Source organism: Humulus lupulus, chromosome 1 (genome assembly GCF_963169125.1).
Source record: "Humulus lupulus chromosome 1, drHumLupu1.1, whole genome shotgun sequence".
Taxonomy (NCBI): domain Eukaryota; kingdom Viridiplantae; phylum Streptophyta; class Magnoliopsida; order Rosales; family Cannabaceae; genus Humulus; species Humulus lupulus.
Genome location: NC_084793.1, coordinates 281,135,231 through 281,207,319, shown reverse-complemented (window position 1 = coordinate 281,207,319; position 72,089 = coordinate 281,135,231). Strand labels below are relative to the sequence as shown.

At 37.4% G+C, this 72,089-nt stretch overlaps 3 protein-coding genes across 4 annotated transcripts; all 3 read left to right on the top strand.

The window, feature by feature from the left end:
- Positions 1-29,724: 29,724 nt before the first annotated feature.
- LOC133778023 (uncharacterized) lies at positions 29,725-30,737 on the top strand. The gene is made up of 2 exons (XM_062217825.1): positions 29,725-30,075; positions 30,168-30,737. The coding sequence occupies exons 1-2, from the start codon at positions 29,725-29,727 to the stop codon at positions 30,735-30,737; spliced, it is 921 nt and encodes a 306-aa protein (XP_062073809.1).
- Positions 30,738-32,465: 1,728 nt separating this feature from the next.
- LOC133807305 (thioredoxin-like protein AAED1, chloroplastic) lies at positions 32,466-36,830 on the top strand. 2 transcript variants are annotated; one of them, XM_062245551.1, is made up of 7 exons: positions 32,468-32,919; positions 33,243-33,289; positions 33,386-33,500; positions 35,978-36,022; positions 36,103-36,162; positions 36,288-36,383; positions 36,526-36,830. In XM_062245551.1, the coding sequence occupies exons 1-7, from the start codon at positions 32,635-32,637 to the stop codon at positions 36,643-36,645; spliced, it is 768 nt and encodes a 255-aa protein (XP_062101535.1). In that variant the 5' UTR covers positions 32,468-32,634; the 3' UTR covers positions 36,646-36,830. The 2 variants fall into 2 exon arrangements, with proteins under 2 accessions (XP_062101546.1, XP_062101535.1); XM_062245562.1 differs by lacking the exon at positions 36,103-36,162 and having other exon boundaries at positions 32,466-32,919.
- A 23,012-nt stretch (positions 36,831-59,842) lies between these two features.
- On the top strand, positions 59,843-60,685 carry LOC133777413 (short-chain dehydrogenase virD-like). Its single transcript, XM_062216983.1, has one exon. The coding sequence runs from the start codon at positions 59,843-59,845 to the stop codon at positions 60,683-60,685; it is 843 nt and encodes a 280-aa protein (XP_062072967.1).
- The last annotated feature ends 11,404 nt before the right edge of the window (positions 60,686-72,089 follow it).

The following is a 72,089-nucleotide window of genomic DNA, read 5'->3' as shown; positions in this document are numbered from 1 at the left end:
TTTTATTGTTCACTGTAAAAATAATTTTATTTTGATGGTAAAAATAAGGAATAGGTTCTATAAATACAAATGTGTGACAGATTTTTTTATATATTTTTTTATTATTTTTTGTTAAGAAAAAATTAAGTGATAGTTTATTTCAAATGAACATTTATGTATATTTTATTATTTAATTTTTTATTATAGAAAAAAACCAATTATTAAAAATATATTAATTTTTTTTAATAAAAACTCAATATAATGAAAATATTTTTTAACAAATATTATATTATATATTATGCTAATGAATAAATTAATTTTTTATGTATATTTCAGGCTATTAAATATATCAATTACTATTTTTATTTTTGGAAACAAATAGAATTATAATATTTCATTAACTACTGAATAGTATTGAATAAACCAATAGAGTTATAATTTTTTATTAATTAAAATTTTTAAATAATAAATATACGTACACACTAATGTTAAAATTATAAATTATATGTGGAAACTAAAACATGTTACACATTTGTAATTGAGTTAATTATAATTATCTTGTTTCCAAATATATTATCTTCTTCTTTTTGGATTGACTTTTGACATAAGTATGATCCATTTATTCTTCATACACATTCTAAATCTACAAGAAAATTTGGCTTTCAGCAATGGCTAGTTACGAACATTATGTGCAAAATGAAGAAAAAGATACTGAAAATGCATCGTCTAAACATGAATGAAAGTCGATGCGGAGGGTTTGCGTATAGAAGGTACTGAGGATGATGATGTTCATGTACATGAAGAATGGGCCGAACCTGAAGTTGCACAATAGAATATCTTGCTTGAATTTTTAGGGATCTAAACTTGTTAAAACAGGAAAAACAACTTCTCAAGATAACTTACAAACTAGTTGTTGACGTCGTTTTTCGTCAACAGATAAAAGAATAGAGCACGTAAACAATTTAAGACAATGGCCACAAATAAACAAACGAATCAAACACGGTTTTTTACGTGGTTCAGCAGTTAAATCTGCCTAGTCCACGAGTCTCTGTTATTAATCTCAAGATTCTCTCTAAACAATTCTTTAGCCAGAATTCTCCAGAGTTTTCTCTCAAGGATCAGAATTTCGGTCCCCTCTCAATGGTGCATGCCTTCTCTATTTATATAGAAGGATGCAGAATACTATCCCACATATTTTGGGTAGTTACTCTTTTGTGAATACAAATAAATGGCTTTAAATGCCAATAATCAGATATTAAAGGAAACATCCCCCAAAGATCAGGGGGCGTATAACTGTATTAAATAACATCCCACAATTCTTGGGGATTTACATCAATTAATGAGGACTACATCTCATGGTTATTACACTAGTAGATACTCAAGGTGGTTATGGCGTATCTTCAAGTCTCCAGCCTTTCTGGTCTCATGTCATTGTGCGAGCCACTGACATCTCCCGAGCTAACGTTTCTTTCGAGATGGGATATCGGGCTCAAGAACCCTGCTCCGAAGTTCCTGAAGATAAAGGTGTTTTCGGAGCTACCTTTCAAGATCGGGGTCATTTCGAGATCACCGCATTCGAAATCATACATCGTACTTTGCAGGCTCGACCTACAACCCTTGATCGCTGATCCTCACAAGACCATTTGTTGCGAACTCAGCTTTCGAGGTCATATTTACTATGGCTCGAAATCTGGGTATAACATTTTGCCCCCTCAAAAGTATTTGTTCGAATCCTAAGAGAAGGAAACTTTTGAACTACTCTTTTCGGGAACCATACCGTCACACTCTTGAAAATGGACACGTGCCAGATGGGTATTGCTCACTTCAGGTACTTGAGTACCTTGGGAACACGCCCACGATCGCTCGTCTGACAACTTTTCGGCGCCATCATGTCACCGAATCTCATCCATTCGATCTGTTGAGGAATTTAATCACGCTCCTGATTAGTTTAGTTTTCTCACCTATATATACAAGACTTCCTCTTCATCTTCTTCATATTTGTTCATCACAGGCCAGAAAAAGAAAAACACCCCCCCTAAACTTCCTTCCACAGCCCATCCTCATTGCATGTTTTCTAGGCCGAAAAAACAAAAGAATCCTGGTTTGTACGAGTCAGTGAGTTCTTTCTTGCAACCTCTTCTCCACTCGACGATTTCGCTGCAATCACCATCACTGTGTAAGTACGCCATTTTTGTTGTTCTTTTTATACTGTGTTTGCTGTGTATGTTCTTAGCATGATGCGATAGGAGGTTTTGAACCGATAGGTTTTTAGGCTTTCTGGACTTCCGCTCTGGATGTTCGTCTCTGGTTTATACCCAGTTTCGACGTTTGAATGTGGTTCCCATTTTCTGGGTTTTGAAGTTCTTAGGCAGCGTTTCTTGTACATTAAGCTTTCGGATAAAAACATGGGTTTTGACAAATACACGAAACCCAAAAACGCTTTTCCTGGCTAACCGCCACTCTCCTTTCCCTTGAATTTCGGGATTTTCAAAAAGAAATCATCCACGCTCCTTTTCCTTTCCCGTGGAACCCACGCTCTGACTCTTTAGTAAGGATCTAAATACTTAGTTTCTTGTCCTTAGATCTCCGAGCTCATCCATCGAGCTCGTGATTCTTGCATGCATGGCCCTCACCATTTTTTCTTTCTCGTTAGATGTCACAGAATTCGGAAAGACGGTGGGGGTCATTACGAGCAATTCCTTACGAGCCCAAATCTCCGAGCCTGGAATCGATCTTTGCCCGGAACCAGCGTCGGATTAAAGAGTACGAGATCGCACGCGAGCAAGAAGACATTCGAGCCCACTATCGCCGCCAGATTGACGAGGTCATCGAAAAGAAGAGAAGGGTCCTTCGGGAAGCCATCTATCCGGAGCCTAACCCCGGACCTAGGCCAGTTCCCCTCGACCCCGCGCTAAAAGTCACGGTAGCATACCACCCGGGGGAACTTCAGTTTTCCTTAATGGCGGAGCCTTCGTCTTCGCAGCCTAGGAGGGAGATGTTTGAAGCCGAATTCTACCAGAGCTCGGTTACCACCTCCGACCAGATAACTGACATCCTGGCCATTCATGGCCTTAGCTCGTTGGACACACTGAAGTGTCGAGCTCCGACAAGGCATGAACGGAGCTGTTTCGCTCCTGGGGGCCGCGATTCCAGTGTGAAATACGCGGCCTGGAGCCAGGAACACATAAGGGCAGGAGCTTTGCTGCCCCTGAAGTCCTTTTTCAGAGACTTCATCGATTTTGTTGGGTTGGCTCCATTCCAACTCAACACCAACTCATACAGGGTGCTGTCTGCCCTGAGGTCCTTATTCCACGAGCTGGGGTGGATAGGACCTTCACCCCAAGAGATTTTATATCTCTTTTGTTTGAAGAGTAATCCCTCCCGAGCTCGGGGAGGAGATGGTTTCTACTATCTTTCGAGCTACCCCAAAGAGACAAAGATCTTTGAAGACCTTCCGAACCATCCCCCTGACTTCAAGAAGGCTTTTTTCTGGACAGACGGTATGTTCCCGTCTCGACATCGTTCGTTTAGGCGGATTCGTAAGTATTCTCGTTACTTTCTATTTTTGAGCTCGAATTTTTAGCCCTTGAATCCATGTTTAGTTGAAGTGTATCTCGCCTTTCAGCTAACTTTCAGCGTCCCACCCCTGACGAGACAATGAAGGAGCACAGAGAGAGCCTGCTCCGACTCCCTTATGGCAGGAGGTCTCTCTCATTTCTGCTACATGAGGACAAGCTGCGAGCTTGTGGGTTATTGGGACAGTGCCAGTCAACCTCTGACTGGTCCAGTAAAAAATATGAACGCTGGGAGGAAGTGCCTCTGCCCACAGGCATCCTTCCTTCGAGGAGGGAAAGGAAAGCATCTCTCCCAATTCGCTCGAGAAGTCCGCGGTCGGGGAATGAGGCCAATGATGAAGCCTCGAGCTCGGACTCCGGAGGAGGTAAAACCCTTCCTACTTCGCGAATGTGGTCCCCCACTCTGTTAAAACACAGGCCCAATAGACGAGTCTCGTGCCCACAGGATAGATACCACTTCTACATATGGAGTTGGGTAGATGACTGCGTCCATAGGTTTGATAGTGGGCTCGGGAAATATGATACCATGTACACCACGGACGAGGTGTGGAATGGGATAGCGGTGCAGTATGGGACAAATGTCTATAGGGACCTCTCGAGGTTGTCACCAACTTATAGGGAAGGCCCTCCCCCCGCCTCTTCTGAAGACGGGGGAATTTCATGGTCCCCAAGCTCGAGCTCGGGGAAGAGTCCCAGTTAGGTTTTTTCTTTGACTGGTTTACATCTCTTCCCAAAGTTATTGTCACTGTTTAACTCATTGTCATTATGCAGGCGCCATGAATCCCGACCTCGACGCCGTGCTCTTTAGTGATGGGGGAGCTGGCGCCCAGAAGAGCAAACGCCCGAGGATACCAAAGAGGCCCGACCGACAGTCCAAGGTGTCTAAACGTCACGAGACGACTCCCACAGCCCAGATCACTGCGGACACCTCCAAGGAGCCGGCTGCCTAGGTCGATGGGTCAGGCTCTACTGCATCCATCTCGCAGCTTCCTACCGAGACCCGGTTAATAGTTGCTCGCCCTCCGAAGAAACCTTCTACCTCAACGGTTCAGCTGCCAACGGCCCGAACTCATACTGAGGAATATGTACTTGATGGCGCCGCTGGGGCAGAAGGGGCGCTTCTCAGCTCGGACGTCCTTTCTCGGGTGGGTCAGAGCTTTTCTGGCTTCGGTGCCGACCACTGGGACCTCGTGCGCAAGGCCTCGGACTGCAATACTCTTTAAGAGAAGAGTATCGAACTCTCCGCCGCGGTAGCCTTCTCAATTCTGTTTAGCGTATTCATGTCTTAGAGTATTTATGTCTCTGATTATAATTCTGATTCATTCTTTGTGTTTCAGGCCCTTGTTGTTTCAGCGCAACTTAGCTACAAGCTGACCAACGAGGTGCAGACGAGCTTATCTCTGGCTCAAAAGTCGAAGGATCTCGAGCTGAAGATGATTGACGAGCTTAAAGACTCGAAGTCTGAAATTGAAAGATTGAAGACCCGTCTCGAGGAGCTTGAAAAGTCAAACGCTGAGCTTGAGAAGGCCAAAGCCAAGCTCGAAGAGGAGAAGTCTGCCACCTTCGATCTCATGGAGAGCGAGAAGACCCGCCTCCTGAATGAGTCTAAGGAGCAGAGGGAGAAAGCGATCGACCAGGCCATGTACAAACTTTGGGCCGACAATGACGATCTTGACACCAGCTTCCTGGGTCCTCTCGAAGCCACATATGTTGAGCGGTGGAATGCCCGTCTTTTGGCAAGTACAGCTGCTCGAGAGGTGGCCCAGCAGGATAGTCATGCTATTCATCCTGGAGGGTCTGGTGATATTGATGCTGAGAAGGCCAAGGATACTCCTCTTTCTTAAATCTGATCTCGGAGAGATCAGTTATCGGGGCTGCGTCCCCTCATTTTTGTAACTATTTAAATTTGTGCCCATGGGCCTGACACTATTTCTTTAACTTATTCTATTATATGCTTTACATTTCTTGGCTTGAAATATTTTACATTTTTCTTGCATTGATGAGTTATGTTTATTTAATTCATACAAACATAGTTTGGATTTAGGCTCGAAATTCGATGCATTCATGCACAGTTTATTCGAATTATCCGCTTCCAACCTCGTTATTTATCAAGGTCGGATATTACTTTAACCATGAACTGAAAAGTACTTATATGGCATGTAATATGAATGATTTGGTTATATCTGTCACTTTTCCTCATCCTCAGTATCTTGGCTCCGAGGTTATGAGTTCGAAACTATTTTTCTAAGATATTCCAGCCTCGATTTCGACATATTTCGCAATAGGTTTAGGTTCCCACTTATCATTGATCGATAATTTGGCTGGTTTGTTCCAAATCTGCTGTTTGCACATCTGGTTAACTCCAAATATTTAGGTTTTTTGACGGTTCGGTTATGTCCGACCTATCTACGCTCGCGTATTTGGTCATGTCCAAATACTATGTTTTTGATGGTTCGGTTATGTCCGAACTATCTAAGATTGCGTACTTGGTTATGTCCAAATACTTTGTACGTTTTTGATAACTCGGTTAAGTCCGAACTATCTAAGATCGCGTACTTGGTTATGTCCAAATACTTTGTACGTTTTTGATAACTCGGTTAAGTCCGAACTATCTGAGCTCGCGTATTTGGTTATGTCCAAATACTTTGTGTTTTATTTATTACTTTTTATTTTTTAAGCTGGTGTTATGTGTTGACGCGGTTCTTCGGCAACAGGTAATTAAGAGAAGAAGAGAAAGAGATTAGTACTTAAAAGTAGAACCGCCGCAGATATGAAATCTTTGTGAGAAGAACTAGGTGACCTTAAACACGTTTTTAAGTGGTTCGAAGGTTAAAATCCTTCTACTCCACTAGTCAATATTATTGATCTTTTCTGGGTAATTGGTTTACAAAATATATAGTTCTTACAAGACTATTTTTTCCAACCTTTATCAATTCCCAGGGTCTCCATATTTATAGGAGAAGGCACCTGGAAATTGGTAGGGAGGTCATCCCGTGACCTTTCCATTTGTCATATCAAGTCTGTGATATTCATGATTAATTCCTAAACCTGACACACAAGTGCGGTCTAATCAGTATGGAAGGAAACAATGGGCCGCACGGCCCAACCCGTCCGTGGGTGTCTGAATACGTACGTTCCTGCTGCGTGTCCGAGAAGTCAGGGGGATATCGGACACGTGATGGCAGGATTATGCACGTTTATCTTGCGTGTTGACTTCCCATAGGGTCAGAGCTTCCTGAGAAGCTCGCTGCCGGAACAATCCATAACCCGAGCTGATCCGTCAGAGGTCGCCGGATGTTGTTCCCAGCTCCTGGAACAACAAGAGGGAGCAGGAAACTCCATCCCCTCGAGCTAGAAAGGGCCCGTCCTGAAGATAAAGCCTCTGGCCTGTGGCAGCCTCGGGCTAAATCATGTTTAGTCCGAGGATCGTCCTGCTAAACAGCCCGTGGGAAAGCCAGGGCGTACATCTGCCCCCCAAGCTCCTGCTCGTGGTCCATGACGTCAGATATGGGAGACCACAGTAGGAGCTTTTAGACTTCTCCCACAACCCTTCGCATTCCATGCTTTTCGCATGCGTCTGATACGTGGAACGCCGTGGGTGGCGACGGTACACTCTACGAGAACCGCATTAAATGGCCTAGCCTACTGTCCAGCCGTCGTTTCACATTTCGAGTGGAGGGTCTCCCAGGAGCCTTTTACACGTGATCCTCCCTTGTATAAAAAGGGGGTGGTCATCCTACGCACGGGCCACCTTACCATTCAGAACCTCTCAAATTTCCTTCTTTTCTCTCTGACCTTCCGAAGAACAAAACCCTCATTTCCATTGCTCTCATCTTCTCCGTTCACGAAGCTTAAGCGTGCGAGTTCCTTCAAGGCCTTGGAGACTACTGTGCCAATGAAGCTCCTACCAGCGCAGCAACCTCGCTCACCATCCAACCCTATACTGTAAGTCTTCTGTCCCTGTTTATTTTTGAAAGCATGCCACTGTAGCCTAGGTAAAAATTTTTACTGTAGCCACATGCAGAGGTTTTCTGGGTCGCGTGGATATGGAGGGTGATGGCCCTTCTTAGATTAGGGCACACTTGCCATGGGACATCGCCTTAGAACATGGGTTCCATGATTCTCTCTTAGGAACAATTTCTGGGTAGGATCCTTAGGAACTTTGGGTGCAAAAACCGGGTAGCTTAGGGAATACGCCTTAAAAGCGGTTTTGCCACGCCTTGCCTGTTGAAACTTTCCCCCCAAGGCAATTTTTTTACTCTGAGCCATCTGACACACGAATTCCGAGTAATCTGGGATCTGTTGAGGGCATAGGCGCGTGTTCCTTGGAACGCGTGGCACCACTCTCCACGGGCTGGGCTTACCCCAGCTCGTGTACTTAATACTTGCTTCACTCTCCTGCTTGGGTCGCCTTTTCTAAAGTGTTTTCTTTTGTTCGATAGGCGACCAGATGGCTCCAAAGAGAAATCTACCACAGAAGAATGTGGGAAGTTCGGCCTCCCAGAAGGATAAAGGAAAGGCGGTGGTGACCAGCTCGCCAATTCCTCACTTTGGGCCGGCGGTGGAGAAGCAGGCCGAGGTGGCTCCTGACGCGTTTTTCGAGGCGGAGAGAATCGTCTCGAAGATAACCAGCCAGGCAAAGATCACCAAAATCTTCCTTAACCACAACATTCCTCTAGGGAAGACCTCCGTGATCGCCCGACCTGCTGCGGATAGGGAGAGGAGCTGCACGCCGCTCGACGAGTTGTTCGCGGCCTGGAGCGGGGAACACTTCAAGGCAGGGGCCTTCCTCCCCCTGGATCAGTATTTTGCTGATTTTCTGAACTATGTGGGGTTGGCCCCATTTCAGCTCCCCCCCAATTCCTACCGTCTGCTGGCGGGACTGAGGTATTTGTTCCAAAAGCATGAGTGGGAGGTCCCCACTCCTGCTGATATCCTATATTTCTTCTGCCTCAAAGCCAGCCCGGACCAGCGGGGGCGAGGCGACGGGTTCTATTACTTAACCCGCTTCCCTAACACAGCAGCAGTGATCGAGCTGCCGAGCCATCCAAACGACTTCAAAGACCAGTTTTTTATGTCTACTGGGTTCCGAAACTGCGATCATCATTATTTCAACCGCCCTCGTAAGTAATCCTCCATTTAGCTCGCCTTTTAACTGTTATCTTATTTTAGCTCGTCCCTTATTCCAATTCTGATTTCAACCAACCTTGCAGCCATCTACTCGAGGACCGAAAAGTCCGTGACCCTCGGGGGTCAATACGATACACTGGCGAACCTGCCCCCCAGTGAGAAAGACTACCGCGTGCTCGTGACGGACGAGGCGATGGTATTCTGCAAGCTGATTTTCCCAAATCAGACTTTGAATTTGAAAAGGCCCCGGGGTCCTCCCCCAGCCCGCGACAATAGGCCGATCGTCGCGGAGGAGGTCGCATATGACGAAGGCGAGGAAGAAGGTGAGGAAGTTCCTCTGGTGAGGAACAGGAAGAGGAGCTTGGAGGTCGCCCAGGGGATGAGCGAGGAGAGGGCCCAATCCGGAGCAGCCGCGGGTCCTTCCGGTCAAGGTAACTCTTACTTATTTAAGAACGTAGATAGGGCCACTGCAGACCCCCGGCTGGTTAGGTTCAACCCTAGGCAGCTCGTCCATCGTCACCCAAGGAATCCGAACCTGGACACGCTTCTGCTCCACTGCGTTGACCAGCTCGTGCTGGACAAGCAAGAGAGTCGGCCCAAGGGTACCGTAGTAGTAGATTATACCCTAGCCTTTAGGTCGGCCATTTTTGAGGAGTACGGGACCAATTTACGCACGTGGCCTGCGCTCCAGAGGGGTGTCTACGCTCCGGGGATTAGGCAGTACGTAGAAGAGTCCAGCCCCGATTCAGAACCGGACCTAGAACCTTCGCCAGTTCGTGAGATAATCGTCCTAGGCTCTTCCAGCTCGGGGGGTAGGGCTCCCTTAGTATTTGCTTTCTTATTGCCTTTATTTCTGTATGATTGCTGATAACCGTGTTTTTTGCTCTTTGGCAGAAGAGATGTCTCAGCCCGGGAATAGTCTGCGGGGCGTTGTGTTTGGTGGGAATCCCCCAGCGGGGCCGAGGTTAAAGAGGCTTCGCGAGTCCAAGAGCTCGACCGGGGTCTCCACCAAATCCCCAGCTACGGAGAAGGAGAGAGACCCGCCATCCCAGGTCGCGGGGGCGAACCTCCCTGTCGCCAGGACAGGACTCATGCATCCGCCACCCCAACGATCTCCACTGGCCGCCCAGGACGGGGTAATAGAGGTCGGGAATCTGGCCGCGGCAGCCCCGGACGTGCGTATCCCGGTCGACCCCCGGGCTCTGGAGAAGATGCCCGAAGCATTCCGGGGTACGGTGTACGAGTCGGCCAGCTACGCCGTCAGCCACTATTACAATATCAGGGAGAAGGAGCTCCGGGCCATCGAAACAACGAGCCCGGTCCGAGTTATAGAATCTGCTATGGACATGACTTTAACGGTAAAGTGCCCCCTTCTTCTAAGGCTTTGACACTCACACGCCGCCTTTCTCCTTCCAGTTTGCTAATTTATCATTCTTTTCTTGCAGGGCATGGCTGCCGCCTATAGAGGCATCGTTAGGACCAAGGCCCAGCTCGAGGGTTTGGAAGCAGATCGCCAGACTGCCCTCCAGGAGTCTCAGGAGGCGAGAGACGCCCTGGCGGCCTCCAAAGCCGAGCTAGAGAAGGTCCGCTCGGAGAACCAAGAGCTTAAACGCTCCCTGGCCGCATCCGAGCTAGAGAAGCTTCGCTCCGAGAACCTAGAGCTTAAAAACTCCCTGGCCGCATCGCGGGCAGACCTTGAGGTGGCGAAGGCCGAAGTCCAGACCTCCCAGGCCGCCCTGAAAGACGAGCGGGTCGTGTCGGAGCAGTCCTTACAGGACCTATTCTATCACTGCTGGTCCCACAATCCGGACGCGGACTTCTCCTTCATGCCGCCGGACCTCTGGGCATTCCTGTTGCCGCGGCTTCAAGCCCGCCTGAATAAGGAGGCTCCTCCTTCGGAGACTGGAGAGGCTTCGGCCGCGGCGGAACAGGGCGAGACCGCGACCTCCAAAGGGCCAGCTGATGGGGCTTAGGATGCTCCTCGTTTACGCACTTTGAGCATTTTTTTTTTTATTGTAATTCTCTTTTTGTGTGGGGCGTTTCCGCCTCGAGACATCTTGCTCAGCCAGTTTTATATATATACTTGTATGCATTTGGTCACAATTTATCTTTTTATTTTTATGACTTAGTTCAAGTTAACATTATTTGTGTCCCGGGCTCTCTAAAGAAGATCCGCGTTCAACAAATTTTAGCTAACTTCTAAGTTTTCCGACCTGGTTAAGACCAGGAACTTATTTTGAAAAAACTTAGATCGCGTTAACTTTTATCCGTATCCCGGGCTCTTTAAAGAAGAACCACGGTCAACAAATTTTAGCTAACTTCTAAGTTTTATGACCTGGTTAAGACCAGGAACTTATTTTGAAAAAACTTAGATCGCGTTAACTTTTATCCGTATCCCGGGCTCTTTAAAGAAGAACCACGGTCAAAAAATTTTAGCTAACTTCTAAGTTTTATGACCTGGTTAAGACCAGGAACTTATTTTGAAAAAACTTAGATCGCGTTAACTTTTATCCGTATCCCGGGCTCTTTAAAGAAGAACCACGGTCAACAAATTTTAGCTAACTTCTAAGTTTTATGACCTGGTTAAGACCAGGAACTTATTTTGAAAAAACTTAGATCGCGTTAACTTTTATCCGTATCCCGGGCTCTTTAAAGAAGAACCACGGTCAACAAATTTTTGTTAACTTCTAAGTTTTATGACCCGGTTAAGACCAGGAACTTATTTCGAAAAAACTTAGATCGCGTTAACTTTTATCCGTATCCCGGGCTCTTTAAAGAAGAACCACGGTCAACAAATTTTTGTTAACTTCTAAGTTTGATGACCCGGTTAAGACCAGGATAGGACTTAGTTTGTGATGACTCTTATCCGTAGATAAAAATTAACACCTAAGTCGTTAAGGAGACCTGGATATATCCAGGTACCATATGCCCCCCAAGTAACTGGGAAAGGGCCTTTCGTTGTTACTTTAAAATTACCCTTGCAAATAATGAGAAACATTTGATTTTTATTTATACATGGAAGGTGACCTTCTAGGTCTTACAAATGTTTATTGATAATATTTCTTTAGGTGGATTGCATTCCAAGTCCGCGGGACCGCCCCTCCACCAAGTCGAGCTAATTTATACGTCCCTTCTTTGATGACTTCGATGACCTGGTATGGTCCTTCCCAGCTTGGTCCCAAAACCCCATCTTTGGGATCTTTCCCGGCCAGGAAAACTCTCCTCAAGACCAAATCGCCGACGCTAAAGGCACGTCTTTTGACCTTAGTGTTGAAGTAGCGAGTGATTTTCTGTTGATAATGGGCGAGCTGGAGTTGTGAATCCTCTCGCCTCTCATCCATCAAGTCTAAGGAGTGGCATAGGAGCTCGTGGTTCTTGTCTTGTTCGTAGGACCGGACCCTGTGCGACAGGACCTTCACCTCCACGGGGAGGACCGCTTCACTTCCAAAGGTTAGGGAGAAAGGAGTGTGACCCGTGGGAGTCCGATGTGAGGTCCTATAGGCCCACAGAACTTGGGGGAGCTGTTCTGGCCAGATCCCCTTTGCCTCATCTAACCTCTTCTTGAGGCTTGCCTTCAGAGTTTTATTGACAGCTTCGACCTGGCCGTTCGCCTGGGGATAGGCCACGGATGAGAAACTTTTCACAATTCCGTTCTTTTCGCAAAATTCGGTGAACAGGTCGCTATCAAATTGAGTGCCATTGTCGGAAACGATCTTTTTGGGTAGGCCGAATCGACAAACGATGCTTTTAACCACGAAGTCTAGCACCTTTTTCGATGTTATTGTCGCCAACGGCTCTGCTTCGGCCCACTTTGTGAAGTAGTCAATGGCTACCACGGCGTAACGGACCCCGCCCTTTCCGGTGGGCAGGGCGCCTATTATATCTATGCCCCAAATGGCGAAGGGCCAGGGAGACGATATCATTTTTAGCTCGGTCGGGGGTGCTCGTGCAACCGCGGCGAACCGCTGACATTTGTCGCACTTTTTTACATATGAGATCGAGTCTTTGGACAGAGTCGGCCAGTAAAAACCCTGCCGAAGGATCTTCAAGGCCAGGCTTTGCCCCCCAGTGTGATCTCCGCAGAATCCGTCATGAACTTCCTGCAGGATGGCCTTCGCTTCACTTGGAAGAACACACCGGAGGAGAGGTAATGAATGCCCACGTCGGTACAACACCCCCTCGACTAGCGTATATCTCGGAGCTTGATAACGGACTCGCCGTACGTCGTTGCGCCCTTCGGGTAACTTGCCCTCGACGAGGTACTCAACAATGGGAGTCATCCAGGTCGGCCTGATGTCAATCATCTCAATATCTGCTCGATCTCCGTCTATGCTTGGTTTGTCCAAGAACTCAATTGGCACCAACCCCAGGGTTTCTGCCTCCCCCGAGGTGGCGAGCTTGGCGAGAGCATCTGCATTGGCGTTCTGCTCCCGAGGTATCTGCTCGATCGACCCTTGCCCAAACGTAGACAATTCGGATTTTACCTTAGCCAAATAAGAGGCCATCTTGGGATCCCGCGCCTGATACTTGCCTAAGACCTGATTCACCACGAGCTGGGAGTCGCTGAAGCATTGGACAGAGCTTGCCTTTAGCTCGCTAGCTATCCTAAGTCCGGCTAACAAGGCCTCGTACTCTGCCTCGTTGTTGGACGCCTTGAACCCGAACCTCAGCGCCGAATGGAATCTATGTCCTTCTGGGGATATCAGAATGATTCCGGCCCCGGAGCCGTTCTCGTTAGATGAGCCATCAACGAAGATCCTCCACGATGAACCTGAGGAGGTGAGCTGCTGTGAATCTTCCGATGGGATCTCACGGAATCCCGCGCATTCTGCCACGAAGTCGGCCAAGGCTTGACTTTTTATGGTAGTTCGGGGAGTATAGAAAATCTCGAACTGACTGAGTTCGACCGCCCACTTTAGCAAGCGTCCCGAGGCTTCAGGCTTTTGCAAAACCTGCCTTAGAGGCTGATCGGTCATGACGTGTACAGAGTGGGATTGGAAGTATGGCCTGAGTTTTCGCGAGGCCGTGATTAGGCAGAACGCCAGCTTTTCCATCAATGGGTACCTTGACTCAGCTCCGAGGAGTCTCTTGCTGATGTAATAAACCGGTTTCTGAGCCTGGTCCTCTTCTCGCACCAGAACGGCACTAGCTGCGTCCTCAGTCACGGCCATGTAGAGGAAAAGAGGTTCTCCTACCCTGGGCTTTGATAGCACAGGTGGCTCAGCTAGGTGCGTTTTTAGGTCGAGGAATGCGCCCTCGCATTCTACTGTCCATTCGAACTTCTTGTTTCTGCGGAGCAGGTTGTAGAAAGGCAGGCACTTGTCGGTCGATTTGGAAATGAACCGGTTCAGTGCTGCCACCCTTCCTGTGAGGCCTTGGACATCTTTCCGCGACCTGGGGGATGGAAGCTCGAGCAGTGACCTGATCTTGTCGGGATTTGCCTCGATTCCTCGGGTATTGACTATGAAACCCAAGAACTTCCCCGATGCGACACCGAAAGTGCATTTCTGAGGATTGAGCCTCATGCCATATTCTCGCAGTATGTTAAAACATTCTTCCAGGTCGGCGACGTGGTTGGTGGCAGTCTTTGACTTGACAAGCATATCATCGACGTACACTTCCATGTTTTTCCCGATCTGATCCGCGAACATTCTATTTACCAGCCTTTGGTAGGTTGCCCCGGCATTCTTAAGACCGAACGGCATGACCTTATAACAATAGACATTAGTCAGGGTCATAAAGCTGGTATGATCCTGGTCTGCTGGATTCATCGCGATCTGATTGTAGCCCGAGTACGCGTCCATGAAGGACATGAGCTCGTGCCCCGCCGTGGCATCCACCAGTTGATCGATCCTCGGCAACGGAAAGCAATCCTTGGGGCAGGCTTTATTCAGGTCGGAAAAATCGATACAGGTCCGCCACTTGCCATTGGGCTTTGGAACTAACACGGGATTGGCAACCCAAATGGGAAATCTGGCTTCGCGGATAAAGCCACATTTTTTGAGCCGGGCCACTTCTTCTTCAAGGGCCTCGGCTCGGGTTGTCCCTAAACGCCTCTGCTTTTGAGACTTTGCAGGGACGCTTTTGTCTAGGTGGAGCGTGTGCATGATTACGCTCGGACTGATCCCTATCATGTCCTTGTGCGACCATGCGAATACGTCTAGGTTCTTTTTCAGAAACGCAGTCAGATCCGCCTTTCTTCTATCGCAGAGGTTCTTTCCGAGCTTCACCGTCAGTGAAGGATTTTGTTCATCGATGCCTACCTCCTCGAGATCTTCAATAGCTTGGAGCTCGGACCTGTCCTCGCCTACTCGGGGGTCAATGTCCTCGCTTAAGGCGAGCTTTTCGTCTTCGGAAACCCGAGGTTTTTCAATCTCAGGGGCCGCCTTGGGTCCCTGCGATTCCTCTTCATCCTGAATGGCCATCGCCACCTGCCCGGGTTTAGATTTTCCCTTCATGGAAATGCTGTAGCATTCCCTGGCAGCGAGCTGATCGCCCTTGATAGTGCAGACCCCTGTCGAAGTAGGGAACTTCATGGCGAGGTGCCGGACGGATGTGATAGCTTCGAAAGCAACGAGCGTTGGTCGGCCCAAAATTGCATTGTAGGCAGCGGAGCAGTCAATGACTACGAATTCGAGCAGTTTGGACACTGTTCGGGACTCGTCGCCTAGGGTGATCACCAGCTCGATCGTTCCTATCGCTGCTGACCCTTCGCCTGAAAAACCATATAGCATCATCGAGGTTGCCTTTAGCTCGGAGACGGTCAGACCCATTTTTTCTAAGGTTGAACGGAATAGGAGATTCACCGAGCTCCCATTGTCCACTAACACCCTCCTTACTCTCCGGTTGGCGAGCTGGACTGCTACGACCAAGGGATCGTTATGAGGGAATTGGACATGGCCCGCGTCCTCCTCCGTGAAAGTGACTGGTTGTTTCTCTAATCTTTGTTGTTTTGATTGACGCTGTTCCGGGACGAACTCCCCTCCATTGTGGGCCTTCAACTCATTTATGTACCTCTTCTGGGCGCCTCTGCTCGTGCCAGCCATGTGTGGCCCTCCAGAGATGGTGGAAATCTCTCCCTCGACCACGGGGGGAGGGACGTCCTGATCTACTCGAGGTCCAGGTTGACTGGCTGGGATCTCCGGAGCGGGTCGACCTGTCGGGACCCTGTTCCGCGAGTATTGCGCCAACGGACCTGCTTGGATGAGAGTCTCAATTTCATCTTTGAGGTGCCTACAGTCGTCGGTATTGTGCCCGACGTCGTTATGAAAACGGCAGAATTTGGAAGCGTCTCTCTTTCCCTTAGGGTGCTTTATTGGCTCCGGTCTTTTCCAGGGGACTCGCGTAGCGTTGGCCAGGAAAATATTCTCTCTGGTTTGGGTGAGCTCGGTATACGTTGTGAACACGGGCTTGAATTTATCCACGGACTTATTCTTCTTTTGACCGTGCTGGACGTTTTCACCATTTCCTTTTCTTTTGCCGCCACCGGGCTGGTTGCTCTGCGTGACGTCGGGAGTCGCTACTACGATCTCTGTTCCCGCCCCAGCGGGCTTCTCGAGGGCCTGGCTGGTCCCCGCGGCTGAAGCTTCAGCTTCCTCCAAGTTTATCCATTCTTGGGCTCTGTTAAGGAATTCACTAACTGAGCTAACCCCCCTCCTTTGAATATCCTTCCACAGATCTCCGCCTACTAGGATCCCGGTCCTCATAGCCATGAGTTTGGAGCTGTCGTCGGCGTCTCTGGCTCGAGCAGCGACATTTGCAAATCTGCTCAAGTAGGCTTTTAGCGTTTCTCCAGGTTGCTGTCTCACGTTAGCTAGGGAGTCGGCCTGGACCCTGGCGGCCTGAGAGGCGCGGAATGCCCTCTTGAAGTCAGCCGAAAAGGTCTTCCAGGAGCTGATTGACTGCCTTTTACTTTGTTTGAACCACTGCCTGGCAGGTCCAGTTAGGGTGGAAGGAAAGATCAAGCAACGAAGCTCTGGCCCGATGTTATGAGCCATCATTAGTGTGTTGAACATCCCTAAGTGGTCAGATGGGTCTCCATCCCCGTTGAACTTTGACAAGTGAGGCATACGAAAGCCAGAAGGGTATGCCGTTGCTGCTATGTTGGGGGCGAAGAGCTCCATCTCATCCCCTGAATCATATTCGTCTTTTTCTTTCTCCGACAGGAGCTTCTTCATCAGCTCCTCCATTTGAGTTAAGCGCTCTAGGGTTTTGTCCTGAGATCCTGGGTTATTCCGGGGCTGTTCAACAGCTCCGGAACCGTTGTACATATTAGGCGGGTTATTGCCCCTCCTATCTGGAGATAGGTCATTTGGGGCATTCCCGCCATTACGTACTTCGGATCGGACCCCAACTGAGCGGGCCTGGCTACCATCCCTAACTGGACCCTCTCTGTGAGAGTTGAGGCGATCTCGAAGGTCGCCTCCATGGGAATTATGGTGACTTTGTGCTGAACTTAGTCGCTGTCGCAGGTCCCCTCCCGAAAGATCACTCCGTGCACTACCGGTCCAGTGACTCCTGCTGGACAGGCTCGATGTGCGTCTTTGGCGGCTCCGACCTGCTCCTCCTCCCGGCGCCCTGCTGCGGCGGGAAGGCCCGGCCGATGGCGGGTCTCTCCTACTATTTCCGTAGGTCGGGATGTCTCGGACGGTCTGAGGAGACGGATATCTGATGGGAGAAGGAGGATGCCTGACCGGAGAGGCGATCCTAGTGCCGTCTGGACGGACTAAATTTGGTGGGGGCCTCTCGGCCCTGCCAGCTTGATGGTTTCGCGCTGGGCGATCTGGACGAGGAACTGGACGTTCTTCGGGGACGGGCTGACGTCTCCGGGTCTCCTCGGCCCTCCTTTGGGAATTTCCCCTATCTCTTCTGGGCGTCCTCGAGGAAGGCTGAGAGCTAGGGGTTGATGTCCTAACCGAACGGCTGTACTGCTGCGGTTCGGTCTGAGGCATTTCCCTGAAGTTCGCCTCTTGATGGCGTGATGAAGGGGTGGAGTTGGCTGCAGGGAGTCTACCCGAATGGCTATGCCTGGATCGATTACTCCGGCGAGACTTAGGAGCCTCGCCTTGCCTCTCTCCAACGTTACCGTTGGTTGTGAGAGGGGGTAGTCGACTCAGAATATCCTGGATTTGCTGACCAGCTGCTGCTAGCTGGCTCCTCAGCTGAGCATTCTCCATCTCCACCGCAGTATAATAACATGGATTCGGATTAGGCGGCCGGGGCACCGAACTACCAGTGTCGTCTTGGCTGGCCGGCTGCTTTCCTGGCCTTTGCTGGACTTCAGGAACTTGCTCCTCGGGGAGGGCAACATGGCGGGCCTCCTGCCCATCATGCTGTTCTGTCTCGTTGCCATGTTTGGATCGAGTGGTCACCATAGTTGTATGTTTGTGGTAGTACTAATTGGACTTGCTCTCAATGAAAGCACCAAACTGTTGACGCGGTTCTTCGGCAACAGGTAATTAAGAGAAGAAGAGAAAGAGATTAGTACTTAAAAGTAGAACCGCCGCAGATATGAAATCTTTGTGAGAAGAACTAGGTGACCTTAAACACGTTTTTAAGTGGTTCGAAGGTTAAAATCCTTCTACTCCACTAGTCAATATTATTGATCTTTTCTGGGTAATTGGTTTACAAAATATATAGTTCTTACAAGACTATTTTTTCCAACCTCTATCAATTCCCAGGGTCTCCATATTTATAGGAGAAGGCACCTGGAAATTGGTAGGGAGGTCATCCCGTGACCTTTCCATTTGTCATATCAAGTCTGTGATATTCATGATTAATTCCTAAACCTGACACACAAGTGCGGTCTAATCAGTATGGAAGGAAACAATGGGCCGCACGGCCCAACCCGTCCGTGGGTGTCTGAATACGCACGTTCCTGCTGCGTGTCCGAGAAGTCAGGGGGATATCGGACACGTGATGGCAGGATTATGCACGTTTATCTTGCGTGTTGACTTCCCATAGGGTCAGAGCTTCCTGAGAAGCTCGCTGCCGGAACAATCCATAACCCGAGCTGATCCGTCAGAGGTCGCCGGATGTTGTTCCCAGCTCCTGGAACAACAAGAGGGAGCAGGAAAATCCATCCCCTCGAGCTAGAAAGGGCCCGTCCTGAAGATAAAGCCTCTGGCCTGTGGCAGCCTCGGGCTAAATCATGTTTAGTCCGAGGATCGTCCTGCTAAACAGCCCGTGGGAAAGCCAGGGCGTACAGTATGTATGCCAATGATGCCCCCTTAATATCCTATGAGTGTGACCATAGGTTATTAACTTAAGAGAGATTGTAAAAATAAAAAATAAATTATATGCGGAACAAAGTAGACACGTCATTCAAAAATAAAGAAACATGGATAGAGAATCATGGTTACAGGCAACACTTTTCCTATACTATTGATAATAAGGTCTAAGGTGTTCGCCATTCCATGCCCGTGGTATCAGGCTCCCATCTAATCTTGCCAGTTTGTATACGCCAGGTCGGATGACTGATTCTATCTGGTACGGTCCTTCCCAGTTCGGCCCGAGTACTCCAGCCGATTGATCTCGGGTTGCTAAGAATACGCGTCTCAATATCAGATCTCCCATTCCGAACTTTTGATCTCGAACCCTTTTATTGAAATATCTTGTGGTTCGTTGCTGGTAAGCAGCATTTCTTAGCTGAGCCTCTTCCCTTTTTTCTTTGATCAAGTCTAGGGTTTCTTCGAGCTGATCGTGGTTTGAATCCTGATTGTAAATCTGTGTTCGAATCGTTGGAATTTCGACCTCAATGGGCAACATTGCCTCGCAGCCGTATGCTAGAGAAAATGGGGTATGTCCAGTTGATATCCGAGCTGTAGTTCTATATCCCCAAAGGACTTGAGGTAACTCCTCAGGCCATCGTCCCTTTGCTTCTTCCAACTTTTTCTTCAAAGAACTTTTGAGAGTTTTGTTAACGGCTTCGACCTGACCATTCGCCTGGGGGTGAGCCACTGACGAAAAGCTCTTTACTATACCGTTCTTGTTACAAAAGTTGGTAAATAAGTCGCAATCAAACTGGGTTCCGTTGTCAGACACAATCTTTCTTGGCACTCCATATCGGCACACGATGTTCTTTATCACGAAATCTAGGATCTTCTTCGAAGTTATGGTCGCCAATGGTTCAGCCTCCGTCCATTTTGTGAAGTAATCAACCGCGACCACAGCATACTTCACTCCTCCTTTGCCAGTTGGGAGCGAGCCTATGAGGTCGATCCCCCACACTGCAAAAGGCCATGGGGATGTCAACATGGTCAGTTCGGAAGGTGGAGCTCGGGGTATCGTGGCGAATCTCTGGCATTTGTCGCACTTTTTTCACGTACTCGAAAGAGTCCGTTTTAATGGTTGGCCAGAAATATCCTTGGCGTATAATCTTCTTGGATAGGCTATGCCCCCCGGTATGATCTCCGCAGAACCCTTCATGAATTTCTTCAATAATCTTCTTCGCTTCGGGGGGAGTCACACATCTGAGCAATGGCATGGAATACCCTCTTCTGTATAGCCTTCCATCCAGGATGGTGTAACGAGGAAGTTGATACATTAGTTTCCGAGCCTGATTTCGATCTTTTGGAAGAATTCCATTTTCAAGGTATTCAACGATCGGGCTCATCCAGGTCGGTTCTGTCTCGATCATGCACACATCTTCCTTGTCTGGCTCAGTAATGCTGGGTGCTGACAGGTGTTCTACGGGTACAACATTTAGCTCCTCATTTTCGGTGGAAGTGGCGAGCCGAGCTAAGGCATCTGCATTTGAGTTTTGTTCTCGGGGAACCTGTTCGATCGCATAAAACTCGAAAAACTCAAATGTGGATTTTGCCTTCTCCAGATAAGCTGCCATTTTCGTGCCACGAGCTTGGTATTCTCCCAAGATTTGATTTACCATGAGCTGGGAGTCGCTGTAACAATGTATAGCTTTGGCCTTGAGCTCCTTTGCTATTCGCAGTCCTGCAAGTAAAGCCTCATACTCAGCTTCATTATTAGATGCTTTAAAGCCGAACTTTAAAGCAGAGTGAAATCTGCTCCCTGCAGGAGTGATCAAAATAACTCCTGCCCCTGCTCCATTTTCATTTGACGACCCGTCGACGTAAAGTTTCCACAGCTCGTGGGCCGTGGTTGTTACCTCGTCGTCGGCCGTACCGGTGCACTCCACTATAAAATCCGCCAACGCTTGCGCCTTAATGGTTGCTCTCGGATGGTAGGTGATCTCGAACTGTCCGAGCTCAACAGCCCATTTAAGGAGTCGACCAGACGCCTCTGGTTTGGACAAGACTTGCCTTAGTGGTTGATCTGTTAGTACATGGATAGGATGCGCTTGAAAGTAAGGGCGGAGCTTGCGAGATGAGTGGATTAGGCTGAGGGCGAGCTTCTCCATTAGTGGATATCTTGACTCTGCCCCCAGTAATCTTTTACTGATGTAGTAGACGGGTTTCTGTATTCCCTCTTCTTCTCGAACTAGCACCGCGCTTATCGCGTGTTCAGTTGTTGAGAGGTATAGGAACAATACTTCTCCCGTCTCAGGCTTCGATAGGATGGGTGGTTCGGCTAAGTGCCTTTTGAGCTCCTGAAAGGCTAGCTCGCACTCATCTTTCCATTCGAACTTTTTACTTCCTTTCAATAAGTTGAAGAATGGGAGACCGCGGTCCGTTGACTTCGAAATGAACCTGCCCAGAGCTGCCATCCTGCCAGTCAAGCTTTGAACATCTTTATGCTTCCGAGGTGAAGGCATATCGATCAGGGCCTTTATTTTATCGGGATTAGCCTCGATTCCACGAGAGTTGACAATGAAACCCAGAAATTTCCCTGAAGACACCCCAAAAGTGCACTTCTGAGGATTCAACTTCATGTTGTACTTTCTGAGCACGCCAAAGCACTCTTCGAGGTCATCAACATGGTTTTTGTTAAGTTGAGACTTCACAAGCATGTCATCAACATAAACTTCCATGTTGTTCCCAATTTGCTCTGAGAACATCATGTTTACGAGCCGCTGGTATGTGGCTCCGGCATTCTTGAGTCCGAATGGCATGACATTGTAGCAGTAGAGCCCCTTGTCTGTGATGAAGCTCGTATGCTCTTGGTCGGGGGCATGCATGGGAATCTGGTTATATCCAGAATAAGCATCCATGAACGACATCAGACCATGCCCCGCCGTGGCGTCTACGAGCTGGTCAATTCTCGGCAAGGGAAAACAGTCTTTCGGGCAGGCCTTGTTGAGGTCTGAGTAATCAATGCACGTTCTCCACGTCCCATTGGGTTTCGGGACCAACACTGGATTGGCCACCCAGTCTGGGTAAAAAGCGTCCCTTATGAAATTATTTGCTTTCAACCTGTCTACCTCCTCCTTTAGTGCTTTCTTTCTGTCTTCATCCAGCTGCCTTCGCTTTTGCTGCTTCGGGGGAAAACTTTTGTTTATATTCAATGCGTGGCTCGCTACATTAGGGCTTATTCCCACCATGTCAGAGTGTGACCACGCGAAGACATCCTGGTTTTTCTTTAGAAAGCAAATTAATTGCTATTTTGATTCGTCTTGGAGTTGTTTCCCGACCTTCACTTTCTTTGAGGGATCAGCTTCCTCGAGCTGAACCTCTTCGAGCTCTTCCAAAGGTTGGAGGTCAACCTTCTCCTCAATCCTTGGATCGATCTCCTCATCAATTTCTAAAACTGACCCATCTTTATTCTGTATGACAACGAGTGCTTGCGCGCTCATTTGTTTCTTTCCCCTTAAGGAAATGCTGTAGCACTCCCTTCCTGCCAATTGATCTCCCTTCAATGTTCCGACTCCACTTGGAGTTGGGAACTTAAGGGCTAGATGCCTTACAGATGAAACTGCCCCCAGCCCGACCAGGGCGGGTCTCCCGAGCAATACATTGTAGGCAGATGGTAACTCTACCACCACGAACTCCATCATCTTGGTCACTGAGACTGGATAGTCTCCCAAGGTCACAGGGAGTTCGATGGACCCCATACAGGCGGTTCCTTCTCCAGAAAAGCCGTACAACGTGGTTGCACAAGCCTTCAGGTCACGAAGGGAGAGTCCCATTTTTTCTAGCGTTGCTTTATAAAGAATGTTAACTGAGCTCCCATTGTCTATGAGAACTCGGCGCACTCTTTTGTTGGCAAGCTGTAGGGTGATGACGAGTGGACCATGATGAGGGAACTGGACATGGGAGGCATCCTCCTCGGTGAAGGTTATAGGCTGAGTCTCAACCCTTTGGCTTTTTGGTGCCCTTGGTTCGGGTTCATATGGAGACCCGTCCCCTGTCTTCAGCTCATTCACATATCGTTTTTGAGCATTTCTGCCCCCTCCTGCGAGATGAGGACCTCCCGAGATGGTTATTACGTCATCTCCATCTATCGGCGGAGGCCTGTCATCATCCCAAGATCGGGAGTTATTATTCTGTGCTGCCGGAAGCGCGGCTACTCTCTGGCTGGCAGTAGCCTGTCCAGTATTCTGGTTTTTGACATACTGCCGGAAATAACCTCTCGAGATCAACCCTTCGATCTCGTCCTTTAGCTGTCGGCACTCATCAGTTGTGTGGCCGGTGTCCCTATGAAACCTGCAATACTTGCTGGAATCCCTCTTGGACTTTTGATTCCTCATAGGGTCCGGACGCCTGAAGGGGACCTGGTTTTCATTAGCCAGGTATAAGTTTTCCCGAGACTCGTTGAGCTCGGTGTGCACTTTATATATGGAGAAATACCTTTCTCCTTTTTTCTTCTTTCCTCCATCAGCCTCGGGATTATTTCCCTCACTCTTTTTCCTCTTGGAGGGATTCTCCGAGGTAGGCTGTGTAGCTGCTGGGTCAACCGAGGTTGAGGCGGAGTTAATGTTTATCGTTGTAGTTTCGGTCTGCGAGGTCGCCTTGAGTGTTGACCTCGCCTCCTCTACATTGACAAATCTCTGCGCCCATCTGTTAAACTCGGTTATCGACCTCACCGGTTTCCCTTGCATGTCATCCCAAAGGGCACTCCCGGGTAAAACACCAGCTCGGATGGCCATCAAGTGCCCACTGTCATCCACGTCACGAGCTCGGGCGACCTCTAGATTAAATCTTGTCAGGTAGCTCTTCAGTGTTTCGCCCAGTTGTTGTCGGACGTTAGTCAAAGTGGATGCTTCGGGTCTGACTCCCATCATAGCCCGGAACTGCTTCTTGAAGTCTCTAGACAATTGATCCCACGAAGTTATAGAATGTCTCTTGTACTTCTCGAACCAACTCTTGGCAGGTCCGGCCAATGATGTCGGAAACAACATACATCTGAGCTCGTAACCCACATTACTAGCTCTCATGATAGTGTTGAATGTACTCAGGTGGCTGCATGGGTCGGTTTTTCCTTCAAACGCTGGGACGTGAGGAATCCGGAACCCTTGGGGGAACTGAGTGTTAGAAATATTGGGAGCAAACGGCTCGAGCTCCTCATCGGAGTCCTCATATCGACCGTTCCTTCGTTCATTCTTTAAAAGCCTAAAGGCTTTTTCGAGCTGATCGATCCTTTCTTGTACTGGGTCCTTAGGCGGTGTTTGGAATTGTCGATCGTTAATCGCGATCCCAGGCTCGCGTCTCCGTGGGGGATCTCTACGCCCATTTAGGTGATTCCTTAGGTCCGGATTCGTCTGATCTCCCTTCCCCCTGCTCTGATTCAGATGATTCCGCAGGTCGGGATGGGTCTTGCGGCTTCCAGTATTTTTACGACCTCGGTCGCGTTTACTGACGAACCTGATTTCTCCGGACTCGTCACTGGTGAAACTTATTGATCGGTCATTTCGTGGTGAATCCTTTCTATGTCGCCTTGTCTCCGCAGTGCGAGACCGGGACGTCTGACTTCTCTCAGATTGTGCGCCTCTCCGCTCCTGGAAAGTCTCCCTGTGTCCTTGCCTATCCTCCGTACGCCCTTGACCCTGATTTTGAACAGGTTGAGCGTTTCTACGGGGAGGTGAAGGGTATCTTATGGGAGACGGTGGGAACCGTATAGGTGACGGTGGTTGTCTTCCTTGTTTTGGCCTAGAGGGCCCAGAATTTGCCCGAGATGGGCCAGTTGCGTTCGGTGCACTACCAGGAACCTGAGTCCGAGCCTCGGTAGGAGCTCGGTTATTCTCAGTTCCTGCAGGTGCTTCCGCAGGTGTATTAGGTGGGACCCGAGCCCGGGTATTCCTCTGAGGTCTAGAAGGTGCGGATGGCTCTGTTGGTGTTGGAGGTTGTGCCGGCCTCCTTGTGGCAGCATTTTTTCGTGGACGTCCACGGGGCCTCCGGGGAGGAACGTGCACGTCCCTTGGAGGAGGGACTTGGTCTTCGCGCGGAGGCGGGGGCTGAGCCACCTGCGCCTCTGCGGCTATCCTAGTCAACTCCTCGTTACGTTTGTTGGCTTCTGCCAACAACTGTTTCAGCTGCCGATTCTCCAATTCTACAATAGGGACATAACGTTCAGGGTTATAGTACATGTCCTCATCCCTTGGTTGTGGAGGTGGCCCCCGGGAATCGGAGGACCCACTCCTCTCATCAGCGTCCGGGTTCTCCATTGGCTGTTTTCCAGGACGCCTTGGGTAATTTTCTTCAGGATTGTTCGGATTGTTTGTAGCCATGAATCTCTCAGGGATGAATGCTTAAGGCTCTCAATGAAAGCACCAAACTGTTGACGCCGTTTTTCGTCAACAGATAAAAGAATAGAGCACGTAAACAATTTAAGACAATGGCCACAAATAAACAAACGAATCAAACACGGTTTTTTACGTGGTTCAGCAGTTAAATCTGCCTAGTCCACGAGTCTCTGTTATTAATCTCAAGATTCTCTCTAAACAATTCTTTAGCCAGAATTCTCCAGAGTTTTCTCTCAAGGATCAGAATTTCGGTCCCCTCTCAATGATGCATGCCTTCTCTATTTATATAGAAGGATGCAGAATACTATCCCACATATTTTGGGTAGTTACTCTTTTGTGAATACAAATAAATGGCTTTAAATGCCAATAATCAGATATTAAAGGAAACATCCCCCAAAGATCAAGGGGCGTATAACTGTATTAAATAACATCCCACAATTCTTGGGGATTTACATCAATTAATGAGGACTACATCTCATGGTTATTACACTAGTAGATACTCAAGGTGGTTATGGCGTATCTTCAAGTCTCCAGCCTTTCTGGTCTCATGTCATTGTGCGAGCCACTAACATCTCCCGAGCTAACGTTTCTTTCGAGATGGGATATCGAGCTCAAGAACCCTGCTCTGAAGTTCCTGAAGATGAAGGTGTTTTCGGAGCTACCTTTCGAGATCGGGGTCATTTCGAGATCACCGCATTCGAAATCATACATCGTACTTTGCAGGCTCGACCTACAACCCTTGATCGCTGATCCTCACAAGACCATTTGTTGCGAACTCAGCTTTCGAGGTCATATTTACTATGGCTCGAAATCTGGGTATAACACTAGTTTTAACAAACTTTTAAAATGTGATTAAAATATTTAATTTATATATGAACTCCAAGTTGCGAAAAAAATAATAATACAATAACCTTAAGCATATTCTTTTTTAATTCAAAATGATGAAAGTTTGGTAGACAACAAATAATGAGCTAGCATGCATGTGTTTCTATCTCTCAATTGTTCTATCAACTCAATGATAATATATATTAGCGTACTAACATGGTTAATATATTTTATATTAATGTTGTTTTTTGTGATTTTAAATAAGATCCTTCCCCCTTTTTCTTTTTGTCACATTTACTTAAAGTGATGAGTTACATATATAATGCTTATTTATAATGCAAATTTCCTATATAATGTTTAGATAATATTTTTTTTAATTATTTAATTTAATAATAATGTGACCGGCATGTCATCAGGTCACTCTTCTAAAAATTTGAAAAAATCACAATTTATGTTTAGAAATTTTAATTAAAAACTATAAATATGGACCATTGATCTTAATCCAATGGTTAATATCAAAGTAACCATTAAGAGTGTACTCATATATATATTTATATAATGATCATGTTATTTATATTCGTATTATTATTAAAATAGTTTATAAATAATATATTGATAAAGTAGATACATAAATATTCATTGAAAATCACAATTAGGAAATATATAATTAATATTTAACTAGCATTCAAATTTATTATTTATACTTCATCATAAGTAACTAATTTTTAAGTTTGATTTTTTTGCAAAAGAATGTTAAATTATTATTTTTTTTTTAATTATTTTATTAGAGAAATGATGGATGTATTTATGATTGATTCTTTTTTTTTTTCTTAAGCGTATTCATGGTAGGTGGTGTTTAAGGTTTGCATATAAGCAACAATTTTGCATGAATATTATTGATAGGTCCAACATATGTGATGATGTATATATGATAGATTTTTTTTGTTCATATTTCGTGGAATATAATTTATTAATTTAAATAGCTTTTAGTTATTTAAGCTATTATTATTATTTTGTACCAAATTAGTGTTTGTATGTATTTATTTATTTTTAAATATTTATTTATTATATATACGGTACTTATTAAAGATAAAAAATTTGACGTGAGAAGATTAATGTATAATGGAAAATGAACTTTTATTAATAAAAATATTTTAAACACTCTAAAAACATATCAATTTTTTAAAAATAATAATAATAATGAAAATAGTAGAATAATAGGCATATTTGAAACATTGAAACAAACCTTTTTAAACAATCTCTCACATTTAAGTATTACTTATTTAATTTTTAATATTAAATTTTTATCTTAAAACTAATCGTTCAAATCAACGAGCCACAAATCATAAAACTAGTATATATATATAATGATGCTTAAATACTTTTTTTAATCTTGGAAAAAAATACTTTTTCTTAATAATATTAATTGTTAAGCAATAATATATTAACCATATATATAATATATTAATATGTTTTTTCTTTATATAATTGAGGAATTATATATGAGTTACGGGGGAGAAAATAGAATATCATTACTCATTTTAAATTTTTTAAAATTTATATTGTTTCTTGATTTATTTTCTTAAAGATTTATGTATGTATTAATTTTTTTGTCTTCTAGTGCAATGTATTGTATTATAATAATAGTATTTATGAAAAATATTTTTATTAAATAAATAATAGTTTTTTTTAAAGTTATTATTTAATTAATTATTACTAAATGTTACAACAAAATAAAGAGGCACAGTAGTTTTTTTTTTAATAAAAGAAGTCAAACTCATTTATGTACAATATAGTGGCAAGAAGAAAAGAGAAAAGTCAATTAAAAAAACAAAAATAAATAATAACAAAACAAAGGAAAACGATAAAAGAATGTTGATAACCAAATTATTTATATATATACATAGTATATATATATATGTATGTTGTTAATTAATTGGTTGCTATCTTTATATTTTGAAAAGATAATTTGACTATTTATTTTTTATACCAAAATATTTTGTTAATTTATGTTTTTTTTTTGTAGACGAATGACTTCGTTAAGTTTGACAAGGAAACAAAAGATAATTGTTGTAGTACAAAATTTGATTGTACTATTACAAATTATTTTGAGTGTATGTACAACTACATGTGCTTATGCATGGATAGGTTACAAAAAAACGTCTCAATCATCCGTTATCTATTATGAGAGTCTATAGACAATTAGAAAACATACATGATTTAGTGTATGAAAGTGATGTCAAATGTGTTTCACAATTAAGAATGGATAAACAAACTTTTCAAAAATTATGTAGCATACTCACTACAAGAGAAAATTTAAGAAGGACACGCAATGTATCGATTGAGGAGATGGTAGCAATGTTTCTATATATTCTAGCACACCACCATAAGATTCGTGTTGTTGGTTTTAGTTTTAAGAGATCAGGAAAAACTGTTAGTAAATATTTTCATGAATGTTTAAAAGTAATGATTCACTGCCAAAAAGAATTTTGGAAAGCACCTGAGCCAGTATTAGAGACCTCAATCGATCCAAGGTGGAAGTGGTTTAAGGTATGAATTATGGATTACAAAATTTAGTTGTTGATTGTTAACTAAAATTTGTTATAATAAGTGGAATGAATTTGATGTAGAAATGTTTGAGAGCATTAGATGGAACCTATATAAGAGTGTGTGTACGTGAAGCTGATAAACCAAGATATAGGACAAGAAAATGAGAGATCGCAACCAATGTTTTGGGGGTTTGTTCACAAGACATGCAATTTATATATGCCTTACCAGGTTGGGAAGGTTCAACACACGATGGACGAGTATTGAGAGATGTCGAGACTAGGAGAAATGGGTTAAAAGTCCCTAACGGTAAAATAATAAATTATAGCAAACTTGTAAAAGTTTAATCTCAAACTAACAATGTAGTTTTCTATCGAATAACAAAATTTATTTTATGTTGGTGGTAGGTTATTATTATTTAGTTGATGCTGGATAAACCAATGGTCAAGGTTTTCTTGCACCTTTTCGAGAACACAATACCATCTTAATAATTGGGATGATGGACACCTTCCAAACACATCGGAAGAGTTCTTCAATGTGAAATACTCAAGTGTTAGGAATGTAATTGAGCGTTGTTTTGGATTGTTGAAAATGCGATGGGCAATTCTTAGAAGTCCATCTTTTTATGACTTGAAAACACAATGACGTATAATTTCTGTTTGTTGTATGTTGCACAATTTTATTCGAAAAGAGATGAACATTGATCCAATGGAAAATGAGATGAATAATTTTCCAGAAAATCATACTACAACAAATTATAATTATATAAATAGTATTGAGTCTTCAAATTCTTGAACCACATGGAGACAAAATTTGGCAGAAGAAATGTGGAATACATGGCAAGCAAATAGAGGTTTAGGATAATTTTTTTTTTAGTATTTATTGTTCTACTATTTGTATTTGAGCACTTTGATCATATTTTGTTGTATTAGCGACATATATACATTAATTTAAAATGTGCATACTTTTTGTCCAAGTTGTTTGAGTTTAATTTCATTTATATTGATTTATGAGTACTTAATTCTTATGAGTTTTGTTTTTATACTCATGAGAAGTTTTATATGAATGTACAGGATGGGTTCTAACTCTAATGTAGGTCAAAGAGGGAGAGGTCAAAATAAACATTACTGGACTCCAATGGAAGACAATGCTTTGATCGACTGTCTTCTAGAGTTAAGTCAAAATCCTACATGGCGGGATGATTGTGGATTTAAAAATGGATATTTGCAAAAAATAGAGATTATGTTAGAAACAAAATTACAGCGTTCTAGATTGAAGGTCTCACCTCACATTGAATCTCATATTAAAACTTTGAAGGGAAAGTATTGTTGCTTGACTAAATTGTTGTCTTTAAGTGGTTTTGGTTGGGACAATGAGCATATGATGTTATTATGTGAAAAAAGTGCATTTGATGAGTGGGTGAAGGTAAATACAATATAGTTTGACATATATTTATATATATATTAATGTCTGTTATTTATGAGAACATGTGATTGCATTGTTTTGTGAATACACAGAAATGTAAAGATGCAAGTGGATTTTATGGAAAACCATTTCCTTATTACTACAAGCTAGCAGAAATATATGGTCAAGATCGTGCTACTGGAACAAATGCTGGTGATGCTGACGATGATGAAGAGGAAATACGACAAGAGGATACAATTGGTGTGGATTTTGGAGTTGATGATAATATAGCTGATAGAGGGGATGATGAAGAAATAGATGAGTTTGATGGTGTCTCATATACTCAACACCCTAGTAATATGCGTAATAGATCCACTGAGAGTACTACTAGTGCCCAACAACGTAATAAAAATAAAATGTCAAAGGTAATGGATGATATGTCAGCTAATATTGGTGCATTAGCAGAATCTGTATCAGAAATCGTCCCCAAGCTTCAAGGATTGATCAATGCATTATTGAATGATAAAGAAGTAGCTGATATGCAAGCCAATTTATATACAGAACTAAGCAAGATTGACAGCCTAACTGCAATACAATGTAATAAAGCCACCAACATGTTAGCAGAAAAACCCTCATTGATGCTAGTGTTTTATGCAATGTCAGATGAGGTGAAAATGCAATAAATTATGAATATGTTGCAAAATAATGCCTAATAGTTATTTTGAGATATTAGAACATTACTATTTATGTTACAACCTAGACTTTTGTGTTTGCGTTTAAGTTTGACATTTTTTAAGATTGTTATTAGCTATAATTTTTTTGATTTGGTTATATTGACTTCATAAATAAATAATGTGTATATTTACTTTTTTCTTAACAATATTATACTAATCTAGTAAGTCTAAGTCTATGATTTGATAAATAACGTTAAAAATATTATTATATTTATGTGTAACATTTTGGTTGTGTTTGGTAAAATTTTTGTTTTTGAAACTTTTAAATACAAAAATAGAATTATTATTTATATTTTTTCTTTATTTTTAAAAATTAAAAATATGTTTGATAACTATTTTTGTTTTCAAAAATAAAAAATAATAAATGCGTTTGATAATTTTTATATTTATGGTATTTTTAACAATATAAACTGATGTGCTGATTTGAAGAAAAGAAGAAAAAAAAAAGAAACTAAAAATGGAAAACGGTTTAAAAAAAATTTAAAAGTGAAAATTTTCTATTTTTAAAATTTAAAAAAATAATAAATAAAAATAGAGTTATCAAACACTATTTTATGTTTAATTGTCAAATTTTTAATTAATTAAATAAAAAACTATTTTTTTAATTATTACCAAATAACTCATTTATAATTATAATATTGTATTTTAAAAATATATACCACCTATACCATATGATATACATTTATGAATATATATATTTTTATTCATTACTTACTTTTTAATTATATATATTAATAAATAAAAAAATAAAATAAAATTCTTTGTAAAAGGGAAATTTTGTCAATTAAAGCATTCTGATTCTCTTTCTTGATTATATAAACAAGATAAAATGATTCTGATTCATTTTCCACTCAGTTTTAGTAAATAACTTAATACAATAATGATTCTGATTCTTCTAGATTTTGTTCCCATTCATTTATTCCAATTCCGATTACTATTTAATAAACGTGTCATAAAGTGAATAGTGTGAAGTAATTTTTAATTGCTTGAAAAAATCAAAAGGCACATTAAAATATATGTCATAGTTTGGAAGGAAAAAATTATAAATAATATATTATTATTACTTGTTTTAGTGTAATAATAAGATAGGGTAGTTCCTAGGTACACCCCCTAAAAAGGCGCACATCGGTGCACCCCCTCTAATTTTTGGCTCGAGAAGTATTTTCGGTGCAATTTTTTAAGGTCGTGTATATTGTAGTTATTTAAAGTATTCTGTAAATTTTTGAGAAATTCCGAATAATTTATAATGTAGAAACAAAAATTCATATAGTTTGTTGCATATGTGAGTATTTTTTTTTATGTGCGTTGAAGGTTACCTATTTGAACTTTGAACTTTAATTTTAGAATGATAAATTATTCAAAATTTTATAAAAATTTGCAAAATATTTTGAATAACGGTAATATACACCATCATTAACAAAATTTACCGAAAATACTTTTCAATTTAAAAACAACAAAGAATGTGTGCCCTTATTTGATTGCAATGGTAAATCCTCCAATAAGATAAGAATCTCGTATTTTTTTGTTTTTAAATCCCTTGAAGTTTACAAAACTTTGCTGATTAAAATATAATTAACATGGAATAACGAAAAAACAGAAGGAATATATCGAGAAAGAACATACACGAATATTGAACGACCGAGAAATAAATAAATAAATCATAAAGCGATTCAAAAGGTGAACAAAGCGGCGTCGTATTCCCGGCAATGATATCTCACTCGCACAGTACACAAGGAAGTTGTCCCGCCACTCAAAAAACCTCCCCTCCTTCATCTTCCACACTAGCAGAGTTTCTCTTGCCTCCCTTGGATTTCACTTCTTTAGTCCCTTTAAAACCCTAATCTGAATGGCCTTGTTCTCTCCTCTCGCGGTCCACGCGCGCTCCTCCCTCTTATTCTCTTCCGCACCATGTCAACGGCTCCGTTCCCAAGCTCTCCTGCCCTTGAGGACTCAAGCTCCTTGCTTTTCCTCCGTATATTCCCCTAAACCAGATCGATGGGCTACCCGCTTCGTCACGAGAGCTGCGGTTTCCCAGTTCGACCCAAGTATTGGGGAGATTCTCGGCGATGTTAGCATTTTCACCGCCGCCGGCGACCCCGTCAAATTCGAGGATCTCTGGGATCAGAATGAGGTAAATAATCTAATTCGGTTCTTTGAGGAACTGTATAATAGGGTGTAATTGATGCTTATGCCTTCCCTTGTGTTCATTGATAGAATATTTTCGTTAATATTTGATCGGAACACAAATTTTTCTCAACTTTTTGAGAGGTATCTCTGCTTTCGGATTGTGCTTGTTTTTATTAGACATCAATGTATGTGAAAAAGACAGAAAACGGAAATTGGTGGCATGAGTTAGATGAGTTAAAGTTGCTTGCTTCTTTTTTTATTTATTTTTTGCTTCGTTGCTTTATTGAAGGGGAATAGTAATGTTTCCTTTTGCGCTTTTTCATTCAGGGAGTAGCTGTTGTTGCACTATTGAGGCACTTTGGTTGTATTTGCTGGTAAATTAGTTTTTTACAAACGGTTTGGTAGGAAGTGTTTCATCCGAAATTGTGTATCTCTTGTTATATATCCTTGTCTCTTGTTCTTGTTCTTAGTTGGGAGCTTGCTTCAGCACTAAAAGAATCAAAAGCAAAATTTGATGCAGCTGGTGTGAAACTTATTGCAGTTGGTGTTGGTACTCCCGACAAAGCTCGTATTCTCGCAGAACGGGTATGTTTTCGTCATCCCCTTTTGAGTCGGAAGTTTGAGAAGGGAGGACTGTCTAAGTCCTTTTTCTATAGAAGTCTAACATGTAGCTATAACATTTAGTAAGTTTCAAAGTCTAACCTGACATGAATATGCTAGTGGGGAAGCTCAAACAATTATTGTAGGAAAAAACAAATGATACACCAAATGCACAGATTTTATGTAGTTCAATAATTTGTCCAAACCCACAAGAGGTATTATACATCACGATGGATTGTTGTTGATGGCACTGAAAGCTTCAATAATTAAACAAGCTTCAACAAGTTTTGTTAAAATTTGAAGAAACAAACAATATTAAAGTTCAACAATTTCAGCTAATATGGTTGACTTTTGAGCCAACCAACAATCTCCACCTTAGCTAGAATTCATAATCCTATCTCAAAAATGTGCCCTTGAGCGCTTTAATTTCGAGATATATTGATCAAGTTCACTTGATTCTTGTTATCACTTTTGCTAGCAAATCTACATAGTTTTTTGTAGTCCCAATTTTTTTGGAGTATGCACTCATCTAGGGTGCTCCTTTTGGAAAGCCACTTGGTAATCAGAATTTGATGTAATTAGTAGGAATTACTAGGTTAATCGTGTTTGTTAAATCAAGTAATTACAGTGTAATTACACCAATAAATAATATTAATGATCAAATAAAATATTTTTTATCTTTTTAATGTGTACATGATACATCTTTTTGACGTTTTTTCTTTCTTTTAAGCGTTACTATTTTCTTAAAAAAAAGTTCATATTTTCTTGTCAAAAATATTTTCTATCAAATCTAATAATATTCAATACACAAATGGCTAGCATGTAATAATATTCAAACTGTAGGTTATTTTTTATTTTATTTTTCTGAGTGTAACCTTTTATTACCAATCTGGCTTTGTATCAGATGTTCTTACCGGATTACCTTTCTTCTTTTCTTAGACCTATTTTCTGCCAATAATTTTCTACTATCGGAGGTTGAACAAACTCTACTCTGATTTTGGTGAGGTGACTTCATATCTGCATCCATCCTATCTTCCACATTACATTGAACTCACTCACTTCTCTCTCTGATATTCACTTGTATTTTTTTTAATGCTTTTCTCTTGCAACAAAACCATTATTTATAAAGTGAAGGAGAAGCCTGTAGAATAAAATCAAATCAAACCACATTAGTTATATTTGATACTGTTTTTTTTTTTCAAAATTCAACAATAGCCGTTGAAGTATGTTTATTTGTTGAAGCTCTTGGTGCCAGCAGTTCAGCAAGCTACACTAGAAGTCTTTCATAACCACAATTTTGGAAAAATAAAACAAAAAATAGTTGATGAATCTTGCCTAGTAAATAGAAAGTCGCAAGAAATTATCTTCAATTAGAGAGTAGCAGCAGTTCAACAAGCTGCGTTGGAAGTTTTGTACTGATCAACATCCTTCTATATTGTATAGAAGGAAGCAGTTTGGTCATTCCTATGTTGGATACAAAATCAATTCATTATAAAATCTCCCAAAAAGATATAGCAGTGGAAAAAAGACTATAAAGCCAATGAGAGAGGCAATATTTGCATGGTCCAATGTGAAAAAAAAATACAATTAAAATAAACCGTTCATCAAGAACTACAAATTCTGACGTTCTCAAACCACTACTGAATTGAGTCTTATAGTGAGGAACTAGTGTTAAAAAATCGGTGGTACCCAATTAGTAAGTACAATCGAATTATTGAAGCGGACATACCTGATATTCCAGGTTGTATTAAATTGCGTTGTAATAAAAGGTTAAATACAAATAAATGGTGAGTTAGTGTATATTATATTATAGAGATCTTCTAGAGGCGTAAGTAATAGGTGAGCCTTTTCTAGAGAGATTCTCTGAATCACTTCACAGGTTTGAGAAATTTAGGTTAAGGTGGATATGTTGAGCGCTAGTGTGTTGCAGGCGCTTGGAAACGATGATATATCAACCTTCAATGAATCTAGGCTGTGTCACTTGTCATATTTCTGTGATTATTTTTTTAACAAATGTTAATGAAAGATTAGCATGTAATCTTAGATTGTTGACTATTATCATGTCATGTGACGTGCTTATTTAAAATATTGTTCAATAACTAAAAATGCATCATGATTGAATGTTTTTGACCACTTGATGTTTTTCGTCGCTTTCAAAAGGATGAAAGTCAATATGGTCAAGTCTAATTCAAACATGGCATCATATGTTGGGCTCTATCTATTCATTGAGAATAAGTATGTCGTGTAACATGATGGTGGTTACATATCTATGTTATATGCTTTTCAAACAAAGGGATATGAAGTAGGAGCTATATACTTAAATATGGAATTATGAAATGCTTCTGATTGTTTTTAAGGTGAGTTTAATCTCTGGGTTGTACTCTAAAATAACACCACCATGGCCTAATCTTACGTCTTAACCCATTATGCTGATTCTTTCGTTCATCTTGTTCCATTTTTAGTTACCATTTCCAATGGACTGCCTTTATGCTGATCCTGATCGCAAGGTAACACTCACCAAATTAATTTTACTTGTTTGATATCCTTATTTAATTTATTTAGAACAATGTACGACACTTCTCTGTAGGCATATGACGTTCTGGGCCTATACTATGGATTTGGCCGAACATTCTTCAATCCAGCCAGTGTAAATTTTTTTAATTATGTTTCTTTAAAATGGCCTGTTTTCTGAAATATTATGATTTATTGAAAAGGGTTTTTGTGTAATGGTTAGTTGTATGCTTATACATGTTCAAAACTCAAATATGACAGGTTAAGGTGTTTTCTAGATTTGAAGAACTGAAGAAAGCTGGGAAGAACTATACCATTGCAGCCACCCCAGATGATAGAAGTAGTGTGTTACAACAGGTCAGATATATACTTTCAGCACTTGAACTTGAGCATGGTGCTAAATTTACTCTTGGTCTAAAATTTAGTACTTAATTTGATTTTTTTATTTTTTTTTGAATATTTGGTTCTTTATTTACTCATCTTATGTTTTATGACTTAGGGTGGAATGTTTATCTTCAAAGGTAAGCAACTGTTGTATGCAAGGAAAGATGAAGGGACAGGTGATCATACTTCATTAGATGATATCTTCAACGTTTGTTGCAAAGTTCCAGTGACCTAAACTCTGCAAGTATGCTGAAATATTTTATAATTCCATTTCACCGTTTATATGCAATATTATCAATATCACCACTCCTTCAATAATTAGATGTACATGCTACTTAAAAAAATATAAATGTATATACACACGCGTATAAGAACGGGTATATAGCACACCAGTAAATAAAGACTGTGTTTACCTTTTTATGTTTAAGATAAATTCTATAAGACACGTTAAAAAGTGTCCAATACCACATAGTATCTTATATATAGGACATGTATGTAATGCCACTCTGGCACCCATACTGTTCCATTTTGTTGTAATACACCATCAATTCAATGTTATTCCAGAGCATCTGTTGCGTAAATTTAAGCAATTAAAATGTGCAAGTATACACAGTTGGCAACGAGTAATATAGTAGTAAATGAGTATCGTCTCCACAGGGATTTTAAACTAAATAATTGCAAAAATCAACTAAAGAACAATTTAAAAATAAGATAACAAAATTAAGAACATGATTGGAGTATGAATCTGAAATTAAATGGGTATACGTAATTTAATCTAAAATAAAATGAAGAACTCAGAAAAAATTAATTAAGAGAAGATCTATGTGAACAATTAGATTTGGATGGCTATTTCCCCCTATGTTAATCTGCCTAGTTGTTATAGCAATCGTTCAGCAATTATGCACAGAGTTAACAGATTTCACAATAAACCAGTAAGCTTTTTCCAAAACCCACTGATATAATTCCACAACTTAATTCAATACAGTCCTATATTAAATCAGGTTGTAAAACATGTATTTATTCACCAAATCTCAGGTTATACAAGGTAGTAAAATATTCCTATTTCATTACTAAGAACTACCTAAACATGGCATTTCTCTTGTATCATTCAAGTTGATTCCACTAGATAGATTCTTTCCAAAATCAGATCTAGCTAGTTTAATTGTTAGTTATGGCCAGTAATCAACAATCATTAAACATTAATTTCACTTGAATGAACAAAGGCAAATTACTAAACTCATGCATTGCATTAATACTTCATCACATAAGGTTCATAGCCACCCAAATCTCAAGGTGATTAGTTCATGTCTAAACTGAAAATTACAATCCAAAACAGAAATTGTTCATCCATAGCAAATATTCAGTTCACAAATTATAGAAACAAGAGTATACACTACAGAAAAGGAAATATAGAAGAAAGAGAAGAGTAGAATCGGGTTCTAGAGTCCTCCTCCTTCCTTGGTCGTGATTCTCTTCTTGTAGGTAATGCCTTTTTCTGTGTATATCTCTCTGGTTTTTCACTGTACTCTCCTTGCTCTCTAGATTTCTGGTGTATTACGGTTGTCCCCCTCTAGGGTACTATCCCTTACCCTAATTAGAAAACCCAACTCCATCTTTGGTCCATTTTTTCTTGCCACCTCAGCTAGCTAACTTCATTCACTAAAATGGGTGCCACATAGGCGCTGAGGTCAGTAAATAAATGCAGCTAGCTTTTGTCCACGTCAGTCTTCATTTTCCCAGAATTGCTACAAGTCTGGCCTACAGCATCCGAGCAGCAATGCTCCCTTTCTGTCCCCTTTGTCTCTTGATTCCTTTAATTTCCCTTGGCGCTTTGAAGGTTCCTTTCCTGAATGACAAAAACACACAAATTTACATAAATATTTATAATTACTAACAACAACTCACAAACTCTTGCATTAACACACTAACTAGAAAAGAAAGGTAAAAACTAAACAAACTTACAAATAACATCACACTCATTACTCTTTTCACCCAAAATTCAAGTTCAAAGTTAATAAAAATAACTCTAAATCATAGAGTTATCAGCATCTCCAATGGAGTGCCAAAAAGATGTGTATTTTATATTTAACATATTTTAGTAAAAGTATCACTCTAATGGTGTTCTAAAAAGTGTGCCAAATTTGGCACAAGATATAGCATAAGGCAAAATTTAGCATAACAATAGATATCTTTTTTTATTTACCATATTGCCACTATTAATGACTAACCATATTACTTTTTTTTTCAATATAAAGTGAAAAAAATATGATTTTTTTTTTGTATATTATCAATAAATATTAAATGAATTGTTGACATTTTTTTTAGTTAATTTACATCTTGTATATTGGAACACATTAGTAAATATTGAGCTAAATATGGTATTGACTCATTTTTTGTGTCAAATTTGACACAAAATTTACATCTTATATTGGAGATAGTCTTTCATCTTACAAAATGGAACAGTACTGGTACTGCTTTATTATATAAATATATTGCTTAAACATGTTGAAATAAGAACAGTTTAGTACAGATGAATGACGAAGCACGACACTGCTATTGAATGAGATTTGGGGGCTGCAACTTCCGATTCCAAGTAAGATTTGAACCATACATGAGCATTATCATAGTGTGATTCTACTTTGAGATTAGGTTAGTCTCAAGACTCAACTCTATTCTACTTTGTTTAGAAGTCGACCATATTATATTTTTTATAATAAAACATTGAACAATTTGATCACCTTAATTGTGGCAATTTAAATTGAAATCGGCACATACTTGAGAGCTTAGGCCCACAGTTTAACACGAATTAAGAATAATTTCGCCCACTTATTCATATAAATATTTACAAAAGTATTGTTCAAATTTTTATTTTAAAATATACCGTATTTCAACGAAGTTTGATAATATTCTTGTACTGGATTTCATCTTTTTTTTTTTAAACTTAGTTTTTTTCCTTCTTTCCTTTTTTTTTATTTGAGCATGCATTGATTTTGAGGAGGGAGTTTCTAATGGGATCGTGTTTTGTGCGATCAATTCCATCATCAACCCCTCGTGAAATGATCCCATTAATAACAAAAATAGTGTTGAAAAAAAATCGATCAGATATATAAAATACTAATAATAGATTTTCAATTTTTTTTTGTAAGAATAGATATTCAAATTAAATACGTTAATATTTCTCTTTTGTTAGATCTCATATTTCATGATATCATTTTGTAGCCATCATGATATATCATGATATTAAAATTGTGGATTTTAATTGTTATTTTGAATTTTTGCTATATATATATATTTTGTTTAATTTGGAAGGGTGATTATATTGATTTTGTGATATTGGTGACTATTATTTTCAAGTTTTTCAAAGTTTGGTATTTTGGATTTTTTTTTAGCTGAAATTGGTGTTTGTGTTTTCAATTTAGGGTGGATTTTGGGTAGGGGATTATAGTGTTGTTGCGGAGTGGGTGATTATTATTTTCAATATGTTGTGTTTCTAATTTAAATAGGTGGATGAGATTATTGTCGGTGTTGGGTTTTGGGGTGGGTGATTATAAACACAATATGACAATGGTGCTCATTTTTTTAATGGTTTATATGTGCTTTGGGTACTTTTCTGTATCTTATATTAGTATCTAACATAATTTATTTATGGGTTTATACAATTTTTGACTTTGTATTTTGTCTTGTTTGGATTCTGTGTTTTAATAAATTATTTTTTAGACATTATGTTTTGTAAAATTGTTAAATTAGAATCATAAACTCGATTTTGGTCAATTTTTTTCAACTAAAATTATAAATAATTTACTAAACCAACAATTCAGAACAAAAATAAAATCATTCTGCTTAAAAAATGTGTTGTTATATTTAATTTTTTCTTTATCAAAATTGAGTTTAGGGTTCTATTTTAACTATTTTACAAAATATAGGGTCCAAAAAATAATTTGTCAAAATACAGAGTCCAAACAGGTAATATGACAAAACACAGGGTCTAAAAAGGTATAAACCCTTTATTTATTTTTATGTAATGCTTATTAGTTGATGTTTGTAGCACTATTTTACTACGTCGAAGTAAAAAAATTACATAATTTCTCTTATTATATAATTTTGGGTTTATATTTTTTTGGATTCTGTGTTTTGTCTCATTATTGTTCTGACAAATTATTTTTTGGATCCTATATTTTGTAAAATGGTTAAAATAGTCTCTAAACCAACACATGGTTTAAACATGTAATGAGACAAAACACAGGGTCCAAAAGAGTATAACTACTATAATTTTTTATGCAGTACATATAACGTGAATCTAAGTATGTGAATAGACCAGCGTTACACTCTTGAAATATTACGATGATTAGCAATTAAAGTAATATTTATATAAATATGAGTAATGCTATAACACTCAAAGTATGTACTAAAATATTACATACAATTATAATTATGTGACAATTTTTTTCCAGCCAATCATATTTATTTTAGATGAGATTTATTATTAAAAGCAATTTCATGTTATGGGTATAACATTTTGGTACATATTCATAAATAACGTTTTGGTACATATTCATAAATATATTGTAGATAAACGAATAGGCAATAAACAAAAAAATAAAGAACACATTTACGTAGAAACTCTTTCAGGAGAAAAACCATGGACTGAGGATAGCAAATTCACTCTGTCGAAACTGAATGGTACAAAAGTCTTCAGTGGTACAACCAATCATAAAGGGAAAACCTAAAACATAAAGGTCAACTTCGAGCTCCAATCTTTCTATGGCCTTTCCTTTAGAGACCTTTCTCTTAGTCCTTTAATCTCTGTTTTATTTTTTTCTTTAATCCTTCTCTTCAGCTTTTGTTTTATTTTTTTCTTCAATCTTTCTCTTCATCCTCGGGTTCTTTTTTCTCTATGGTAAAAAAAAGTGTTTAAGGACTATTAGGAAATGTGAATTAGAGAAACAAAACTTGTATTACTAAGCAAGTGTTCAGTACAAAGGAAGGGATGTCTATAGCCAAGAAAACTAAATGAAATAGGCAGGAACAACCTAACAACTATAACAACTTAGCTAACAATATACTTGTTGACGTAGTTTTTCGTCAACGGCAGAAAGAAAGAAGAGAGTTAGGATGATAATATTAGAGAAAATGACACTTGCGTTTTTCACAAGGTTAGGCTATTAATGAAGCTCGATCCAGGAGTCATTGCATTTCAGAGAAGGACTTGCCAAATGCTCAAGTCTTCTTAGGTTACAAATGGGTAGGGCTTTAGCTTGCTCCAAAAGTTTTAATGTGTTAACAAATAACTCCCACTGCCCTATTTATACACTGTAGTAGATGTAAAGCAGAAATACAAGATTAGAGGTGATTCCCCCGATTAGGTGGGGCTAATGGAGAACCACCTCGTGAAGATACATGGTCGCCCATGATTGGTTCATAGTTTGCTTACGCTGGAGAGGAAATGAGCTTGATGGCCACATCTCCTATTTGGGAAATGAGGTGGTCCTGTGGTGCATGGAGAATGGTAGGAGACTAAGTGGTGGTGCTCCTACTACTTCCCCAGACACAATCTGTGTTGGCAGCACAGGTTGCCGCTGAGTCCGTACATTAGAGATAGGTGGATACGCACTTTGTACTGCTCGTGGGCCCCACTTTTTCGTCAAATTTGCTGACATGTCTCTCGGGCCCGATCGAAGGTTGTGAGGGCCTCGTTCAGACTCCTTGGGAGTCATGCTTATACGAGGCATTCCTTGGTGGGAAGAGTCACCTGCGTCGAAAATAGGTTCCATGTGTCTTCAAATCGGTTGTTCAAGACCAATGTGTTGGCGTGCCCTCGACTGCGGAATAATAGGCACAACAATATTGATTAACAAACTTAACTAACTAAACTAGATAACTAATCTAATATTCCCCTTTAAGACGGAGTGTACAAATTGATTAAACCTTTAGATATGTTATTATAGAATTGAGAATGAAACACAACTACTCTCAATATAATAGCCAAGTTGCTTTTGGAGGTGACATATACGAGCTTGAGCGGACCATTTGGACTTTTTCACTTGCGATGTGGCAACAAAATCAACATGTTTTAATTTATCATGAAAAACATGAATTTTGAAATGTGAATTGCAACATTTTTATCACAATAGATGGTGGTAAAAAGATCATGAGAAAATGATTTCACACGAGGCATTGGCCATACCTCCATATTCTCTATTTTAGGTGATGATTTTGTTGTTATGGTTTGCTTTTTGGATTTCCAAGATATAAAAGTGTTGCCATGAAAAATGCAGTAGCTAGAGATTGACCTTCTAGTGTCAACACAGATTCCTTAATACACATAAGCAAACACCTTAAGTTGTAGATAAGCAAATAAACTTGTAGATGATGATGGGTAAAGAAGTCCTTGACAAGAGTGTTTTTAGATATTGTAGGACACATTGGGTAGCTTTGAGGTAAGGAAGATGAGGTTCATTTAAGAACTGACAACAACAAATGAGAAGTTCGACCTAGTGATGGTGAGATAAATTATCTTGCTCATCATGCTGGAATAACTTGTAACATCCAAGAGTAAAGTTCCATCTACTTTACTAAGCTTGAGATTAAGGTCCATAGGAGTGGATGCAAATTTAGCTCCTAGATATCTTGTATCAATAAGCAAATTGTATTGTGAAAGGACTTTGAGATATAGATATAGAGATGCCTTTGTTAGATCAATCAATTTCTCATCCAAGAGAGAATCTTAAAGGACAAGGTCTTTTAATTTAAATCTAGAACCAAGACTAAGTTTAAACTCAGATATGACATCAATATTGTTGCTGACTATAATAATATTGTTAAAATAAACTAAAATGGCAAGAAAACACTTGGTTTGTGTTGAATGCAGAGGGAATCATATGATGATGATTGCTGGAATCCATCTTTAAGAAGAGTAGAACTTCAATTTTGCATACCATTATCTAGAAGCCTGTTTTAAACCATATAGATTTTTGTTGAGATTACAAACAAAATTTGAGGATAACCTTTAGTAGTCGCATGTAGACGTTCTTATTTAAATGACCATGAGGAGCGTGAGTTTCAAAAAAGTTAATGCCATATTAATGAGTGTAACATTGACCAACTAGTATGACTTTGTAAGAGCACTTCCAATGGATGAGTTAAAATGTGTTATTATTTATAATATAGAGAAAAAATAGTTAAGTAGTTTTCCAATTGATGATGTAAAGTTATATTTTTTTTACCTAAATGAATAGTATTTCTTTATATGTAGTGAAATACTATTCATCAAGCTATAAATATTTTATTATTTTTTTATAAACTTTTGTATATATACAAGTGTGATACTATTATATTTAATTATTTTATTTCTTAAAATAAATAAAATATTTTAAAAAATATAATATATAAATGATGTAGAAAAAAAATAGAAAAACAGATATATGGTATAATGTAAAAGTTTTGAGGTAAATTAAAAAAATGTATGTTTTGGTGATATATTTTGTAATACACTTTCTCTATAATATTTAGCTAAAACTCATAAAAACATCTTTCATCAGCTCTTTTATACATATATTTATAATAGCTATGCACAAATTTCAATTAATCAATATTTACATTTACATATCCTTTATATAATATTTTAATATTTTTTTATAACTTTTCTCTCTCCATTTAGTATATATTTATTATTTCTTTTTTCTTTTTCAATTGTTTTATTTTACTTTAAGTAATAAAATATGTTTAAAGATATAATATTTAAATGATGTAAAGAAATATATAGAGAAGCTGATGTATGGTATCATGTAAAATTTAGAGGTAAAATAGAAAAATGTGTGTTTTGATAAGGTATTTTAAAAGATAGAGTAGAATATTCATTATGAGTGCTCTAACATTGTGAATGCTCTAATCATCTATATGTCTATGCAATCATGCCTTGGTTATCCATCCATATCAATATATTCTGACATCAATAAAAGAATTGATTTTTCTTCTAATTCTACTCCCAATTTAAATTTTCATTTTTTCATCTTGCTAAACAAAAAAGGCTTCCTTTTATATATATCAATCACAACCTTGCCAACAATGCATTTGATCTAAGACGTTCAAGGATATTCTTATCATTGTAGATGATAGCACGAGATACACTTGGATACATGTTAAAAGCTAAATTTAAAGTTCAAATTATTCCAAAATTAATCTTTCTTATAAACACAATTTTTTGTCATTATTAAAGTAGTTCAAACTGATATTGCTCTTAAAGTCAATCTCGTTATCCATTTTCATTCTTGTGTTGAACATCCACAATAGTATTTTGTAGTGGCAGTTAAACACTAACACATTCTTAATGATACAAGAACATAATCGTTTCAATCTCACATTTCTCTTTCATTTCAATCTCACCTTCAGTTCTGACTTCAATTACTGCATAATAAAGAACCTTCGCACACACACATAATGCATCTTTTAAATTTTAGATGCCAAGCTTATGCCTCCACTCTTGATGGTCAAAGACATAAGTTTTCTGCGCGATCTTGAGCATGCATTTTTATTGGTTATCGGGAAAGCTTACATTATTAGTGAGGCTCCTAGCTTTGGTTTTCATGAATCAAAAGCTCTACATTTTCCCAAGCCTTATTTTTCAAAGGAACTAATGAAAAATGCTCGTTTACAGAGCTAGTTCAGAGGAAAGATGTTTGAACATGTTTGGCTGGTGAGTCAGATTTTATAAATTTATACTATTTTAATAGAATTATGCATCAATTTATGTTATTGTTGTGCAAAATTATTTTTACGCTACTGTTGTAGAAGGTGACTATGATGTTGGGATTAGTTGAATATAATGGTTAAGTTGTTTGCACAATTTGGTGTAAAGCACTTAACAGTTTCACTTAAGTTAAACTGAAATTGTGAGTTTTTGTTGTAGGCATTTACAATTGACCATTTTGGATCTAAAATGATACATTGAGGTTTCTAATGGCGCTCAAAAAGTTTGTGAGCATTTAGAGGCGTTTAAGACACATTTTGAGCATGCGGGTCAGGTTTAGAGGCGGCGTACAAGTCTGCATGGTTACGTGGTTTTAGCTCCAAATGATATGTTCAAAATTCTAAACATATTGGTTAGACTTAATGATGGTGACTACACTAAATAAGAGTTATTAGAGTTGTCAATGCTTGATCACACTTTTCAACTCTCTCTCTAGCTCTCAAAGATCACAAGTTTTCTCCAAGAAAATCACCAATAATTGCTTGACTTGTGTGAGTTTCAAAGACTTGTTAAATCTCATGTCTCATTCCATTTTGGTGAAGTTTCAAGCAACAATGGAAATGTTTGGAATAGAGATTTTGGACAGCGATACTCATCGTGTATAAGTATTTAGATGTTCTCCAAGTTTGAATATTCAATTGTTCAATTCAAGGTTGTATTCATTAATAAAAAAAGAGGCTTTAACTTCGGTTTTTAAGGCGGATAAACTTCGGTTCTTGCATAAATGCAAATCGAAGTCTATCCATGCGAAGTTAAAAGTCTTAAAAAAACTTAAGTTAAAAGAAGGGTTTTAACTTTGATTATGTAGAAAAACTGAAGTCTATTCTAGACTTTTAACTTGGGTTTTTACCAAATAAACGAAGTTAAATGTCTTGGATACACGCTGATGTCAGGTAGTGAGGACTTTTGCAGAAACGAGTCTTCCATTGACCAGTCTCTGTAGGATCTTGGAATTTAAATCTAGATACATGCTCCCTATTATTTTTCCAAAAACATAATAGAAACATAGAATAACATGGTATACATATGAGCATCGGATTTGTAAATTATAAACAAACACAAAGATTTAGAAACTTACAAATATGCAGCGGAACAATGAATCATTCATTTAGATTCTTTAACCTTTGATTCCTGGTGGTAGCAAATTATTGTCAATAATCTAAATTGCTTAAATTATTGTCAATAATCTAAATTGCTTAGATTGTACCAAAGTTTTTCAAGCCTATCTCTAAATCAAGTCTAACAAAGAGTGGGCAAGTTCTCAACACATGAGAAAAAAATTAGAGAGTTAAGAACAAGAGAATGAGCGACCAAGAGATGATTAGATTATCTAGGTTTTCACTTACCCAATGAAACTGAGACTAACTTGTGAAAATCCTAGACATCACATCCCTTAAGTAGGCAACTTAATGAGCTTTATTTAAATTTAAATTAATTAAAATAATAAACAAAAAAATCAAAGCATTGGGCTCCCACAAATGTACAAGGGCTCAATCTCTTTGTTTTAAATTTAAATCTCAATTGGGCCTAAATTCAAAATCTTTATATTTATTTATTTTTCAATTAATTAATTAATTAAATAAATAATTAAATTTTTATTCAAATTAAATAATTATAATTTGAAACTTGATTTAATATTATGTATTTATGTTGATACCAATTTATCAATATTAATAAATTTACCCAAAAATTATCTTTTATTCTCAATTTTTTATTACATGCCAATATCACCAAATTGACAGTCAATTTAATATTTCTAATTGACAATTAAATCAATTGTTTGAGACTATTAAACTTAATTTGATAAGAGACGACAAGGGGACCGTGGATCCATGAATCCAAGCTATAATAAGTTCCTATGAGTTTATTTCTTACAATAAATTATCTTTCAACTTATTCATTCATCGTGACTCCATTATAGAATCGGAATTTGACTCTTGAGTTCACATAACGTATTTTACCAAACCTCAAATATGTTATCCATTGTTATAATCGTTACAATCAGTCAATCTTCTATTGATGACTTACTTACAAGCTGGATGCAAATTACCGTTTTACCCCTTATTTGTATTTTATCCTTAACTCCCACTAAGTCATTTGTAAATGATAAATCTGTGAACATAATCACATATATGAGCGCTCAATCATTTACCCTTTTAGTTTAAGTTATTAAGGAAGTCATATTTTCACCTCTCATACCAAAGTTATAGATTTCATATCTATGATTAATACTCCCACTCAATTACACTATTAAATCTCTAAGATGTAAGTATGGGCCAGACCGTAGGGTAAGCTGGTAACGACAACGATACTTATTTATCTGTCAATAATTAGTATCGGTCCTATTCTAATGTACCCATATACATCTAATCTTATCTACTTGCTCAATGTCTTAGATAAGACATCACAACCCAAATGTGTAAGTAGATCATATCGTAGTTACTAGATCAGTGAAAATCCAATGCACCGACTTAATCTTAGGACTCGTTCTTTTGAACGTATAATTACAATTATAATCCATTGTGACATGGTCACTGTAACGCCTTGGTTACTCCAAGACCGTTACTGTGAGCTTTGAACCGTGCTTAACTCGCTAATCGAGTCATTTGGTTATAAACGTGCATATAGGAGTTATTAATAGGCTAAGGTGAAAACTCGATCAAAAGGAAATGATATATTTTATTTAAAACATAAAACTGTTCATGGGCCCATAAAAGATTTTATAAGTTATTTACAATCCAAAATGATCATTACAGTGTAAAAGTTACAACCCGCCGACTTAAGCGGCAAAAATAGGGTTAACCCCTAGTTCCTCTGAGAACCTCCTTGGCCGTGGTGGTCAAGCGGCCGCATATGTACACATCGTCACCTAAGCTCTCCACTCAAGGCTGGGTGAGCTTTTCTTTCCCTTTACCTGCACCACATAGCACTCGTGAGCTAAGACTCAGCAAGAAAACTCATTACTGCATTTATATAATTTCAGATGATGATTATAATAATCATCCAGAGCTTATAGCCCTAAACAAATGAGTGACTGATGTGTAAGTCACTAATGTGGGTTCCGCACCCTTAGCAAATGAGTGATCATGAAGTCACTAACTTTAACTAGATGAGTGGCTAATGAATGAGTCACTAATGTAAACCAAATGAGTGACCATGAAGTCACTAATGTGGGTTCCGCACCCTTAGCCATGTGACGATGCAGTCACTTGAGCCTTCTAGCCCTAGCTTTGAGTGACTAGCCATTAGACTAGACAAGTGCTTTTAGTTTTCATCGAACTTGAGGTTGGTCAAGCATTAATGCTCATGATGAGTCATTCAATACTTATGTCGATTAGATCTAATCTTTTCGGCTTGCGTTAAACACGCTAATATCGTTCTTGACTCTTAAGCCAATACCATACGACCAATGCTCAGTACTATTGCCGAACTTGACTAGTAAGTCACAACTTCACAGTTAATACCGACACCATTGCCGATTCTAACTAATAAGTCAGTGCCATTCACAAGTAAGCAAGATTTGCTAAGCATTTGATATGCAATCAATGTCCACATTTAAGCACTCAACATGCCTCATGAATAACCATGCATGTCACATATGGGGTGCAGTTTTCTTACCTCTGGTTCGAGCGAGAAATAGTAAAAGAACAATCATTGAGAATGATTGATCATTTGATTCCTTAGCAGTCACCTAGTCATAACCAAATATAATCTCCATCAATGAAAATCAACTATAAAAGGTTCTTGACTTAAACCTCACTCCCAGGACCCCGAATTGTACCCAAACAGTGAGTAGATTCGATCCCGAGCCTTAGGAATTGAAACCCCAAGCCAAAGACCCTCAAAAGTGCTCAAAACAGGAATTTGCAAAATTAGGGTAGCGTTAGCGCCCCAGCGCTACAAGCAGGGCAGAATACCCTTGGCTAGCGCTGTAGCGCTACAACGAGGGTTTTCAGTCCTGGTTTTTCCCTCATTTGAATCTTCCATTTCCAACCTTCAAAACAAGCTTCCAAACCTCATTTAAACTCCCAAATGAACTCCAAAACCATATACACAAGTCCTAGGCATCATAGCCCAAGGAACCCTTGCCAAAAACTCTCATTAATCCTCAATATCCAATATAGAAATCCAAGCTGAAATCCAATAGAAAAACTGAGCAAAACCAGAGTTTTAATGGCTATAAAATTACCTCAAGCACAATATAGAACCCTCTTCAATGATGGAACACAACCCTAAGCCCTCAAGACTCACTTCCCTAGCTTGGTTATTCAAATTAAGCTAAAAAACTCAAAGAGAAAATGAAGGAAAATGGTGTACGGGACAAGAAGAAAACAATGCTCTGTTTTGCAAGTTCTACAACCTTCAATGGTTATATTTATCCTTAGGGTGAAAATATCATATTGCCCCTAAGCTTAATTAAAGCCCTAAACATCCTCCAAGGGAAAAATCGTCATTTCCCGCCTATCTCGTTAATCATAATTAACACCCTCAAATTCTCGTTTTTTACAATATTCTCAAATACCAATAAATCATATCCCATTACCCATTTAATTCCTGGTAACGTTCTAATCACCAAATTACCCCGAGACTCACCCCGAGCCTCGCAATCAACCCCGTTATGACCAAACCGCTAACCTGCATTAAAATATTGTATCATGCCGAAAAGCTCGAAAAAATTCACATTATAATGTGGCCTCATCATTAGTTCATCAACATGCATGAAAATACACAATTACGCCCTCAACGGGCCAAATTACCAAAATGCCCCTATCATGAAATGTGGACCCACATGCATGCATTTAACATCAAATTATAATATAATTCACATAAACATGCACATAATCATTTAATGACATAATAAATCAATTATGGCTCTTCCGGCCTATCAATTCAATCATTAAACCTCATGAGGGATTTTGGGGCATTACAATCACTATAATTGTAACTATTTGTATGTTCAGAATTTTATAAATGTTTGCATTATTCCAATAATCATTTAATAAAACAAGCAAGCAACATGGTTGTCAAACTAAATAATTTCTACATCTTTTATTGACAATATAAAATTGCGTTAAATGTTTGTCATGGTTTTATAAGGGCATAAAACCCAATAGCCTCCTCTTCACCAAATATTATTGGAGGGCTAAGTTTGATAGTTTCTTAGGCCGCCATGGCATCGACTCCTTTTCACCTCAGTGGTAGTTTTGTCCAAAGATAACTCTTTTTGACAAAAACCACTTTTTGGTAGAGGCTGTTGGGATGCCAATGGGTTCCCTGGTATTATTGCAATGTGGTAAGGGCTAGTTATCCCACGTAGTCGTTCCCCCTCCTCTTGTCATAGTTGAGGCTAAGTAGATTTCTTCGTGTTGGTGAGGACATTTGAAATGATGATTCGTCCAACTTCTTTGCAGCCATTGTTTCTTTCTTTGCTTAGTCCTCAAATCGGTTAGAGAATATTTTATGATAGAAGAATGTTGTAGAATTTTATATACGCAAGTGCACACAGTCGTAAACAAATAATAATAATGAAAGTAAAGTTCGTTCCCACAAGGATTGATAATTAATTACCATTTTTTTCAGCTTTAATTCTATATGGTATTTTGTAGATTATTAATTAATTTTTAATTAATAATTGAATTTTTATTTTAGATATTTATTAATTTCAAAAATTTGAGAAAAATAATAAATGGATGTTTTAATCTCTATTTTCATAGACAGTTTTCATTAAAGAAAACTTAATTAGTGCTATTTTTAAGTGAATTTTAGAGAGTGTTGTTCTTCAATTCTATTTTTCCTCATCTCTTTCTCTATTTTCTATGAAATTCTTGTGCTTATGGTTAATTATGTCTAATTAAGTTTTTATTTAGTTAAAGTTGATTTCAAAGCCCTAAATATGCTTGCTTTTATTTATTAATGATTCTTATTTACTATTTCTATGTATGTCGAATTGCTTATATTCTTCTATGTTTAATTTTATGATTACTGTTTAAATTTTATTTAGATGGCCACTGAATAGGGTTTTACTATAGTCTATTATCATCTTAGGGTTTTTATTCACCTAATTGTTTAGAATATTAAGTTTTTATGATAATTTACAATTAAGGTTAATGTCAAAGGTGTCTTTAATTGTGATGAAGAATATCACCTAGGTTAAATGAACTGCACACTTGTTGGATTTTTTGACTAGATGAACTCATCTCCATGAAAATTAATGTTTTTTCTAGATTAAATCTAAGATGCTTTTCCATCAAGTTGTTTGGTAAAAAAAATTATTAAGAGCACATCGCTTTAATGGAGTACATTAGAAAGATTTGGGATAACGACTGCTTACGTGTTATTTGCGGGTATAATAACTTGATTTGAAAATAAGAAATAATTTTATTTATGAATAATTGAAAGTGTGTTTAGTGTGTAGAATGAACTCTTGACTATCTTTAATCATTGAAACCATCAACATTTATTTTAGTTCCTGTTTTTATATTCTTCAATTCTTAAATTCTAAAAATCTCTTTTTTTATTAACTTTTGTTTTTAAATAATAAATTGAATTAATAATTGTCGTGGGATTGGCTTTTACTACTGTTTTACTAATAATTTAGTAAGTAATAAAGAATAAAAATAATTAAATTTTGTCGGCTAATGACACACATAAAAAATATAAATTAAAAATAAATCTGACTTCATATAATTTTTGTAATAAAAGGTCCAGATATTTCTTAAAAAGTAACCCTAATCACAATAATTTAATTAGATTATTACAAATTTAGTTGCTAATTAGTCTTATTCTAATCCATTTAACAAAAATAGAATAAGCTTTGGTTCAAGCAAGTTAATTTGACATTTATTTGATTATGTTTAAACCTTTACATTGGAGTGATAAGGTGATTTTTTTTTCTTCTTTTCAATTAGACCAATTATAGTTTAGGTTAATAAACATGCTTATAATTTAACATAAATAATTCATGTTTAATAATATTTGTTTGGTGCAAGATTTCATCCCAATGCTAGGGAAAAGAAAAATATATAGATTACACTAGTCATTGCTAAGCTTGAGAGTTAGACTTTGTTCTCGAGGTAGGTTCAAATTTAAGGTCGACCTTGTGCTTTTTTCTTTAAGAATTTGTTCACCAAGGAATGTAATATCTAGGGGTTTAGTTCCAGTGAGATATCTGCCAAATAGTATTTGATAGAAAAAGTTAGAATGACAATAAAAAGAGACTAAATGCTTTTGGGATTTAAGAGTATGTTTGTACAAAGAGCGGAATCAATGTAGAGTCTAAACCAAAACCATCAAGTTGAAGTAAATGAGGTGATTAAGCTTCATTTTATAAAAATATTTATATTTCTCTAAACCGGTAGTTTGTTTAGGTATATTGAGATCGAGTTTGGGCCGTTGATCAAGTTGATAGTAGGTTGTCCATAGGGCTACAAAGATTATAGCCCACGGAGGTAAAATGGAGACTCCGCGCCTTACCAAGAATGAAATACATCACATATGCAAACCGCCATACTTAGATTTGACAAGGCAGATGTGGCATGAGGGCAAATTGCAAATGTAGTTGGAAGACAAGGTATTGATGTACTCCCACCTCTAGTATTGTGCGAGTAGACATAGCTGCAGAGAAGAAGTTTGACTTATGAAAGTGAATAATCCTAGCATGGTTGATCTTTCTCCCAAGCTCCCAACAAAAAGATATGTAGGTTTTTCTTCATTCTTCTAAATGGGATCCTTCTTATCGAAGAGTTCCCTTTTAAGGTTGCAGTCTAGCCTGCAAAGTCTCAGGGCCAACAAGGCTTCCTTGAGGAAAGGATCAATCAATCCATGGAATCCTCAAGCTACACAAGGTGAAACCCAATGCCAAAAACCCGTAGACGTAATCGAGATGGGGCTTGTCTAGATGGATTTGGGCCAGACTCGAGACAATGAGCACCCAAATACGTTCGCAGTGGGCCAATAAAGCCCACCTTAGGCCCAATTCTTGTTTTATGTGAAAGACATAGGGAATATTTTCTAATGATATTACCACTCATTTTGTACTATATAACGTCATAGCTTTATTTAAAATATCAGAACCCACTACCATATCATCTAATGTTACATAACAACATAGTTTTTCCCAACCAAGTCAAAAGCAAAACAAAACAAAAATCTTCAACCTAGAAAGTTACCTAAATTTTGGTCTAATAAACTTTGTCAAAAAAAATATTGGTAAAATAAACAAAACAAAGCCCTCTTTCAGTTTCTTTCCCAGTCTTAGTCTCATTCATTCCTTTGTGCTGTTGTGTGAGGACATCAAAAGTGAGAAAAAATGAAAAGAAGATTAAAATCCATATTTCTAGGACCTTGTAGTGGACATGAAAGGCACCTCTATTATGTTATGCCCAAACCCAAGGCGAGGACTTGTTTGGATTCTTCCATAAAAGAAAGTAGACAGAAACCCCACCAACCAACCAAACTCTATTCACATGTAAATCCAATTATCTAAATTTTCTAAACTCAAACTTTCTCTATTTTGCACTCTTTTTCAAACGATGTAGGGGGGTCCTAGGAATGTGGTGGTGTTTATTGGAAACTTAGTATTAATGGCCTTAGAGAGCTTAACTATAACTACAAGTAAAAAAAGGATATTTTCCCAATTCTTGATTTTTTTTGCCTTGTAAATCTAAGGTGCGGTTCCTCTATTTGTGATAAGAAAACAAAATCCGGTAGGGTCAAGTCTCATAAGCAGGGCTAGAAGTAGAACACCCAATAGAGTTTTAGACTAGCTAGTCTCTTCTCCATACTATACAACTAGTCCCTACAGCCTACCTATTCTCTCTTTCCAGACCAAATCCAGCAGAAGATAAAGTCTATCAATCAATGTGAAAGAAATTTTGTTATGAAAAATCAAGAAAATCCCAAAAAAAACAAAAATTTATAAGCATACAGCTACTATGTTTTGCAGTATTTAAAGTAGCTGTAGAGAGAGAATCTTATGCATGAATGTGACATGACATAATTTGTATGTTGTAAGAGAGAGAGAGAGAAAGGGAAAAAACAACTGGAGAAGAGGCTAAAAAGTCAATTAAAAGAAAGTAATGAGGTTGAAATTGCAGAGTGGAAATAGCATTAGGATAATGGAGGAAAACCCATATTTAATGGCCTATATCTATAGTATGTATATATATATATGTATGTATTATGTATGTATATATAGAGAGCTTATGGTACAGAAAAACAGTGTAGGTATAGCTCTTAAAAAGGAAAAGATAGCCACAGAAAGACTTTTCTTTTTAATTCCGCAATGGCTAATCTAATGCATGGCAGTGTTTATCTGTGTCCACCAAAACGCAGCTTTGTTCTGGTCGCTCTCAGTTGGGTAGCTATCTACCATCTACTTTTTCGTCTCTGGACCCCATTGGGAATTTCTGCAATTTTATTTAGATTTTTTTTGGATTTTGAACTTGTGCTGCTTCTATATGAAACACCGAAAAACCCCGAAAAACCCCTGCTGACCTACTCTCTCTATTCTTCTCAACCCACACTAAAAAAGTAATTTACTAAGAAGTAAGGACCACTGCCGTGCCTACTTCTCACAATTATTTTTCCAGGAGAAAAAATAAAATTAAAGTGTTACAAAAACCATGAAACAAGGCTTTCTTCATTATTTAGACTCAATTAGCTTGTATTTGTTTGCCTTAGGATCAACGTTTTGCATAAGAGTTTGTACTGTTGATAGGTTGACAATACAGTGTGCTCGTAGGCTTTAACTTCTAACCCAACCTACTTTGTGTCTAGACAAGGGAACAGTATTGTAATGTTCATTTAATAAACACATTTGTATTCTACTACTGCTGTTTTAATTATTATTAATACGATATCAAACTTTAGATTTTCTTACATGGTGTATTGCTGTATAAGTAGCTAAAGTTTTGAGTTTGTCCTCGATGTAGACCTAATCTTTTTTAGCTGTAAAAGTAACAAATCTTAGTAAAATAGTAATTCGGTTAGTCTTCGTCCATTATACTATGTTAGTTGTTGGTTGGGATAACACGTGTCATGCTTTTATTAGTCTATCTAATAATTTTAAAAAATATATTTTAATTGATTTTAAAATTAAAAAAATATATTTTTTAAATATAGGAATTAACATAATATAAATATACTGAAAAACTTGAAATACTCCCAAAAAAAACTTGAATTTTTTTAAATTTGTTTAACAAAAAATAAATTTAAAAGTAAAATCAAAATAATAAAAAAAACCATTCATCTTCCTCAAACTTATCATCCTTACTCCACAACCTCTCAAATAGCTTCTTTGACTTATCCCAGACTTCTTCGATTCATCCTCTGCCATCGCAGAACCTTTGTCTGGTTTTGAACCCTTTTTCTTCTCTTGCTTTCAGTCCTTAACCTCGCCATTACTCGGTCTCTTCGCCGACAACCTGGCACTAGAAATCGGGGTAGGTTTCGACAAAGGAGTGGTTCTTGGCTATTGTGATTCTTGCTCTTCTTCTTCCTCGGAAGCCCCTTCGTCTTCTTCTTCTTCTTCAGACGAAGAATTCTCTTCGGCTTCTGATGAAGAGGCAATAGGTGGGTCGTCTAGATGGGAAGGACGCCTTAGTGCCATGGATGAGAACGAGGGTTTCAGATTCAAAATTTAGGGTTACGGTCTCAAAAAGAGAGACTGTTGAATTGACTGATACAGCGAATGAATTTATTGGTTTAACAATTGTTCTTTATATAATTTTATTAAATTTAAATGTATTTTTTAATTATTTTTTTAATTTTAAACTCAATTAAAATATATATTTTTAAATTATTAGATGAACCAATAAGGACATGACACATGCTATCCAGTCAGAATCTAACAGAGTATAATGGACGGAGACTAACAAAATTACTAATTTACTAAGATTTGGTACTTTTCCCGCTAAAAAAAAAGATTAAGTCTATGTCGGGTCCAAACCCAAAACTTTAGGTACGTATGCCGCAAATATTCCTTTGATGATTGCTTCAAATTCAAATAATTTTTGGGTTATAACACTGTACATGTAGTGTGTTAGTCTCTTCCCCATGTTTGTTATAGAAAAAAGATGAGAGAAAATTATAGTGAAGAAAAAAATGAAGTGTTTGGTAGGAAGAAAGTTAAAATGGAGTAAAAAGAAAATGAGGTAAAAGATAATAAGTAGGATACACATAAAGTTTTTTATTCAAATTGGAAAGAAAAATATAGAAAATAATTTCACACAAACAAATAAAAGTGAAGACTAAAATATTTTTATATAATTTTTTTATATTAATAATTTAAGGATAATATAGTAATTTTTCAATAATCTAATTTTCTTTCTTTCCCTCAACTATTTTCTTTCCCTCAACTATTTTCTTTCCTTTGTACTAAGCTTAACCTTAAGTCCTCTAAGAAGTTATCTTGATAGTTTTAACTAATTTTTTTATATTAATAATTTAAGGATAATATAGTAATTTTTCAATAATCTAATTTTCTTTCTTTCCCTCAACTATTTTCTTTCCTTTGTACTAAGCTTAACCTTAAGTCCTCTAAGAAGTTATCTTGATAGTTTTAACTAAGGACTCTCTTGAGAATTATAGTTGTTAAATTCTTTAAAAAGACAATTGGGAAGCATTCTAAAAGGTTGGATTTCATTTGGGCACCAAGGATTAGGGCTTGCAATTCGTGTAAACATGTCAGATTTGTATTGACACGATTATGACTCAACACGATTAAGGTAAATACGAACACGACACGATTATTAAACGTGTCAAAAATACGAACACAAATACGACACGACACGATAACACGATTAATGTGTCATGACACGACAAGAAATTGACACAATTAATCATAACTATATGAAAAATCATAAAACTTATGATAATTATTCGTGTTATCGTGTTGAAATGATTATGACACTACACGATTAAGGTAAACACGAACACGACACGATTATTAAACGTGTCAAAAACTCAAACACGAACATAATTATTAAACATGTCACCCAAATTCATTTACTTTCGTGTCATGTCGTGTCCTCGTGTCATGACCCAAATTAACACCCCTATCAAGTACTATCTTGAGACGTTAGATCTAAGATGATCTTATCGCACTTAATGTGGCAAACACGGATAGAGAAAGTGGAAAGCATGTCAAAAGAATTCAACTAATGATGATCTCACGTCATGTTAAGATAGATGTGTTAAGGGTCACACCATATAATAAAAATTAATAAGTAATTTAGCTGTTGTCAAGGCACCCTCAAGTAGAGATGTAGACGAGGCAAGGAGGAATCGTAAATTGCTTTCCCTTCCCTATCTCTGCCTTATAAATTCACCTCATTCACTTTTCTACCTATGCCTATATGAGGGCAAATGGGGTTAGAGATTATCCAGCTCGAAGGACAAGTACCCAAATTTTTATTTAGAAAATTTATTAATTGTTTTTATTAAGTTTTTATGATTGTCATATAAATTTTAAACAAATAAACAATATTATATATAAAAGAATGACATAAGTATATTAAAAGAAAAATTAAACCAAAACATTGTTTGTGGTTTTTTTTTTTTAAATAATATGACAACAGTTTAGAACTACCATATTTAAGTCACAAAACATTTTTGATATTATTCAAATCACACATTAATTATTGGAGAAAAAAGTTATTTATTCTTTATTGATATTATTCAAATCACACATCAATTATTGGAAAAAAAAGTTCTTTATTCTTTATAGAAGATAAATGTTATTCTAATTTTTTATTTAGTTACACAGTCATATTATTTGTACACATATGATACTTATACATAATGTATTTATTATATATTATATATTATTGTAATAACAATATTTTATTACATGTGAATTTATATTAATATCATTATTAAATATCTAGTTTTGTATTAAATATTATTGTAACAGTATTTGAATTTATATTAATATAATTGCTAAATATTTATTCTAATAAAATTTTATAAAAATTAGAATTATATATTATATGTTATATATTATTATTATAATAATAATATTTTATAACATTTGAATTTATATTGATATAATTCATAAATATCTAATGATATTTTATAATATGTGAATTTATAATAATATAATTAATAAATATTTATTTTTAATTAGTTTGAAAAGTATATTATATTAAATATTTGAAATATTCCGTTAAAGTTAACAAAAGAAACAATTCAAACCAATAATTTTTATTATCTACACATTTTTTATATGAAGAGATATATGGACATTTTCAGGTAGGGGCATCATTTTTGCCCCTATCGTAAGTGCATTTTCTATTTTAGTTGGAGAAATTATAACCTAATTTTTTTATGACAACATACATAATAGTTATAGCAGGAATTCCGCTATTTTTTGGAAAATTCTAAATAATTTACAGTGTCGAAATAATTTTTGGGAAATTTCAAATAATTTACAATGTCGAAACATATGTCAAATAGTCTGTTTTTTCACGCGTGTAAAAAAAAATTAACCATGAGTGCAATTAACTGTTTAAACTCTGATTTCAACACTATAAATTATTCAGAATTTTCTAAAATTTGGTAAGATACCTGTAATAACCATAAAATAATAAGCCATTGTGTAAAAAAAAAATTAAATTATAATTTATCAAAATATATAAAATAGAAATGGCTACATGGGCAAAAGTGATCCACAACCTAAAATAATTCCTATATATCCTATATATAACTTTAAAAAACACAAATATATTATGTACATATGATTAAATGGCAGATTCAAAGTGGGCCCTTGCCCCGACCTCGACATGGGTATGAAAAAGCATACCTGTTCTTGACTCCCCACCCTATTTGGGGCAAGTACCCGAACTTGCAAGAAAGATATTGACAACCCTATGTGGAAGAGAAAACTGAGAATTTGTAAGGCCTTTCTCAAGACAAAAGACAAGTCGATTTTAATATCGTAATTTGTCGTAACTAGAGGTTTGTGGCTATCCTTGAATCAAATACATCCCTATAGCCCAAGGTACTCAAAAAGTAAAAAAAAAATTGACCTTTAGTTTATTGTGAGCAGGTCTCGGGTATCATTAATATATACACTTATTTTTTTTTTTAAAAATAGCGAATTGATGGTAAAAACACAAAATATTTAAAAACTAAGAGAGGAAATAAAAGAAAGATACATTTTATTAATTTGGAATTCTAATACGAATTTACTACTGGGTTGCTCTTTAAATAAAATTAAAAAGCATAATATAATACTGAAAATATCTTCCAAATATCAAGCCATATATCTAACAAATAAACTAAAATCCTATGACATTTTTTCTAACAGTAGTACTTGTTGAAGAGATTATTTTGGTCAAATGTGTATGCATGCATTACACAACAAGAGAAAAATGACACATTAATAAAAATAAAAGCTTATACGAGGAGTAGCTTTGGTATTGGACATGGAAAAGTATTTATTTCATTTCAAATAATTGTTAAATTAGAACTCAGAGAGTAACATATTCACTAAAAGCCAGAGCTAATAAACTCCAAACAAGCCGGCCACTCACAAGGTACAACTAGCACATCCCTTCAGGAATATCATTCTACAAGTCGTTGTAACGATGGTAACAAGAAAATCTTGACCTGATCTTTTAAAGAGAATAGAATGCTTAATTAGGATTAACATTAATTCAATCAATCAAAACAAGATTTTAACAAAATGAACGATAAGAAAATAGTTCTAGTGACTGGTTGTGCCAAGGGAGGAATCGGCTATGAATACTGCAAAGCATTCGCAGACCAAAACTGCTACGTTTTGGCTACCGACATCCCCCAACGCATAAACGACATCGTCGACCTCCCAAACGACAACGTCGAGGCACTCGCTCTCGACGTCACGTGCGACGAGAGCGTGTCGTCCGCCGTCAAAACCATCATATCCAAGTACGGCCACATCGACATTCTCGTCAACAATGCCGGAATCGGATGCACTGGCCCACTGGCCGAGCTTTCTCTGGAGTCAGTACGTAAGGCTTGGGAAGTCAATGCTCTGGGTCAACTCCGACTAGTCCAGCAAGTGGTGCCGTACATGGCGGCCCGACCCGGCGGCGGGACCATCGTCAACGTGGGAAGTGTCGTGGGTCGGGTTCCGACCCCCTGGGCCGGGTCGTACTGCGCAAGCAAAGCAACGGTACACGCTTTTACGGAGACGTTGCGAGTGGAGCTGAGACCGTTTGATATTAACGTGGTTTTGGTGGTTCCTGGGGCTGTGAGATCCAACCTTGGTAACGCGGCTATGGAGAAATTGAGGGGCATTGAATGGAAGCTTTATAAGGGGTATAAGGAAGCCATTGAAGAGCGAGCTCGAGCTTCTCAGGTTGGTAAAGCTACAGAGGCTAGGATATTCGCTAGGCATGTGGTGAAGAAAGTGTTGAAGCCTAAACCGCCAAAGCATATTGTGTTTGGTCACATGACTTGTTTGTTTGCGTTTTTTTCTTGGTCTCCTCTTTGGGTTCGAGATTCCTTCTTTGCCAAACGTTTCAAGCTTAACAACAAACTTTAAGCATGGATCGAATGTGATTACTTATTTAAAATGGTTTGAACCTTCAATTTGAGTTTTTCTACATGCAAAAATGGAATGTAGTTTTTTTTTTAATATAGAAATTAAGATAACAAAAATAAAGTGGAACATAAAATGTTCCTGTGTCAATTATATATAATTATCGACATGTGTGTCCAATAATTCGTGTATACATTGAAATACTTTCGTACAAATTCATAATACATATAAGATTTTTATCACACATAGAAGTTCTTAATAGAAACAATTAAAGTGTATCCCGTCTCTTAGTTAATTTTTCTTTCTAAATAACAATTATTCTCAATAATGATTTGAGGGAGAAAGACTATGAGAGAATTGGAAATATGGAAAGTATAATCTGATTCTCATAAATAAAAATAGGTAATTACAAGTATATATACTAAGCTTCACTACAAAAAAACATGACTTTTGCCGGAGTATTTTTGCACCGGTAAAAGCCATATGGGCTTTGGTGACGCATTTTTGCGTCAAGAAAAGATGATGGTCGAAGTCTGTCGATAATAAGAATTTTGCTGGTGCAAAACGGACTACATCAACAAAAGTCACTTTTATCAACGCAAAAATGAGTCGGCAGAAATATGGACACGCTGATGAAAAATTTTCCCATGGAATTGTGAAAAATTCTTTTGGCGGCGCTAAATTACGTCGGCATAAGTTAGGCTTTTTAGTGGCAGAAAATTGCGTCTGACAGAGGTTAAGACCTTTGGCGACGCGATTTTACACCTGTAAAAGCTAGACTTTAGTGGCGTGGAATTGCGCTGGTAAAAAGAAATTTATTTTTTGCGACAATAATTTTTGCCGACGCAATTTTGCGCCGGTAAAAGTATTTTTATAAAATTAATAAATTATTAAAACAAAATTATATTTAATAATTTTAATTTTAATATTAATTATTTAATTTTAATTTATTTAGTAATATTATTAATTTAATTAGGAATAAAATACAAATTAAATTAAAACTATTAATGTTAATTGTCTCCACTAAACATGAAAATATAAAAATTGTTTAGTAAATTAACACAAACTATGTATCTACAAGTGGGTAATGTCCTCATCATCCCTGTCCCCGTCAGCATCCCCACCCCGTCACCTGCACCATAGTCCTCGTAATCGGCATTTTCAGGACCTTCTTCTAGCAATAAAACCAAGAGACAATACACTAACCTGCTTCAACAAAGCACTAAGCAACAAATCTGAACGTCGTTGACAACTCTCAAGTTTACTCGTACACTTCTTTAGGTGTTAATTTTGATGCATAATGGCGTCCACTTCAGGTGGCAATTTCTCGGACATTTGAGAAGATGATGAAGTTCCTACCCTCTTCCCGCCAATTACCTTTAGCCTCGGCAACACTGAAAACCCTCTCTTATAGCGCGAGCAGGGCCCAAGGACATCAGTGACAATGTCCATATCATGTGAGAATTGACCATCAACATTATCGCCGACACAAGAAGCAGGAAATGATGCAGCGACCGAACTCTGCGATGCTTGGGGCTCGGTCATCTGAGTCTGCACAATAAAAAACACATATATTAAATTCCAATATAACATTAAAATAAAACCTAACGTAGAAAGAAAATAACTAAACAATATGAATATTTCTAAAGCAAAGTTATCGATTATATAGTTTCAAAGTATAACTTTATTATTTATCTGTCAACATCTCATCATTAATGACTACAGACCAGTGATTGGAGAAGAATGTAAATAATTTTGTTTCTGTATCTGGGAGCAAGTGGACTAAGTTAATTTGGTTAGCAAAATCCATATCTAAATCAAAAGTATGCAGATATTGATGACATATATGGTAAGAGTGGTTAATTCTATTAATGGAGGAATCTACGTCTCTAAACATATATATCAACAATATCTGCATATTTTTTATTGAGATATGGATTTGGATGACCAAATTAACTTAGCCCACAAGCTCCCAGATACAGTGACAACATTAGTTTCGTTCTTTTTCTATCTTGGTCCACAATCATTAATCATAAAGATATTGTCACATAGATCATAATATTTTAATTATTATAGATTTAATTAATAAGTAATTACTAATTGACACCAACCAATTAATAATTACTTTTTATTAATTATGTTTACCCAAAAACAACCCCTGATGACGTGGCAGGATTGACCTACACGTGGCAGGCACATGGCAGCTTTAGGTGGATGCATCCTAATCGACCCTCGACCAGAAAGTTGTTGATTTGTCAAGTGTCATACTTATATGCGACCAGCCTGATCGCATACTTCCTTTATTCATGCAAATCTATAATTATGCATTAATTGTAATTTCTTTTATTACCTAGATACGCAAGTCTTAATGGTAATTAAGGCCCATGTAATCTTCTTGAGTCTATAAATAGGAATGAAAGGGCTCAAAAAAGAGACCTTTTGAACTTTTGGTCTTTGTACTCTGAGAGAAAAGTAGAGTGTGATTATTCACTGAAGTTGTAATCTTCCCAAGGCTGGTGAAACTCGTGAACCCTAGTTCATTGATCACAGTATTGGAATTCTACATCAATAAGAACACTAAGTGGACGTAGGTCATTACCATCCAATTGGGGTTGAACCACTATAAATCATTTGTGTTACTTATTTTCCATTTGATTTTTCTTCTTGATTTCATCTCATTTCATATCGTTTATCTGACTCCGTATCGTTGACTAATTTGAGGGTCAACAAATTATTTACTAAACTTTTAGTTTTTTATAAGTAAACTTTTAAGTTAAATGATCATAAATTAGTTAAGGTAAGGAAACTTACATGTTTTGTCGTTGCTTCATCGCTATTCCACTTATCCTTCTTCCTGTGGAGCAGTTCGAATGTGTCGATCATGCTCGAAAACTGGCTAGTAGACGGGTCGATCTAAAAACACAAATTATTAGAACACTATAATCCTTATAATATTTTCCTAACCGTAAAGATGTCAGTTATTATAACTTACGTGATCATAAACATGTGCAACGATGGATTTGGAACTGTGTCCTCTTGGTATAGTCATTTTTGCTCGAGCCTCTTTATTTCTCTTCGATATACACTTCAAACAAAAAATAATATTCATTAATTTGTATTGTAAATTTATAATTAAACATTAATTTAAAAACTAAAGTATACCTTTTGATCATCAGAAGCCCAATAATCGCATAAAATTTCCTAATAAGATGAACTAACACTATTAAAAAGTTTCGCATTCGCTCCCTCATTGTCCACCTCTCCCCCAACCTGTACCCAGTGCCTCTTCATCATATGAAGACAATCACTCAGATGCTTTTGCATCTGTCTTGCCATGGCATCGTTGATTACATGATTATCTTGTGGATAAATGAATTTGTCCTAAAATCACAAATTTGGAATTTGTTAAAATATTATGAAGATAGAAAAAATAATTAATAGTTGTTCAAAATTTACAAAAACACTTACACATATCGTCTACCAAATAACTTCTCGATCAGTTGGCGTTACTTGTTCCCAAGCTAGTGTAGTTGGGGGTACGGTGTCATGCAGATAAAGAGTCATGGCATTGTTGAACCACTTGTCGTATGTTTGAACGACTTTTCCAGATTCTTCATCAAACTTTACTTTGAGGTGACTAACTTTTTTGGTGGCCAACTCCTTCTCAATATTGGCATCGTAATAAGCTCCCTGACCCCTCTTGGAGCCACCACCGATGTCATTACTTGGTTCGGCCATGCTATATTAAAATATTCATTAATAAATTAATCCATATTATTTATGTCTATTGCGTTTTGTTATTAAATTAATATTTTATTACTTGTGGTTTTCCCCAACCTACCATATTCTGACCCAGTGGATCCCTTGGAGATAGTAAGTAGTCATGTACTTCTCCCCATTTTTTCAAGATGTTTCTAAAAAACATCTTGAAAAAATGAAGAGCAGTACATGAATACATTGGCTATCCCTAAGGCATCCACTAGGTGTATGTCTATGTCTATGTATATTCGATACTATCATTAATAAATGATAATAAATTGAGTTTTGATTGAACTAAATAAAAAGTTACAAATATTCATTTAAATTACATATCACCATCCTCATCATTACTAACTACAACATCATTATGGGCACCATTATCACTATCGACTAGTACATTGTCGTCATCCTCATCGTCTTCATAGTCGGCCAACGTGTCGTCTTCAAATTCACCTTCATCGTCAACAACAAATTCATCTGAACTTTCGTCAAGCAAATCATCGACGTTATTGTACACTTTAGTGGGATTGACATCAACTCGATCATACTGAAGATTATAAAAAATTAGAAGTTCTACCTACAACTGAAATGAGGAAGAATTAACTTCTTGTAATATTGGTATATCACTTGACATCTCCGTATCATTCAAAAAATTTGAGCAGCTTCGATGAACTCCTTAACATCATTCGTAACACTCATCCAGCTTCTGTCGCTCGCCATCTTCAACCAAAATTATTAAGAGAACAAATTATCACTAATTATCATTAATTTAAATTTGTTTATTCCTCAAATTTTATTGAATTATTTAATAATTTTTTATTATATTTGTATTTTACTTAATTATATTTGATTTAATTACTTTCTTAAATTAATTATTTTTTCAACATTACATTGAAGTTTACTTAAAATTAATTCTTATTTTTATAATTAATGTTAAAATTATTTAATTATTCATTAATTTAATTTTGTTATTTTTTTGTTTATTCCTCAAATTTATTGAATTATTTAATAACAAATTTATTATATTTGTATTTTACTTTATTATATCTGATTTAATTATTTTCTTAAATTAATTATTTTTTCAACATTACTTAAAATAAACATTAAAGTTTACTTAAAAATAATAATAATTTTTTATAATTAATGTTAATTTTCCTAAGTCTAACAAATATTGGGCAGCATAACGACTATATTTTAAACTACCCAAAATTTTACAAAACCTACAAACTACACACAAAAATATATAGAATTCCCAGAGCATGCACAACATAAACCAAGATTAATAACATACATCAAATCTTTTTTTTTTTGTGTGAATAACATCAAAACAATTTATTTAATAAATATTTATAAACAAATAATATTTAATATAAAAAGATAAAGTATAATACAAAATTACAATACAACATAATAATATAATTTGTTTTTTTTAAGAAAAACCTATACATATATAACATTAAAATAAAACAAAAATACATATTCCAAATTCTTTTTTTTTTTATTTTGCAAAAACAATTGTTTTTTAACTACCAATAACATAAATTATAAAACAAATATTAATAACAGAAAGAAAAAAAAATTACAGTGGGTTTGCTCGGGGTTGGCAGCGGCTCGGGATCGGTAGCAACAGCAGGTTTGTTTCTGGGACTCCACAGAAACGCGCTGGCAAAAGTCTCTACCTACCAACTTTAATACGAAGGACTTTTGTCGGCGCGTTTCATCCAGCATATCGACAAAAGTCCCAACAACAATAAAAATGTGGGACTTTTGTCGGCGTGTTAGGTGACACGCGCTGACAAAATTATTTTCCACGTGGGTTTAGAATCGGGGCAAGGTGAGAATTTTCCCGCTCGACTTTTTCCAACGCGTTTCGTAAAATGTGCCGGCAAAAGTACATTTTGATGGTATATAATTGCGCCGGTAAAAGCATTTTTTTTCTTTTTTTCTTTCCCTTAAATATTTTAAATTATTACAATTATCCAGGCACAATAATTGAAATATTTATTGTTTCTAAACAACAAAATAATAGTTCAAAGGCTTAACGTACTACTATTTTCAGGTATTATATCAAACGAGATCGAAAGAACCACTATCAACAAACTAGGTTAATTATCAGTACTGTTTAACATTTAAAATATTTTAACATTTAGGGTTTAATTGAACTATTTATAATGTCCATAATTAATAATAAACACTAAATATATCTAAAATTTGATGAAATTTGATGACTCACAACAATATTTATATATCACAAGAGTTCATCTACTTACACATTCAATACAATTACTATTAATTTTTGTTAATGATAATAAAACATCAATGGTATGATCGACTATTTCTTTATTTCTCAAAAAATGAATAATTATTTAACGTTTCAACAAACTATCAAAATGAAACGTACACACACACATATATATATATATTATCAAAAGAACAATACTCGATCATGATCAGTAACACTAATAATGTTGAGTAAGACCAAGATTGTATGTATTCATAAACTTATGTGTAATCAAACAATTTATTAGACCTACGATAATAATTTTTTAAAATAAATGATAATCATATGGTTAGATAAGCATAATCGACAATGATCACAATAATCTTAGTTGATAATTACAAAGTTCATTAGTATTTTTGTTGATCTTATAACAATCTAACGACTTTATACCCTTCATTAGATGTTAAATAATCATTAATTAATGAATGATACTATATAAAATTATAATCACTTAAAAAAAATAAAAATAAAAACTGTGTATTTCTATTCTTCCATACTTTTGTCAGCATGTTCAGAAGACTTTTGCCAGTGCAATATCATAATGCATCGAAAGAAGTACCACTATCAACACTAGGTTCGTAAAAAAATCACATTTTTCAGCGCAATAATGCCTTGTGTGCCAGCAAAAAGCAGATCGTAAAAAGGGTGTAAATTTTTGCCGGCGCAATTTGACAAGACTTTTGCCGGTGCGTTACGAAATTGCATCGGCAAAAACCACTTGTGCCGGAGCAAATTACTGCCGGTGAAAGTGGTGTTTTTTGCTGGTGCAATTTGTGAAACATGCCGGCAAAAGAAACTTTTGCCGGCGCAATTCCGTAACACGCCAGAAAAAGCCCTGTTTCTTGTAGTGGTTAGAGCTAATAACAAATTAACAACTAACATAACTAATTACAAGTATACTAACAGAAGTACAACTAACTCTAACACCTCCCCTCAAATTTAGAGTAGGGTGTTGCTCAACTCTAAGTTTGGAATGAAGTAAAAGAAATCTAGCACAGGTCAATGTCTTAGTAAAAATATCAACTATTTGATCATGTGCAGGAAGATGCTTTACAACAAGTTGTTTATATTAGGAGTATGTCCTAAAAACATGTAAGAGACATTTATTATTTCAATGAATAAATAAATACAATGGTCTATTATTGTTATATTTAGATTATTTAAATTATTGTTTGAATAATTTCTTTGTAAATATCAGAAAAATTCCATATTCATTATTGAGAATGTGATCTTGTATTAGTACGAGAGAATTAAGATCACAAGAATGAAAAAAATAGTCAACAACAAATTGAAGTTATGGAATTCTTTAATTAGGGTTGTAAGTACGGTTTACTGAGTATCATGTTGATACAAATAATCTAGATTCAGATTATTGATGTGGTAAGACATCTCGGTAAATGTGCTTTATATAATATGATTATATATGACAATGACCGATATGAATAAAAGTCTTTATACAAAAACCATTTAATAATAAAGATTTGTAATTCATATCATAACTGATGATCATTTATAGATCAACATAAATCCTGAGTGTTCATAAACTCTTGTTTATGTTTATTAAATCTTTTGATTCATTCGTTAAAGTCTCTTCATAGATTGAGGCTAATGACTTTTGTTTTAGAGATTTAATATCATGGATGGCTGGGAACATGTATCAACAATACGGAATCTAATCTTTCCTAACAGATCGTATATTGGTTCCCTTAAGGGTTAATTCTGGAATTGAATGATTTTGAGCTCAAATCTATAATTAGATTATAGATTAATTATTCACTAGTGAATTAATGGTACTTAAGGAATAAGAAGTAAATTAGAAATGTAAAATGGTAATTCTTCCATTCTAATTTATGAACTAATTAATTAGAGGGTTGAACTATGGTAAGATGGTTATATTAATGGACAACTTAAAATAAGATTTTTGTAAAAGTATATCTATAACATAAAGAGTTCAATTATGAATTTATAGTGGAGAAATATTAGAATTAATAAATTAACTATCATGATTAAAGAGTTTTATTATTTAGTTTTAATTTATTGGAGCTTAAAGTTATAGGTCTATGGTCCTCGAAATGGCTCAAACAAACATTGACAAAGATGAATACAAAAATGGGCAAAAATACTTATTTGATAAGTAAAAATATTTTTCTATGCACTAAACATAATTATTGTATAATTATGTGTAATTAATTAATTATTTGATTTAACAAAAATATAATTAATTTATTTTTGGTATTTAAATAATGATGAAAATTGAGAAAATCACATACCCTCCCTGGCATGGGTTGGGCATGTAGCATAGTGCACAGACACTGTGCTACAGGCACAAAAAGATTCCAAAAGAATCTTGGTTCAACAATTTTAGTTATTTAAATATTAAATAAATAATGAGATATTTTAATATGATTAAAATATTATTATTTAAACAAAAATATGATAACTGATTAGTTGTTTTAAATTATTTAAAATAACTAATATTATTTATTTTAATATATATTGGATATATTAAATATAGGAGATCATTTTTGTTTAGAGCGATACTTTTCAGAGATAGAAAATAGATCGTGAAATCTCCCTGAGAGAAATAGAACAGTGCTACAAGCATAAGTCACTGTACTTCACAAATTTAGGTCCAAACTTTATCAGATCTCCTGTATTGAGAGCATCTGATAAATAGATTTTGCCTATTGTTTTGTATAACGAGCCCACACTCGTTCTTTGTGTGTTGAGAACATTTTGGAAGATCTTGGTGTGAGATCTCAAGGATTTTTCCGTACAAAAAGATAGCAGTAAGGAAGGACTTGAGGTAATTTTTTCTATTCATCTCTTTGATTCAATATATATGTATGTGAAGAAGTAGATCTAGAAATCTTGTGGGGTTAAATTAAATTTTTTGATTGTTATTCCGCTGCGTATAATCTCTGATTTGATCTATAAAAACCAACAGTTTATTTAAAACCTTTTCTCTGACAAAATACAAGTCAAGTTCAATGTGTTTTGTCCTTGCATGAAGAACAGGGTTACCAGACATGAGAGCAGTGCTGAGATTATCACACCATACTATAGGAGGTCCCTGAAGTGTAATTCTAATTTTAGAAAGTAGAGACTTTATCCAAGTAAGTTCAGTAGTTAAGTTGGAAAGGCTCCTATACTCTACTTTAGTGCTAGAGCGGGAGACGTTTGCTTATTTCTTTGAGGACCAAGAAATCAAATTGTCACCAAGATAAGCACAAAAAACAGATGTTGATCGTCTGTCATCTGGATCATACGCCTAATCAGTGTCACGAAATCCCACCAAATCCAAGGTTGAACACTTTCGAACATGCAGCCCATAGTCCATGGTCCATTTTAATTATCTAAGTATTCTCTTGACTGTTTTCCAATGTGATTCCAATGGTGTTTGCATAAATTGACAGACCCGATTGACATCATAAGAAATTTCAAGTTGGGTAATTGTAACATACTGCAAAGGACCAACCAAGTTGCGATAAACACATGGATCTTGTATTGGGCCACTGCCATAACCTAATAACCTATCTCCACCAGTCATTGGAGTAGTCAAACCATTTGCAAACTACATCTTTCCTTCATTGCTTTACACAATAGATCAGTAATATAATTAGTTTGGGAAAGATGCATACTTTCATTTGTTGTGGACACTTGAATCCCAAGGAAGTAATGCAAAGAACCAAGATCTTTGAGTGCAAAAATAGCACTCAACTGTGAGACTAAGTGATCAATAGCAACAGCAGAGCTCCCTATAATGAGTGTAGCATCTACATATGCTAAGATGAAGGTTGTATGATCTGGTGTTAGGAAAATAAACAAAGATTGATCAGCTTTAGAACATTGAAAACCAAAAGCAATTAAATCATCCCTTAGCCTTTCAAACCATGGTCTCGGGGCTTGTTTAAGACCATATAGAGCTTTATGAAGTTTACAAACCAAACCAGGAGTTGCTTGGTCTTCAAACCTTGTGGCTGAACCATATAAACCTCTTCTTGCAAAACACCATTAAAAAATGCATCATTTACATCCAATTTGTCGTATAGGCCAATCAAGAGACAAAGCGAAAGTAATAAGTACTATAATGGTGGTGGGTTTTACAACCGGGCTAAAGGTTTCATTAAAATCAAAATCATAAGTTTGATGAAACCCTTTAGCAACAAGCACTGCCTTCTGTTTCAAAACAATACCATCCGGATTTCCCTTGAGTTTAAAAACCCATTTACACCTAATAACTTTTCGATTTTGTGGTAATGAAACTAGAGAACATGCGTTGTTTCTTTTAAGAGTATCAAATTCTTCATTCATAGCAACCCTCCAATCTGGACGTTGCGAGGCATCTTTCACTGTCAGAGGCTCTTTGGATGTAATATGAACTTTAGGTTTATAAACACCTAATTTGGACCTGGTCACCATCTTGTGGGTATTGGTTGTACCTGCAGGTATTGATGATGTTGGTAAATTTATGTGATCAGGTTGAGAGGTAGTAGTTTGGAGAGGTAGAATGGACTGAATTTGTGGAGAGTGGGAAGGAAGGTCCTCATAAGAAGTTGAGGGTGAAGGAATACGAGGAGATGGATAAGATGTGGAGGGTGGAGAATGAAAATCTAAAGTATGGGAAAGAGTGGTTGTAGAGTGTAAGGTAGTTATGGGAACAAGTGATGGTTGAGTAGGCAGGACGAATGAAGATTTGAGAACTAGAATCCTAATAGAAGTTGTTGAAACATGATTTGTAGTGTGAGTAGATGGAGGAAGAGACTTAGATGCAAATGGAAAATCAAATTCATTGAAAATTACATCCCTTGAGATGTAAATTATGCCAGAATGAGCAAGACACTTGTACCATTTATGCTTAAGACTATACCCTAAGAATGTGAACTCAAGAGACCTATATTGAATCTTATGACTATTATAATGCCATATATTAGGGTAGCATACACAACCATAAATCTTAAGATGAGTATAGTCAGAAGACCTTTGAAATAAGACCATTGAAGGTGTAGAACCAGAAAGAACTACAGAATGTAAGCGATTAATAAGATAGGCAGATGTCCTAACAGCCTCATCCCAAAATTTCAAAGGTAAAGAAGCATTAGCAAGCAATGTGAGTGAGATTTCTACAAGATGTCGATGTTTCCTTTCGGCTACCCTTTTTTTTTCATCAGTTGTTGGGCAAGACAACCTATGATTAATGCCATTTTCTACTAGATATTGGGTATAATTTGGAACTAGTCACCATGATGGACCCAAAATGGGTATGTTTTAAATATTTATAAATCGCAAGCGCACGAATCGTTCATATAGAATATTGAACGTGTAAGCAAGGATGTCGAACCCAAAGGAGTTGTCTAAAATCGAAAA

What these genes read in the sequence shown, in the direction of transcription:
- LOC133778023 (XM_062217825.1), top strand. Translation starts at nt 29,725, where the DNA reads ATGGGTTCTAACTCTAATGTAGGTCAAAGAGGGAGAGGTCAAAATAAA. An exon ending in CATTTGATGAGTGGGTGAAG is followed by an intron (nt 30,076 to 30,167) that starts GTAAATACAATA and finishes GTGAATACACAG; the next exon opens with AAATGTAAAGATGCAAGTGG.
- LOC133807305 (XM_062245551.1), top strand. Translation starts at nt 32,635, where the DNA reads ATGGCCTTGTTCTCTCCTCTCGCGGTCCACGCGCGCTCCTCCCTCTTA. An exon ending in CTCGTATTCTCGCAGAACGG is followed by an intron (nt 33,501 to 35,977) that starts GTATGTTTTCGT and finishes TTCCATTTTTAG; the next exon opens with TTACCATTTCCAATGGACTG. An exon ending in ATGCTGATCCTGATCGCAAG is followed by an intron (nt 36,023 to 36,102) that starts GTAACACTCACC and finishes ACTTCTCTGTAG; the next exon opens with GCATATGACGTTCTGGGCCT.
- LOC133777413 (XM_062216983.1), top strand. Translation starts at nt 59,843, where the DNA reads ATGAACGATAAGAAAATAGTTCTAGTGACTGGTTGTGCCAAGGGAGGA.